The 72089-nt window shown below is 41.2% G+C and overlaps 1 protein-coding gene across 1 annotated transcript; it reads left to right on the top strand.

The window, feature by feature from the left end:
• Positions 1–14219: 14219 nt before the first annotated feature.
• Positions 14220–67403, top strand: LOC307219571 (uncharacterized protein; the record flags this gene model as incomplete). Its single annotated transcript, XM_079982815.1, has 3 exons — positions 14220–14358; positions 16177–16262; positions 67005–67403. The coding sequence occupies 3 exons, from the start codon at positions 14220–14222 to the stop codon at positions 67401–67403; spliced, it is 624 nt and encodes a 207-aa protein (XP_079838941.1).
• Positions 67404–72089: the final 4686 nt, after the last annotated feature.

Below are 72089 nucleotides of genomic sequence, written 5' to 3'. Positions count from 1 at the left end.
AACCTATTCATTATTAATGGTATCTTAATTGGTTTACCCTTTGCTAAATTTAATGGGACTGTCATAAAGATCCAAAGAGCTTGCATCGATCGGCACAAAAGATATAGCAGTGGGCAGTGCCTTTTGGATATTTTTTTCTACCTTTTCCTGAAGATTTACACTACAATAATGCAAGTGGAAGGGTATGAAAATTCTTAATAGAAGGAACCAACTCAGTGCCTATAGGGACCTTCGCTTGAACCTTAGAATGATGAGAAATGTGTACATTTATGTGTATGTAGTGCAAAATAAGTTACAGGAATGTCATCGCATGGGCAAATGGAGTCCCCAAGGCCTGAAGACATTTGTGTGGACTGGTGTAGCCGACAGGGTGAACTCCAGCTCCCATAATGTCTGAGCACTGGCCATGCTGACTGAGGTTAGCGAGCTAACTTATAGAGGGTGTTACACTGGTTGCTCCTGATGTAGGCAATTCCATAGACCTTACTGTAGAAATCATGGTTCACATCAGTCTTAATAGAAGTTGTCAGTGTGTATGCATGATTAGTTACTATAGAACACTGAAAGGGTTCACATACTACAGATATACATGGAAACTTAAAAATACAGTAGGCTGCCTTTTACTGAGTCAAACCATTGGCTTAAGAGTGCCTACGCTGACTAGCAGAAGCTCTCTATGGTTTTGGGCAGGAACTTTCCTGAACCCTACCTGGGGGTTAGAACTGGGACCTTCTGCACACAAAGCATATGCTCTACCACATATAGAACTATGGCTTATTTAGCCCACATGTAATAGAAAAAGGAATCACATAACAATAATAGCACATAAGCGCTTGTTGAATTTTTCAACTTTCAAATTCCAAAAAAGAAGGGTGCTAAAAGGTTGCAACTTGACTTGGGAATTCAAAAGATATTTTGGTTAAATTAAGATAATTTGGTTTTGCTTTGTAGGTAAAATGTGTGTAAAATTCCACAGAAATCATTAAAAATGATTACCAAGTTCTTACAGTTACATTATATTATTATTATTAATAATAATAATAATAATAATAATCATTACCTGACATTCCCAGAAGGTTAAATTAAAATTTCTGAAAGCAGTATATGTGGTTCTTCATCAGACTTATCAAGCTAAATGTCCAGTAATAAAAATAATAGCAGATTTGAATTCCACACACCCAAAAACATATTTTAAGACCCTCGCTGAAGAAATTATGTTTCATCTCCTAAAATGACACATCCTAATGAAACATGAAGATACGCTGCCCGTACTGGTCCACATAATGTCCCACACACAATATGATCATATCTGTTTGATCATCTCATGCTCTCCTATTGAAGAATGCATGAGACAAATACCATCCACGTAAGAAGTCTTTGTCAAAGTCATGGGCGGAGGGGGCTCTCTGTTCTGCTGATGGCTTATTAATGAGAATTGCAAAGACAGCTTTAAACATATTTGGTAACAGACCTTACTCCCTGTCATTCTCTGCCTTCTCTTCTCCATCCCTCAGCTTCCTCTGCGGCTGATGACAATTAAATCTATGGATGTAAAGAACTACCTCACACCACTCTGCTGTAATTATAACTTTGCTGCTGACTTCCAGATCTGACAGGCTCCATCTTGTCTGCCCCTTGATGCTGTGGCTTTTATTTACAACCTCAATAACATCTCAAAGAAAATGAATGGCACTGATGCCAGGGATCACTGGTGGATATATTACAAAATGGTAGTAGGAGCAAGTATTGAAAGACACAAGGGGTAGAAAGTTGACTAATAGGCATTTATGTAAATTTTACCCCCATGGACTTTAGAGAAGAATTGTCCTTTGTTGATGAAACTTTGAAATACAACAGGATAGCTTTCCAACTTTTCCAGTATATAAACTATCTATCTATCTATCTATCTATCTATCTATCTATCTATCTTGCTAAACTTCCCTAATGAAATTGATGGGGCTGGTATCTGTGTGAATATGTACGCACACCCACACATGTGCATTTCTCCTAATATAAACATATTTGAATGCAATAATCTATTATTTTTGTCAGAAAGCTCCCCACAATGAAATGCATTTTTTGTATATTGTTTTTGCAACTATACACATTTTTGTACACATTCTTTGGCTAGAGAAAGTCATTGCAAAATTCTGAAAAGTGAGAATTTGAAGCAGAGCTGTGTTTTGGCTTGGGCATTAGTTCACAAAGGAAATAATGTGAACCAAATGGTTTCACACACACACACACACACACACACACACACACACCCCTTGCCCCTGTCCCTGAGCTTTGGACATGCTTTGCTGAAGCTAATTGGAACAGGGAGTCCACAAACATCTGGAGGGCTACAGGTTCGCCTTTGGTGCAGGCCAACTTTGCTTTTCTTCTGGGTAAAGAGGCTAAATAGAAACGGAGTACATATAAATAATTAGATAACAGTGAAATCCTATGAATGCCTGCTCAGAAGTTCCAATGTATTTAATAGGACTAGGGCCAAATTTACACCACACATTTAAAGCAGCGCTATGTCATGGCTTCACTCAAAGAATCTTGGGAACTATAGTCTGTAAGGGTGCTGAGACTTGTAAAGAGACCCCTGTTCCCCTGACAGAACCACAATTTCCAGAGTGGCTTAAAAATCTAGCTCTCTTCCCAGGGAACTCTAGGAATTGTAGCTTTGTTGGGGATCTCTTAACAACTCTCAGCACCTTTACCCTTAACAGTCTACCGCTCCCAGGATTCTATGTGGAAAGTCATGACTATTTAAAGCAAAGTTTCCCAAACTTGGGTCTCCAGCTGGTTTTGGACTACAATTCCCATCATCCCTGACTACTGGACCTGCTAGCTAGGGATGATGGGAGTTGTAGTCCAAAAACAGCTGGATATATAATAGTATTTTTAATGTACAAGGCAGGTGTGGCCTTCTTCCTCGGCAGGGCTATTTTCAGGAGGTACAGTACAAGCACCTCTTTTTGTTGTTTTTAAGAAGTGTGGCACTCACTGTAACAAATTCATGGTGAATACCGGCCCCTATTTTTCTAGAAAAAAGCACTGCTCATCGGTAAGCTTGTATAGGATTGTAGCCTAAATTGGCAGGAGTAGATGGGTCAGTAGTGAAAGACGTGTTTGTCCAGCAATGTGTCAACTAGCTCAATAACTTTGCGGATGTCAGAAATTTTGCTTTTTGAAATTATGGCAGCCCTAAACTAGCAGCAGGGGAAAAAATGTGATCTGAGGTAGGGATGCCGTTTGACAACAACAAAAGAAGGCAGCAGACATTTGTAAATGTGCTAATGCATGTGTGCTGGGGGGCAGCAGCCTTCAAACAAGTCAGAACTGTGGTGCATTTCTGAGCAGGGTTGCCCACTGTAGTGGGGCCCAATGTCTTTCCCTCCCAGCTTTTGCCTTTTCTCATAAAAGTGCTGGCGGCTTTTGTTTTGTTTTTGAAGGCAAAGCTCATGAAAAGCAACTCTTGCTCAGATTTTGGAAATTGATTAATGATTAAACATATTTAGATTGGTCCCTTGCAAAGTAGTAAAGATTTGCTGATGACACAGATGCATTCTTGAGGGAAATGGATGTTAATTGCTGTCTAGACATTTTATTACTACAGTGGGGTACTGGCCATTGACCATCTCTCTCATTCTTCTCCTTTTCTCCCCCACCCCCACCCCCGTTTCTTTTTAACACATTAGGTCAGGCTAAATTGTTTGTTTGTTTTTGCAGAGATAACAATATGGTTTCAGGGTGGTATGTAACTGAGAACACTGAGATTCCAATCTCAATTGTTCCAAGAGAAATTCAACAGGCAGGTTTCCACATGATATGTACTGCATTTATTTTATGCAACCCAGATCCCTCAAGGCTTGTAAAATATAAGCTATATAATATATAAACAATAAATCTATTATCATTTTTGAATGGATTCTGTCTGCTACACAATATGTGCATTTGATGGGTGGCTGGCTTGCATTTTCTCTCACACACACCGAGTCAATATTTTATTGTATAGTAAGGAAATGTTGTCAGCTCATGGAATAAAACAGTTCACTGCAAAATTTTGGGGCTCTGCACAATCCTCTTTTTAAGACTTGTTGTTGCTTATCCAAATGGCATGAACCATTGAGAGGGGAAATCATCGTGGATAGGTAAAGGTAAAGGGACCCCTGACCATTAGGTCCAGTCGTGACCAACTCTGGGGTTGTGGCACTCATCTCACTTTACTCCCGAGGGAGCTGGCATACAGCTTCCGGGTCATGTGGCCAGCATGACTAAGCCGCTTCTGGCGAACCAGAGCAGCACACAGAAACGCCATTTACCTTCCCACTGGAGGGGTACCTATTTATCTACTTGCACTTTGAGGTGCTTTCGAACCGCTAGGTTGGCAGGAGCAGGGACCGAGCAACGGGAGCTCACCCCGTCGTGGGGATTTGAACCGCCGACCTTCTGATCGGCAAGCCCTAGGCACTGTGGTTTAACCCACAGCACCACCTGTGTCCCACGTCAATGAACCATTGAGAGGGGAAATCATCGTGGATAGTAAAGCACTTTTTTCTTGACTTGTCCTTGGTTTAATGTGAGCACTGGGAAGCACCAGCAGAGCAAGCAAAAGATCCTAGGTTCACTCCCTAGCATCTCCAGGTAGGGTTGGGGAAAACCCCTGTTTGAAACCCTGAACAGCTGTTGCCAGTTAGTGCAAACATTACTGAGCTTGATTGGCAGTGACCTGACTGAGGCTGCTGGCTGTTTTCCAAAACTGCAACAGGAGGTCATTAACTTTGGAGTATTTATACTGTTATGAAAATGAAAAACATGTATTATATTAAAATGTGCAAAAAAAAGCCTATGTGTAAATCCTGTTAAGTCCTGTTTGGCATGCATGTGGACAGATCCATCCTGCTACACATGTGCCTAGCAGTAATGACAAAAAGCCCCACACCTTGCTGTTTTCAGCTTCGTGATATTTCAAAACTCCATTCATTGCTTTCCAGTGATCTGCTGAAATATTCATTCACTCCTTCCTTCTTTCTCGATACGATCGGTGTGAGGGTCTTCTTTCTGGCCTGCCCATTTCTCACCTGTCTTCTGCCCTGAAATCCACTACTTGCTCTGTTTTGTGTGCAACGCTTTTATCAGAACTGCATAGTATAATGTTCTTTTAATTGGCTTCCTTTTACTCGTTGCATTCTTTTTCTCTCGTTCTTTCGCTGTATGTGATTTTCCTTCTCTTCTGCCTCTTTTGTATCCTGCATGTTCACTTCACAAACTTTAACTTAACTGGGTTTCATCTTTATTTTGGCAACTCTGTCTTTTCCCCACATGCAGTACTGGATCTTTAGGATGCCACTGGATATTTGGTGTGCAAAGGGACCACCAACCTTTGGGGGGCCATGGGCACATTTGCAAACTGGAGAAACTGTTGCAGGCACCATACATCCATGACAACCCAGCATACATCACATCCTATTGTATTGACTACAGTAGGCCACTTCCAGGGCGAGTCGATCTTGTACATGCCAGCAAAGGCCTCTATGGGTACATGTGTCCCTGCAGTTACCACACTGGCAACCCTTGAAGCAGCATATGGAGGCCTGCATGTTTGTGCTTTTGCTACCTGATTCCCCACTTCCATTCTCTTTAAGCCTTGTTTATTATTCCCTGATTTTCCCATCTCATTGGACAGCAAGCCTGTTCTCAGAACCTGTCATGGTGGGTTTTGTTTTGCTTTTTACTTTGGCAAACATCCTAGATCTTTGAGGTGTGTCAGCTTGTTTTTGTTGGTCTGTTGTTGTTTTAACAAGCCACTATATCATGTTTTCTTGATCATTTTTATGGGAACCAGGGAATCTGAAAGCAGAAAAAAGAAAAATGTTGCCATGAACTCCAAAGAATGACCACCAAAGCAAGCTGGGAAGTATGGCGAAATCAAAGTGATCGAAATAACTGAAGAAGAAAAAATAGTGGCAAGCTGCTTAGAAGACTCAGAAGCAATATAAAAATGACTATTAATGCAAGCAAAACAGGAGGAGGAGGGGGGAGAGAAACAACAACAACCAAGATGCAATCATAAAAGAAAATCAGAATTTGGGTTCAGGAGATGAGCTACATAAATATTACAATGTATCAAGAGAGTAAATGAAGAAATAGACAGGAAAGATGGCAAAAGGGAAAAGCAGATAACAAAAATGACAGGGAGAAGAGAAGGCCAGTGCAGTGACCACTGGGGTATGACAGGGGGCTTGCCCAGTGGGGTGGACCCACAATGATAGTTTCCTACAGCAGTGTTATGGGCACACACAAAGCAGCAGCAAGGTCAGGACTGTGGGGACACACTGGTGGAGTGCCGGATGGGCTCCAGCAGGGGCACAAGAACAGCCCTGACCTGGTCCCCATCTTTGCCCCTCTCCCTCCAGCTGAGTGGCAGTGATGTGGCTGCCAGGAATGCTATAGCTGCACCTCCATCCCATCAGGTAAGCCCCCGTGACAGGTTATGTGCAAAAATATCAAAAGGACCAAAGGAGAGGGCTTCGGGGCCAACTTTCTCCAAATCCCTACTGGCTAAGGAAGTCTCTGTCAGAATGTCTTGGACAGCAGGGAGCCTTTTTTCCCCAGGCACCAGCCTCTAGGAAAAGATTGTTCTGGCTGAAGGGAAATGAGCAGAAGGGCTCTTCCAGATGACCGGTCTATTGAATATTCATCCTGATTTGCATGCACAAAGCTTAGGCCATGGATAAATGATATCCACTCTTATTGAACAATCATTCTGATTAGTTTGTTGTGGGGCAGTTCATCTTGCATCCTTTCTGACTTGCTCATGGGATGTTTACACATCTTCCTACAAGTCATTCATTTATCCCACACCTGACAGTGCATTTCCCCATCACTTTCCAACCTACAAAAAGTCTGTGTGCTTTTTGTTCTGCTTGAGAGACAGAGCACATATTAATCCACCTAAAGTTCTGCTATGCTCTTGGATCCCTCCAGCAAATACCAGTAGTCTAGAGTCACCCCAAGCATCATCTCCTCCATCAAAGCAAACCCTTGCCAAGCAATTATAGGAAGGCCGTCATCACATCCTAAGTGGACTCTGGTCTAAACCCTGGTCTCTTCAGCATCTCCCACCTACCACGTTCTGTGGAAGTGTGAGGTGAAGAGACTCCACAGAAAGCTGGAGCCACAACCTAAGAACAACAATGGGGTAATTCATGAGTAGGGAAAGAGAGGGTAAAAAATAATAATAATCTGCCTCCTATCTCCCTGCTACTAATTCCTTGGAACTATTCGCTGTTCCTTTCTAAATGCAAGTCACTGGATCCTTAGTATTGTTCACTTTAATTTATGTAGTGCTAATTAATCCATGATTCTCACTTCAGTCTGTTTCAAATATGACCCCCATCCACACCCCAGAATCACATCTGAGTGGTTAGCATTCACTCGTCACCTCCTCAAACATAAAACAGGATGCCTGTTTCATTAAACAAGCCATGTCAAGATGGGTGAATAAACATGTTTTGACTGGAAAACACCTATATTTAGAGGAGTGGGGCAGGAAAGAATGATATTCCTTGGATTATCTATAAATTAAGGTTTCCTCCCTTGGCAGAGAAGGCTGCAGAGAGGAAGTCACTGTTTCAGGGCGTTTGCACAGATGGTGACCACCTTCAGTCAACATTCTCATAAAAATTACTATGTACCTTTTTGCTCAATGTATACAGAAAGATATTAAAAAGTCACTGTGGAAGCCATGCTGAAGATAGGTGTGTGTGTGTGTGTGTGTGTGTGTGTGTGTGTGTAGGGCAAGAGATAGCTACCACACCCAATGGGTTGCAGGGCCAAGCTTACCATGAAGAAACAGCTTCACAAAGCAGATTCTAGAGGTGGGACCATTTTCTTGCTTCCAACCACATTTCTCTGTTTGATTATATATTGTATAAAAAGCCTCCTGGCCAATATGAAACTGGGAGAACAAGGCACACATTTCCTTGGCATTTTGCTGCCTGAGGCAAATATTTCTTCTCTTTGTCCTGGCGGTAGGACCAGCTCAATATATTTCTCTGCCTGAGGCAACAGACAAGATTCCAGCCCATCGCATTCTGTGTGCAGAAGATAACTAGATAAGCAGCTAATTTTTACTTCATCGCTGGTAGTGGGACAGCATCTTCCACTGCACCTGAGTGGACCCTGCAGAGTCCCACTAGCTTAGGGGTGCAGCACACACAACTCTGATCTCCAGCAGAGGTCAGTGGCCAAGGGAATTCAAAGGAATGTGTTGGGCAGCCTGCTACTCCTACTTTTTCAATTCCTGCCACCTGAAGCAATTGCCTCATTCTACCAAATGCTAGGGCCAGCCCTGCCTGGTTGGTTGCTCCCCTGCTCTTTGGTAGGATGCAATTCACGTGGCAAGTAGGAGAGCTTTACATGGACCACACTGCAGAGGAAGGCAGGGGAAATGAAGCCAATAGATGCAAGAAGATTTATTGACATATTTGTTATTAGATTTCCTGACACATTTTAAACATCTGTGATCTACCTTGGGGGAAGTTATTCAACATCTAATCAGTGACAGAACAGTTGAAACTGGCAATCTCTAGCATAAACTATACAATCCAGTATAATTCAGGCTGTATCTGCTTCCCCCATCATTCACCTAGCCCCAGACTGCTGCCTTCTCTGTATAATGTGAGAAACCCTTTATGGCCACATGTGACAAAATAAATAAATTTCCATTTATGTGAAATTCAGACCACATCTGCACTATACATTTAAGCAGTATGATACCACTTTAAACAGTTATGTTTATTCCTGCTAATTTAAAAGCAACAAAAGTAAGGGAGAGGGGCACAGTGGATTTCTGCATAATATGAAGAGGTAGCTATGATACATGGCTTAACTAGAAAAACTTTATTTATTTATTTATTTATTTATTTATTTATTTATTTATTTATTTATTTAGAATGATACCATACCCCACCCATCAACCCCAGAGAATGGACTGAAGACAAGTGCTAACCATGCATTCTGCATTTGTGCAGCTGTTAGCTGTCAGCATGCAGATCAGATCTGCAATTTGATGGAGTTAAGAAGAAAAGAAGAGTTCTACAAAGGGGAAAAGTCCTGGGAACTATAGCTAGATAAGGGTACTGAAAGGAGCCCCATTCCCCTCAGAGAGCTACAATTTCCAGAGTCTCCTCCCCGCCCAAAAAAGAGGGATTGATTGTTAAATCACTCTAAAGGAATGCAAGACAAGCCACATGGAATACATACTACTGCTCTCTACCCCTTCACCAGTGCTGCCTCCTCCATCCCCCACCTGAAGCAGCTGCCTCACTTTGCCTGGGAAGGAAGGAGAAGGCACATGTCTGGGAACAGCATCCTCCACCCCACACAAAAAAAAAGATTATAGATGCTGTTAGAGCTGACAAAACCAATCAATTGTTCCACACTGCAGGCAGGACTACACATCCATACGACCAAATCCAGAAAGGCACTCCAGAAGCCACTTTTCACATCTGGAGCACCCTTCCTGGATTAGAATCATAGACTCAAAGAGCCGGAAGGGACTCAGAAGGAAAACTAGTCTAACTCCTTGCTCAGTGCAGGATCTGCAGCTACAGCATCCAGTGGCTTGCACTGCCCATCTTGGACTCAGCTATACAGCTGCAAATGAAACGTTTTAAGTGTGTTTTAAGTGCAATATACAATTGTAACACTAGATGGTGATGGTGAGCCTTATGGAAAATTCAGTGTTGTTGTTGTGTGTGTGTTTAAAAAAAAAGCTTTAAAGAAAAAGCATTTTCAGAATTTTTTTAATATGTGTGTAGATTCCACCCTGGACTGGTTGGGCAGAAGGCGGGGATTTCAACAGTAGGTGGCGCCAGAGCCAATAGCAGACAGAAGCAACTAGGGCAGACTGAGCTTTCATAGCCAGAGTCAATGTGGTGGGTAGTTATGAAGTCAAGAAAATGAGTCAGGAGAAGAACAGGAAAACCCCTGTCAGTGATCTTGTCACTTGTTGGCAGGAAGAACGAAGGAGACAGGCTAGGTACTGAGGATCAATATGAGCAGCACAGAAAGGGAACATGAGATGTTTTAATCTTCCAGCCTGGAAGAAATAGTTGAGGAATATCATTGCGGCAGCCAATAAGAAGAGAACAATGGGAAGATTTTCATCCATCCATCAGACATGAGGAAGAATTTATATATATTCTGTCAATCTAGGTCAGCGGTTCTCAACCTGTGGGTCCCCAGATGTTGTGGACTACAACTCCCATCATACCTGATCTCTGGCCTTGCTAGCTAGGGGTGATGGGAGTTGTAGTTCAACAACATCTGGGGACCCACAGGTTGAGAAAGGCCGCTCTAGGTGAACTCTTGTTTAAGTTCACAGAACTGTAGTCTTGAAAGGAGATGCTGATGTTAAAGAATAATGGAGATGCATAAGATTATTTATGGTGTAGTGAACGTGAATAGAGGGCAGGGGGAAGCTTTTCTCCCTCTCTCCTAACCCTAAAACTCCGTTCCATCCAATGAAGCTGAATGATGGAAGATTTGGGACAGACCAAAGTACTTCTTTACACAGCAGATGGTTAAACTGGGCAGCTGAGCCCCACAAACTGTAGTGATGGCCACCAGCTTGGATGGATGAAAATCAGTTAGAGGATAAGATTATCAGTGGATACGAGCCACTATGGCTATGTTCCACCTCTACTGTGGAAGGTCTCTGAATACCAGTTGGTGGGAATCTCAGGTGGAGAGAAGGCTGCTGCGCTCAGGTGCTGGCTTCCACAGACATCTGGCTGGCATCTGTGAGAAAACAGTTGGAAGAGATGGGCCTTCAGTCTAATCCAGCAGGGCTCTTCTTTAAACAACAACAACAACAATTTATTTATACCCTGCCCATCTGGCTGGGTTTCCCCAGTCACTCTGGGCAGCTCCCAACAAAATATTAAAAACACAACACAGCATTAAACATTAAAAACTTCCCTACTAAACAGGGCTGCCTTCAGATATTTTTTAAAAGTCAGAAAGTTGCTTATTTCCTTGAATCTGATGGGAGGGCGTTGCACAAGGCAGGCGCCACTACCGGAGAGGCCCTCTGCCTGGTTCCCTGTAACCTCACTTCTCGTAGTTGAGAGAACTGCCAGAAGGCCCTCGGCACTGGATCTCAGTGTCTGGGCAGAATGATGGGGGTGGAGATGCTCCTTCAGGTATACAAGATCGAGGCCGTTTAGGGCTTCCAAGGCCAGCACCAACACTTTGAATTGTGCTCGGAAATGTCCTGGGAGCCAATACAGTAGACAGCAGAACAAGATGCAATAACAGCAACTCCCTCCCTGAAAGTTGCCATTGAAAACTGCCTTGGACTCAAAATGTAAAGACAAATGGGAACTGTAGAGTTTTAACCCACCCACCTCAGCATCACAGTCCCAAGAGGGGGGAAATCCCCTCAGAAGTTGCTGTTCCCTGCAGCAAGGCAACATGGAGAGAGATTTAATTCCTTTCCTGAGCACCATGGTCCTGATACTGATTTCACACTCATACACACATGCGCACCGTGAGTGAGATTTAACTATGTTTTACTCAGAGTAAACCCACTGAAATTCATTAACATGACTTAGTTGTGTCCATTAATTTCAACAGGTCTACTCTGAAGTAAAACTTAGCTGAATACCACCCTATCCCTGCTGAAATGTTTGCACTGACAGAACAATCAGAAGAACTCAGCACTGAATTCCTTCCCTTGTTTTCCACAGTGGCCAAGCAGACGCCTGTGGAAAGCCCACATGCAGGACGTGCCTATGTATAATGCGCAAGGCATTTATAATTTTTACAAGGCAAGTTGGGGAGGGGGGGAGGTATAGCTGAGCAATCCAACAACAAAATGGGTTATGAAATGCCAGCCGAGGATGCTGATAATAACTCTATGTTTGTACCTGAGAGAAGAGGCTTGATCCCAGGCTCCCCACTGTGAGTGGGGCAGCTCCATCTCACCCCTACATCAATGGCAGCTTTCGGGGAGGGAGTTGCTGTTATTGCATGTTGTTCTGCTGTCTACTGTATTATCATCTGAAGGACTCCTGGGGATCTTTTCTTTAGAGGGGGAAAAAAGTGCAATTATTGAAAATAATTTGTCTCCAGAACCCGTAAATAGATTGTTGATGTGGCAGCCATCCATATGCACAGTTAGCTGTCACAAACAGATGGGGATTGGCTTGGAGGATTTCTCTTGGCATGGCTCAGAGCAAGCACACACCAAAAAGGCCTTTTGATTCTTTAAGGTACACTTTCCCACCCCCTGCTCATGCCTGCTCAAATGTTTGCTTCTCCCATAAACAAAGCATTTTTATGTGTCGAACGCACGGCATGCAGGCTGGCATTGATCCTCCCTTCAAATTTTTCAACTGATTCCTGCTTCGTAAGTTGGACAGCCAACTTTTTTTTATTTTTTTACAGAGAAAAGCGATGCAAAGCGATTCAGTAGCCTGAGGGAAGCGTTGCCTTCTGTAGGAGGAAAAATGGTAGGAACTCCACATTCTAGTGAATCATTTCTCTCCGCTCAAGCCAGATCTTTTCTATTTTCTTTTGAAACAAGCTTCTTTCATGGACTTGCTTTCCATTCATATTTCATGTGGGGAAATTCAGAGGATGGATTTTGCTGATGCTAAGAACCTGAATGGTTGGTTGGTTGTTGTTTGTTTGTTTGTTTTCTAAGAAGTTTTCCCTGCTCAGATTAAGAATGTGGAAACTGCCTTGGCGGAAGTTCTGATCTAGCATTCTGTTGCAGACAGTGGCTGACCAGGTACCTTGGGAGCAATTCACAGGACCTTGAGGAAGGGCTGGAGCTCAGTGGTTGAGCATCAACTCCACATGCAGAAGCCCCTAGGTCCAATCCATGGTATCTCCAGGTTGGACTGGGACAGATACTGAGGTCTGAAATCCTGGAGAACTACAGCCAGTCGCTGTTGACAATACTGAGATAGATAAACCAAGGCAGCTTCTTACACTAGATATGAAGGTGATGACAAGCCATTTTTCATCCCTCAGCATTTGATAAATTTTGACAGTGATTCTGGGGGAAAGGGGACCAGCAACATCTAGTTGGACCTACTGGCTTGCTACTGGCACCAGGTGTTTGGAATGTACATTTTTGTTGGGTGCCTAGTTGTAGTTCACAGAGGTCTAAGTTTATACTCTTGGATCTGAAGATAGACTGCTAGTGCAGATTGGCCCAGGAGCACACATGGGCAAACTGTATTTTGAGAAACCCAGGCAAGCAAAGGTTTTGGAGAAGGCGGTATCCACAATTTTAAACCTCCCAAGCAATAATTGCTCCTGTGTTCACAAATGGGGACACACACTTGCCACACAGACACAAAACCATGTCATTTTTAGTTAGAGTCTCAAACCCCCGACATCTTTCCAATGTGACATTATAAATCTTCTGCCAGACTGTTCGAGGGATTATGCTATTATTCTGCCTTTATGTTTCCTACAATGCCTCCTAGTATCACTTGTTCTTAATTGTTCTTTCATCTCATCCATTTGACTTGAAATCAACACTGCTCTCCAGGAGTTGCATTAGCTTGAGAACAGGCAAAGAAAGGAAAAGAGGCTTAACATACCTCCGCACTGCAGATTAAGTGCCTCTTTAAAGATGTCGCCCCAGATGTGGCAAGCTACATTCTTACTTTCCCCTGGCAACAGCTGTGGAGTCACATCAGTTGCACCGCCTTATGTTGCCGAACATTATGAAGGGAATAAAAGCTGCCTATTTTAATAGTTTGGCTTTGCGCTAAGAGACGTGATTTTCTGTTTACATTACAAAAGGGCAAGCCTTGTGGTGTGCATTCACGGCTGACAGATAAAGATAAATATGAGTTGATGCCCCATAAGAAATGCTCAGGATATTGGCTACATTCATCTTTCCACTATGGGATCAATACTATCTCTATGATCGCAAGGCATTTGCTGGTGAGTCTAGATTCTCTGGTTCTGAGTGTAGGCTTCTGAACTATTTAAAGCCCGCCATCTCCATCAAAAGTTTGGCTGAAGTTAGAGCTCGTGAAAGGAACTGGATTGATGGTCCTGAGGACCAAGGGGGGATATCATGAACAGTCACATGCCAGGATTCCATTTACCAAAGAGCTCCCGGTAGTTTTATATTTAAGACCACTGTCTACATCAGTTTGGTCCACTGTTTCTCAGGCATCACCATCAACATGACGTGTCAAATGTCTGTGCTTACACTTCTAAAGGAGTACACCAGGGTAAAGAATCTCAAATACAGGGGCCAAATGCAGCCTGCCAAGGTTCTGTGGATGATAAGGAGAGTTGGAGAACCTGTCCTACTGCACAAAGGTAAATTTAACATTTTGTTTCTCCACCCACTTAAGCCTCTGGCTGCAGCTACCATTAGCATGTGGCCCCTGAAAGGTTACCCAGAATGGAATGTGATCCTCGGGGGGAAACAGCCCCCGACCCTGGAACATACAGAAACCTGCACCAACTATTTTAATTAAGGCTCTTGCCTGCCAAACTTAACTTCAGATTGAAAGCTGTAACTTCCTAAGAAGCATGCATAGCATTTCTCTATTCTGAAAGACTGATACCAGAGACAAGAAAGCAAAAAATAGCTTATATTTAGGACCATGTATTTGCACAACTTGATGTTGGAGGCAATTCAAAAGGAATAGCAAGGCAACACCAAAGCCACCATGAGCATTAATCTCTTTTTTCCTGCCTTTTGATGGGTAAAACTCCATAAAAATAAGATCCCTAAAACTAAAAAAGCTATATTCCTAGGAACCATGAATCATAAGAGTTTAACCAGATTCACCAAAGGTGCTGTTTTATGCATGTCTACTTGAAAGTGAGACCCTTTTTATTCATCATCCTTACATTTGCCATGCCAATCCAGGGGCCCATCCATTAAAATCCATTCCTGCAGTGGCTTTACAAATTCAGGACTGCCTAAACTGATGCACTGGTATACATCTACCCATGTTACCCGAAAACAAAACAAAAAATGTTCTTCTTTTTAGCTTTCTCCGTGCATTGATTGTGTGAAGAGGTCTTTGTGTTTTATAAAGCAGCAGCAGGGTCACTGGTCCAACCGTGAGGTCACAAAGCTTCTTGGGACTCCAGTGCCCATGTGTTCAGTGTGAACATCTGCCTTGGCAAACCTAAACACATAGACTTCTATGCACGCAGGTTTATGAGTGAGCTGTATGGGATCAGCCTTACAAGTTTAGGAAAGGCTGTGCAAAAGTCCACATAGGGAAGCCTTGCCTGTGCAGACATCCATGCTCAAGGTGTGAATACTGGGCTGGGGCATGGGGAGGGGGCAGAGCAAATGGCAATCCTTTTAATAGGATAAGGATTGCACTATTAAAGCTTTTGGAACTCCCTGTCAATTGACATCAGGCATGCTCCTTCCCTGTACATTTTTCCACATGTGCGAAAAACATTTTTGCTTAGGAAAGCCTGTCTCGACATACGAAAGGTGCCATGTGTTTTGATGTGGTTTTAGCTCATTGTTGATTTTAATTATATTTTCTGAGTGTTTTTAAATATGGGCCGCTACTGTATCCCCACACCCTATCCTGCTACAGAAAAGTATCAGTGACATACTGGTCACCTGCAGGGATTCGTAAGACCGACCGTCAGTTGCTGTGACACTTTCCTTCTCATAGGGGACAGCTAAAATTTTCTGAAACGATTCAGCCGTGTGCTCTTCTCATATTAATAATTGATTGATACCTGTGCATAGCACACACCTTCTTAGCGTTTCACCTTGGAGGCAGAGATAAAATCTCCTTATTTATGATATCTCTGTTTCCTGTTTCCTGGCATTGATTTGTACTGTACCTAATGAACAAAATGCAATTTTGTTTACAGAATATGTCCTTACATGTATATATATACAGGTCATTTCTATTAATAACCTGCCTGCTAAAGGGCAGTGACGTATACCAAGTGCCTAAAACACAAGGTAAGCTAAGAACCAGAGATAAATTTAATGGTTGTGAATAACAATATCCAAGCCGTACATGAGCCTTTGGGCATACAGTTTACAAGCATCTCCATTACCTTTTTTTATTAGGAAAAGCACAGATTCTGATCTCTGGGCCCTTCCAGTAGACAAGTCTGTACATGTCATTTCTTTCTTTTTTGAAGAAGAAGGAGAAGGAGAAGGAGAAGGAGAAGGAGAAGAAGAAGAAGAAGAAGAAGAAGAAGAAGAAGAAGAAGAAGAAGAAGAAGAAGTTTCTAGCCATCATGAGGACATAATAAAGTTTGAACGTATAAATGTCAGCTAAAAGAAGACAAACCAAAGGGTGTTTTGAGTTCTGTTAAAACTTGGCCTATGTACACATTACAGGGGTTTGTCCTGGAAAGCAACGCATACGTATTTTTATATATGAATGGAATGCCGGTAGTTCTTACAGATATACACAATGTAAAATGACAAGTTATGCCAACTCATCAACCCTAATCCACAACTTTTTTTTTCCTGAGAGCTAATGGCAAACAAATGGCAAAGAAAGGGAAAGACTCTTTCTTTGTTCTTCCTTCTTTGTACAGTGGTACCTCGGGTTAAGTACCGTACTTAATTCATTCCGGAGGTCCATTCTTAACCTGAAACTGTTCTTAACCTGAAGCACCACTTTAGCTAGTGGGGCCTGCTGCACTGCCGCCGCACAATTTCTGTTCTCATGCTGAAGCAAAGCTTTTAACCCAAGGTACTATTTCTGGGTTAGCGGAGTCTGTAACCTGAAGTGTATGTAACCCAAGGTACCACTGTATTCATATAGACTGGAGGAAGAGGCACGTAACCCAAGGAACAGGCATCGCCCAAATAGAAGTGTAAGTGACAGGCATCTCTCTCTCTTAGCCAGCTTATTTCCAAGAAAATATGGTGCAAGCCATCATTACTAAGATGATGATGATGATGATGATGATGATGATGATGATGATTTATGCATACCCCGCCAATAATAATAATAATAATAATAATAATAATAATAATAATAATAATAATTTATTTATACCCTGCCCATCTGGCTGGGTTTCCCCAGCCACTCTGGGTGGCTCCCAACAGAATAAAACATCAAATATTAAAAACTTCCCGAAACAGGGCTGCCTTCAGATGCCTTCTACAAGTCAAATAGTTGTTTATTTCCTTGACATCTGGTGGGAGGGCGTTCCACAGGGTGGGCGTCACCACCAAGAAGGCCCTCTGCCAACTGCCAGAAGGCCCTTGGAGCTGGACCTCTGTGTCCAGGCAGAACGATGGGGGTGGGGATAAGCAGGACTAAACTGGTTCATTCAACACAGCAGAGGTCTACTTAAATATGAGGTTCTTTGGCAATGAAGGACAGACAGCCAAGCCCTCTCCTAGACCTAGCACATCCTCTGCACAGGTGACATGTACAAAGCAGATACAGAAAAACTCACTTCAGAGGCACCAGCTTACGAGGGTGATTGGGGGAGCCAATCTCACATGCACAACGTCCCAAACATGACATCAGGATGTTGGGAGGAGCCGAGAGCGGAACTGAGCATGGCAGCCACATGGCTTCAATGGCCAGTGGCTCCTCCTCTGCCTCCTCCTGGTGACGCCACTGGTGGGAGGCTGCTTCAACCCTCCTTCCCCTCCACACTTTTCAGTCATTGTGGGGGCCCGACCCCAACCCCAAAAACATGGGAGTGGAGGCAAAAGGGCTTGGCTCCCTGCAGCTGGCACCCCTGGCTGTCTTTAAGAATGCAGATATGCATGTAGGACACTTGTGGGGCATATGACTCTTCTGTTAAAAGTATGTGATTTTCCTGCAGGTAGGGCATTATTTTAATGGATAGGTTCTCCATAAATCTGAAGCCCTCTTAGCTCTGATTAAAATTATGTAGAGCAGCACATTCCTCATTTTCAAACCCGCCTCAATGCAAAGTGTTGCATGCTTGTACAAAAAAACACAGAATTTACTCCTTTCCCTAAATATGGAACAGCATTCCTAAATGAGTTTGGATGCTAATCAAAGAAAAGGAAATGTGTCACATCATCTCCACGAGCTAGCCTTGTTCTCACCCTGTAGTGTGCAGAACTGATGCTATGATCTCCAATCTTTCATGTCATGCGAGCTGTGATGTGTAGGTGCCAAAGCAGACCCATAAGGATTGTGTCAGGATAATGTAGCAGCTTGGATCCAAAACGCTCTTTCATTGATAGTTAATGCCTGACCACTAATATCCATTTTTATAGAGATCTGATGTATAAATCAGATGGGTATTTATTATCCCAAATATTGCTGCCTTTCATATAACAGAAGGTATTCCGAATTCTCACTTTACAGCAAGCCTTTTCCTCCCATCAAATCATAATTAGGAATAGGAAGCTGCCCTATCAAACATGGGTGCATTTAGTTTAATATTATCTACACTAGCCTTCCCCAACTTGGGGCCCTGTCTAGATGGTTTGGACTACAGCTGACATCTTCCTTGACCATTATCCATGCTGCCTGGGGCTGACAGGAGAGCACCATACTGAGGAAGCCTGGCCTACTCTGGCAGGCAACAGCTCTCCAGGTTTCAGACAGGAGTCTTCCCCACCTCTGCTGGAAGATGTCAGGGACTGAAGCCTAGGAATTTTTCCCAATGCACAGCCTGTGCTGCACCATTGAGCTATGCCCCTCTATTCTGTTACATATTTCAGTTGCATCATTAATAACTATTTGGATGTTTCTGCATTTTCTATAACTATGGCTACAATATGTTAATGGCACATATACATTTAATTTAATACTATGACTGGGATTGAATGTTGTGCACTTGACCTCTTTAAATGGCAATGCTGTACACACCCCTTTGCATGTGAGAAACTGAGCCCAGTCCAGAGATCTGTGCATGCTCAGATGTGCACACAGATCTCTAGCAAGCATGCAGATCTGTATTCATTTCAGCAGAGTGAGCCCATCTGTGTGCAGATTGGCTGTCCACTGAAATTAATGGCTATGCTCCCATTTCAGGAGCAGATCACTAGGGACAGATGATTTGGCAACAACCATCCAATCTCACTTCATGTGACTGGAATCCCAATTTTAAGCCATGCCTCCCAGTCTTCTTCCACTTGCAGCTCTCATTTATTCCTGTTATATCTCTCTGAGTGTCATTTACCTCCATGGACTCAAATGCAATTACTTACTGTATTTTTCAATGGAACAACATCAAGGTAAATACATATATCAGTATTTTGTTTATTTGTTTATTCAACTCATGGACCACTCATGGATATATGAATATCCCAGAGCAATTTACATAATGAAGCTTAAAAATACAAAAAGGGAATCCTTTCAATAGATACAATTAAAACTCTATGGCGTATCCAATAAACTGTACAACTAAAGAACAATTTGATCCAATCCACCAGCAGCTTCAGTATAATATTTACCACAACTATCAGCCAATCACCCATTCCCACCACCCTTCTGAGTAATACCCCTCCCCACCATCTCACTATATATGAGGATCTGGTGACTTCTGTTTCAGTGTCTCTGAAGAAGTGTGCATGCACATGAAAGCTCATACCAATAACAAACTTAGTTGGTCTCTAAGGTGCTACTGGAAGGATTTTTTTTTATTTTGTTTCGACTATGGCAGACCAACGCGGCTACCTACCTGTAACTAGTATAATATTAATTAATCAAGCCTCCAGCAAATGCCTGTGTGAAGACATGTGTTTTCAGCTGACATCTAAACATAATTATTGATGAAGGCAGTTTTATCTCCATTGGGGGATAAAACAAAACAAGGGACCACCACTGAGAAGGCTCTGTCTCACAGTCAATGTCATGAGCCCTCCCCATCAAAATGAGCCTTTGCTACACACCACATGGCCTGACATGACCAATAAAGGGAGGGATGGTCCATCAGGTATCTGGATCCTAACAGGTTTGGAAAAGTCCTGGGCATGATTCCCTCCAGCAACCCACCCACATTATGCCTCAATGGTGGATACCCTCAAAGCTTACCAGGAGTGGCAGGAACAAGTGGTAGTGCAGGCTTAACAGTCAATGAGCTTACAGTGCTAAAAGCAACATCACTCCTAGCTGCCTAGGACTCCCTTAGCTTGCAGAAGCAGCTATAGCCACTTCATTATCCACAATGCTACTGAGATTTCCACCCCCACCCTGAAGATAGCTCACTTCTCTTTCCAGCAGTAGGTCACTTAAAAATGACTTTTAAAATTGCCCAAAGGGAACCTGACATCAGCCAATCCCCAAGCTCTTCTTCTCCGCCAGATCCACAGGCAGCCTTTATGTTCACTGCCAGAGCCATGCCACCCTCTTACACCCTACTGACCCCAAGAGACACCTCCAGGCTTTGACTCCCCTGGATCCTGGTGACCTCCTTTCTCTGCCAGCTACCAAATGAAGGGTGCTATTTCCCACATGGCTTGGGTCACGTGACTAACTCCTTGCATCACTTTCTCACAGTCAGCTTCCATCAATGTGTTGTATGGCACTTTGTGTACAATGCAAACTAAATTAGGAACGGCATGACAGTTTGTACCACCTTTTCTGGAAACCTATCTGGAAACCTTTCTTTCTGACACCCCCCCCCCCTTTTTAACGGTGTGTAGGCAACAGACTAATGACCATTTGCTGATGTCTGCTGCTTTTGAGCAGAGTTTTATGAGCCAGTGGTATTGGCAGTCATAATTGCACTGGTCTGTTGAGTTTTTTAATCAATGAACTTTATCTCAAAAGTGTTTAATTTTACCTTCATTATGTATGTGTGAATTTTGTGAGGTGTGAGTGTGCATATATTTGTTCTTGTCAGCATGTAAAGAACTGTACTACACTCACTCTGCTTAGCATACAGTACAGTACTACAACTTCTCATGAACATTGCTTGTCAACAAAGGAATGTTCATGTGCAGAGTCTACATATATTGCCTTCTAAGTGTATGCTGCATCAAATTTTTCTGCATTTAAATAGGAATGTCAGTGTGATATGGACTGTGTTTTGCAAACAAATTATCTGTGAGATGACAAGACCCTCAGCCTTGTCGTACATCATGAACACATGGAGCCCAATCCTATGTCTTCCTGTTCAATGAGACTTACTCCCTAGTAAATGTCCATAGGATTGCAGACTTAATCTTTGGCCATCTGCAACTCTGTCCACAGGCACATTCAATTGCAAGCTATGAAGGAGAACTAATAGGAATGTCATTTAGCCAATATAACTTAGACAGAGAATGTGTGTTTAGAAATAGGCATGTTCAGAAATACAGCAACTAGTTTATGCTCATATGAGAAACAAAAAGGAATAAGGATATGGTCCCAGAGACCACCCACCAAAGCATCACTACTCTCCCTCAAAATATGCTAATGAGCCTCCGCGCCAGTGATAACTGCGGGTGTACAGTGTGTTGTTTTCCTTTATCAGATTTTCTTTGTTAAGGGAAAATCCATATTAATTTTTTAAAAAAGAACAAGGTTTAATGACACTGTGTGTATGCTATGAAAAACTTTTGTACATGAACAGCTTTGTTTACAAAATAAACTCCTGTCTGGAAGCCCATCAGATTAGTTTTGCCATTGTTGTCACTTGAGACAGTCTTTGGATTGTAATGTATTCCAGCTAAGAACTTAATGGGTATCCCCATACTGTATTGTAATGTGTTCCATAGAACTTAATGGATATCCCTGATACCAAATCCCATAGCTACAGATTATTCTCAATTCTTGAAGTTTTGATTTGACAACTTTTGTGACATTACATTTCCTCACTTGGGCATAGAACTGCCATGTTCAGCTTGAGCAACTACCAACAAAATTGGAAGCATCCAAGGTATGTGTTATATGCCCACTGATCCCAAATGAAAACAGAACAAATTGCTAAACTTCTTCACAGATACATTAAATCTCCATTCCCAAATACCAAGTTGTTTGGGTCTATTGGACCCAGGTATGCTTAGGATCACAGTCCAAACAATCTGACAGTCTATTCAGCAATAAATACAGATTTTTGTATAGGACACAATAGGGCTATACCATTCATTTAATTAAGGTAAAAACATGGCAGCTCATCAAAAATATACAGCAACTTGTAGCCTCATTTATGCTCCCTAACGTGGGTTACATGTACTTTTCTTTGCTTATTTATTGGGCCCCAAACCCTTGTGCTGCAGTAAATTATTCCTCTTGCAAAGGAAAAACAAGACCTATAACTTTCTTTCTTTCTTTCTTCAGTTTTCACTCTGTAACCTTTAGTCCTTTCATTCCTACTTTGGGCTACAAGGGTATAAAACCTGTAATTAACAACTTCTTTATTGCCTCCGCAATAGTAATTGCCATGTATAGCCTTGAGGTACTAAGAATAAAAGATTGTTTTCCTCCCCCTGGCCCCCATATTTAACTAGCACTCAGTAGTTATTATTAGGATCTTGCCAACACTTCACCTTGTGTGATAAAAGTGTAATCCCCACACAGTGACCTCTGCATGCAGAAATCAATACTTATGCTGTAATATTTTCCCCTGCTTGCTATTCCAGAGCAGTCGCCAACAACTCCCCCCTTCCCCCCCCCCAAAAAAACAGAGCTTGGAAGAGATTAGATTATCAATTATCATGAAACTGTCTGAAACTTCAAAGGGCTGCGGAAAGGGGGAAACCATAGTTTATCGAGAGTGTAAGTGTCCTGCAATTATCTTACATGTCACCCAGATGTAGAGCAATGGTTAGGAATGGAAGTGAGGGGGTTGAGAAGGAGGCAGACAAGTTGGGTCTATGCATAGAGCCTGGACCAATGAAAAATGTGTGAACACAGCATTTTTGGAAGCTCATACGTGGAAGAAGCATCAGTGCTTGGGGGTCAGAATTAAACAATACATTAGACTCCAAAATGTGGGTGTAGGAGCATATATATATACAGTGGTACCTTGGGTTACATACACTTCGGGTTACATACTCTTCAGGTTACAGACTCCGCTAACCCAGAAATATTACCTCAGGTTAAGAACTTTGCTTCAGGATGAGAACAGAAATCGTGCTCCGGCGGCGCGGTAGCAGCGGGAGGCCCCATTAGCTAGTGATGCTTCAGGTTAAGAACAGTTTCAGGTTAAGAACGGCCACTGGAACAAATTAGGTACTTAACTCGAGATACACATATATTTCTTGGGGCCAACACAATGATTTGCTCTTATTTTACTTCCACAGTAGAGATAAATTTGGCACACTCTTAATCTAAGACATCCTGATTTTTAGAAAAAAATCTTAAAATAGGACACAATGCAATTTTCATGTTGAAACCACAGGACACAAAGTCTACATAAGTAGACAATTGCTCATGTACTATTAATACTGATTAATTATGTTGTGGGTTAAATTTTTCTTTTATGATAGCTCTCTGCTGGCCACAAGTCTTGGGTGTGAAAGCAGCTCCACGAGGTTGACTTTTGGCAGACTCTGAGATGAGCTAATAGCTCCTACCAACTTTGGAAGGTGTATTATACTGAGTCAGAGGCTGTGTACACAATATATGTTTAAAGCATATTTGAAGCACATTCTTTCCCTCAAAGGATTCTGGGCACTGCAGTTTGTTGAGGATTGCTGAGAATTGTTACTCTGTGAAGGGTAAACTACAGTTCTTCTGAAGGAAAGAATGAGTTGCAAATGTGCTTTAAAGGTATAGAGTGTAATTAGCCAGCTGTCTAGTCTATCTAACCCAATATTGTCTTCTCTGATTGGCAGCAGATATCTATGGTCTCTCCCATCACCTGATCCTACTTATGGAAAACTGATTTTATGATTATTCATTAAAACCATTAATATATAGCTTTTCTTTATTAAAAAAAAATCTTAAAATAAATTCAAAATGGCTTAACAATAAAAAATACATGCAACACAAAAGCACAGAAATAGTTCAAATTACTAAAGACAATTTCAAACAAGAAAACAATTCAGCATCAAAACAAGAAGATGGAGCTGTGCATTTTATATTTGGCTTCACTTAGCAATGGTTTTGGGGTTTTTTTAAATGCTTAAGGTGTTTTTTTTTTTGTTAACTTTGTTTGTGTTAAATATGTATTCTGTAGCTGACCTCCTTTGTAATGTTTTGTTTTGAAATCTTTAAGATAATATTCTAGTTTTCTGTTAATTATGTTGCTTTGACTGTATACTTTATATTTGACTTTCTTCAGAAATGGTTGATTCTGGATTGTTTTATTGACGTTTTAATATGCTGTAAACCGCTTTGAGATTTTTCTTAAAAATATAAAGCAGTATAGAGATGAAATAAATAAATAATAACCTACACTAAAATCCAAGCTAAATAAAAAGCTCTCAGCAGCCCACCAGAAGCTTAAGAGAATGGGAACTAATGGAACCTCCAAAGGGAGGAGGTTTCACAAGCTGGACAGCTCCTTTCTTGCATCCCCATCAATCATACTTTTGATTCTTGGTTAGATGTATTGCAGGACCTGACCTCTAATGTGGGAAAACAGGGGGCTGACAGGTTTGTATGGGAGGGGACAGTCCTTCATACAGCATAGTCCATAACTGTTAGGGCTTTAAATATATAAATTTGAAGAAGAAGAACTTTGAATTGCACCTGGAAATGTACTGGGAGCAAGTGGAGATGAAACAAAAACCAAGTGATCACTGGTCAGCAAAGTGAGCTCCAGAAATCAGTGCGACTGTGGCATTCATATGGAGCCCCTGGTCGTCTCATGGACTATTGACCTGTACACCACTAATCTGCTGCCACCAACCAGGTCCTCCCCGGTCAATCACTTGGTCTCAGTCAGGTTCTTAAGTTAACAAAGAAGAGTGTAGTTTATTGCAAACACAAATAAACTTTAACTGCATTCAAAACGTTGTTACTCTTTACCTTCTTAGTCTTATTTTATCCTGTCTCTAACTCTTCTACCTCCCTTCACACAAGAACCAACTGCACTAACTGTCTCTCTATTTCCAACTGTCTGCCAATTGCTTTCCCAACTGCCTTTTCCCAGCCAACCAACTAACTAACTAACTAACTTCGGGCTAAGCTCTTTTATAAACAGGTAGGCTCCGCCTCTAGCTTTTCTATTGGTCTACCAATTAACTCTTTCTCCCCCCCTGTACAGGCATTTTCAAATGAACAGGCAAACGCCACAGTGACCTTCACATTTTGCACCAGCTGAAGCTTCACAACACAGGCCATTTCACTCTGGAGTGAAGCCCTGAGAACGGGGGGAGGGGGAATATTCACCCAATATGGTTGTTCACTACAGATTGGCTGAGCTGCTGTGATGTCACGGAACATTCTATGTTGGTAAAGGAAAACAGTGAGCTGCTGCCAGAAAAAGTAGAGTCAATTTGGTAGGAGGAACAGCTCAGACAAGAAACAGGGTCAAGAAGGGCTATGTGCTGCATGTGTGTCGGGGGTTGAAAACTGGGGAGCCAGTTGGTCAGAAAAACCAATGGAAGGGCAGAAAAATACCTGGAAAGGGTACAAAGAATTGACAGATGATTGAAAATGCTATATATTGATTTAAAATAGCCTGTGCTGCAGATCTTTATACTCACATAACTGCCATGCTGGTATTTTATTGATAAATAGATATGGGATGGTTTCCTTTCCCCCTAAAACTTCCATTTTTATGAAGGTCAATGGATTGTTAATGAGACTGTCAAATAATGATGCATCATTAGTCAGTAAAACTGCTAGATGTTTGTCCTCTATCATTCCCACAATAGCCTGTGGACTTGCACAAGAAACGCAGCACTGCTAGACAATTTTTTAAGAAACACACAAATGAAAACCTCAGGGGCTGATGTCACTTCCTGGTGCGACATGTGGAGGCTTTTTTCACTGTCAGGCATGGGAAGTTTTGGTTAGCTTTGTTTTCCAGCGGGACTCAGAAATCTGTGGTTTGACCTGCAATATCTTGAAACTCGGAACATTGGAAAATGCACGTCATGCTTATTAAAAACACAAAAGAGACCTCTGGCTATACAGCAAGACAACTAAAAAAAAAACCCATTTGAATACCATGTAGTCACAAGTCTGGTTAATGAGTGACTTTATGTTACAAGATATCATATGCTATGCTAAGTAGCATTATTTTTCTAGTTCCATAGAGCGCTTGTTCTGTATTACGATCCACTCTGCTGCTGTGTTTTGCCTCAATAGATGCACCAAATATTTACCCTTGAATGTGACACATAAACTCTGGTACTTAATATCAGGGCCTTCAGTGTAAAAGCCATGGTTATTCCTCTCAATATTGTTTTAATGAAAATCAGCTGCATCACAGGCAGATTTTTCTACAGGCACCCTGTAACTTTCCCCACATGGACGTGAAACCAGTGGGGGTGGGGGGCAATTCTGACCTCAAAAAGTGCAAGAAGGGGGGAAGTTAAGCACCCCCTCCCCACACACGTCATCTACTTCCACTTTCAGCCTCTTTGGGTTGCTTTTTTATTTTTATAAACGTAAGAATTATAGAACCACCCACCACATGTCATGTGAAATCAGGGTGTTGCAAAACTGCTTATTAGCTGGGTGGTAGTCTGGCTGAATTATGTTTTCTTCAGTTCTGTAAACACAGATATAGATATGGAGTGTTGCTGAGTTGCAAGTTTAAATTTTAGTCCTACTGTTCTTTTAATCTTTCTTGTTTTTAAATATTGCATTATTGTTGTTCTTTTTTAATTGTAAGATAAATAAAAAAAAACACAAAAAAACTGGACAAGGTTTCTTAAAGCACCAGGTTTCACCCAGGCAAGACTTCATTCTTTTTTCACTGAGCCTCCAAACAGAATATCTTCTTTCCCCTGGCCTGTTACAATGCTTAACAATAAACTGGGGATTCTTTCTATGCCACTCAATAGCAAAGTTTATTTACCCAGAGGCATCTATGTTTTCCATTAATTATTGTTTAGCTTATCATTAGCAAACTTGCTTACTGAAGGAAAGGATGAGTTAACTCTCCCTATAGAACAAGCAATGTATTTTACCCATTCCACTTGGGTTGCAATAATATTTCATGGAATCATAGAATTGTGGAGTTGGAAGGTACCCCAAGGGTCCTCTAGTTCAACCCCCTGCAATACAGGCATTTCAACAATATAGATGCCAGTAGCAAGTCTTCCCAGTAGGGAACCAAAAGAGCCCACCAAAAGAGTCACATTTCTTCCTGTGCAGGCTACAATAAGGTGTATAGTTTGGCCTGATTCTGCATCTTGATGCAAGCTTTGTAAAGGCAGCAAATGAATAGAAATTTAGACCTGCTTCAAAAGTTAATTAACTCCAAAACAGTGAAATAAAACTTATAATTGATCCCTTCTCCCTAACCTGTATCCTGGGATACTTCCCCTATTTTGATTGTGATATAAAGTAAAATTGAACCTTTGTCACTGATTCCAGAGAAAAACATGAAACAAAAAAAATAAAAGTTTTCTCCAATTTAGACCCAAATAAATTCAGCTTTGGCCCTGTCCTTGTTTTAATTCATTTTGTTTTATTTATTCATTTTAGTGAATGATTCATGCAGTAAAGATGTGTTGAGAGCAGCTGTATATGATTCACAGAAAATAATAATATGATAATAGTGTTAATCTGCAGTGATGTCATGGTGCAGAATGATACAATTTCCTGGAAAAAGTGTGGTTAATCAGCTATTTAGGAATTAACCAGATCATATAAACCGGATCTAATTCAATTCTTGAAAAATACTAATTGTGGTTTTGGTGGTATGTATCAGGATGTGATATTGATTCATACCAAGTGTATTTAAGATAAAAAGAAATGAATATTTGATGTGCTATAAATTATTCCATATAATTCCTGTTCTGGAAATTCTTGCTGCCTGGTCCTGATATTTTCCTACTCAACTCTTTTTCCCTACTCAACTCTTTCAGTTGTACAAGTGGTAATTTTCATACATATGCTGTACCCACCAACCTCAAAGTGTGGGTAACAAAGACTCTTGAACTGGCATTGTCCTTTTTATCTGCTGCTTGTTGCAACTGTATGGTTTGCATAAAATGTAAAACTCGGCAAAGTTTTGTTGTCATACACATGCAATATCCACAATATGCAGGCAGAGATTTCAAACAGTCTAAGCAAAAGGTAAGACTTGTTACTCATCAAAGTATGGTAGTAGTAAACAACATGAGATTTCCATATATTACATTTGGTATACCACCAATTTTCCACTGCACAATCCTTTATTTCCATAGGACAGCATGGATACCTCAGCTTTGGTTGGCGAAGTCTGGATGACTGTGGTTGCCATCTTTTCTTCTTTTTTTACTGGTCCCTAAACAAAGTCTGACACTCGTAGATTAAGCAGTTGCTGATGCTTTTCCTGACAGGGCCACAAGCATCACTCGCTTATTTTCCAGATGTCAAGCCGCTGTCAAAGACACAGGAATGAAGCCAAAACATCATGAGGCAACCTTAGGTATAGCACCCCACATCTCTTGCCTTGACTAGGCTGGGGAGCAGAATGGAACCTGTGACCCTCTAGATCAGGCCTGAAATGGCTGGCAGCACCATTTGGAGAGCCACAGGTTCCCCATCCGTGGCCTAGACTGTTTCTCATATTCATTTTCATTCCCCACCTTCAGTTGTGAACCATGCAAGAGGCTGCTCCTCCCTGAGCTACCTAGTGTCAGTTAGCGCCCCCAGACTTTCTACTCTTCACCATTGCTCTCTGGTGCTATAGTTGGCAGAGAGATTGTCCTAAACTTAGCGAGACCAGGCCACCACTACAGAGAAACCACCTGTCTTCCAGATTCTCCACCTCGCCTCTTGAAAACGTCTCAGTGCCGAATACTCTTAAATTGATCCAGAGAGCAAGCAATTAGAAGATAGTGGTGCCACTTTACCTGAGTCCATATCTGAGCCACAGGGCTGTCATGCTTCTCCATAAGTCAGCAGAAACTACAAACCAATAACATGGCACATGGTCAGTCAGAGCCAAGATAGCACTTGATGACCCTCATGGCTCTAAGAACTGTGCTTTCGCCACACTTAATGAAGGGTACTCTGCTTCCCCATGCAGACACGCTGAACTCTCGATATATAAGCTTGGTCACACTGTCTTTGCATTCATGTAAGGTTCTGCACACCAGCAAACTCAGGCACAGACATCATAATTATAGCAGGGGGCTGAATTGAAAACAATATGGCAATGATGTTTATGATCAGAAAAATGCTTCCTCGGAAAAGACTGATATATTTACACCTGCTCATTAAAATGTCACATTTACATATCATAATTATTTAAATATTTCCACATACAGTAGCCATTCCATTCCTTTTGTGCATCATAGATCAAGAGCAATGGGTGAGATGATTTAATGAATGGAGGATATGGGCAAATCAATTAAGCTTGGTTCTCCGAATGCTGGTGGGAGGAAGGAGAAAAGCGATATTACACATTCACATACACCAAAAGTCAAGCTCCAAATGTGCATATAACATGTTTACTTGGAAGTACATTCCACTAAATTCAGTGGGACGTACTCCACATAAGATTTCAGCATTAACATGCTAGATGCCTCAGTAATGCAGTATGTTATTCAGCTGTTCCTGGAGTTTACCATGCCTATAAAAGAACTTGCTCCTACCAGCAGATTTTGTCATAGGACTGCCCCCTTAGTGGCTTAAGCATCAAGCCCTCAGTTCATGAGATGACTTTCCCTAAGAAGTGCTCAGCTCCCTTATTGATTTCTTTTAGCTAAGCCTTAATATATATATATATATATATATATATATATATATATATTTAAAAATTCCAACCAGCTTTTGGTTCTGTCAAGTTGGGGGCAGCTGGTATCCCATGCCAGTAATGTGGGGTCTGGCTGTGGTGTCATCCACTTTTATCATCTGCTGCTTCCTTGTTTTTATTTAATACTTTAAGGATTATATTGCTTTTAATTGTGTCATTACAAATGTTGTTTTATTGTTTTGCTGTGATGTTGTTGTTGTTTAAAAAAAATCTGCTTTGAGAGAATATACGATGTGGAAAAGTGACATTGATATTGCCAAAATGAAAAAAAGAATACATTGGAGATACCAGTATCATTTGTATCTGAAGCTTATTTTCTTTTTTAAAATCAACTCATGCTACATGCTGAATTAAAAAAAACAAAAACAAAAAAACCCCTCCAAAACCTACTATATCATTTTTATCAAGAAAGGGAAGGCAGTATCAGAGCAATTTTCATTCTGGGCCATGTTGGTGTGAACATTATCAATTGATCTAGGATTTAAGTGACCTGTCAGGAATCCTTGACAAACAAATTTTTCTCATGAATTATACATATTAGTGAAAACCATACTTAATGGGAGACTGGAAAGAGGGCAGGTATTTCCATCACCTAGGGGTGAAAACCCTGCAAATTAACAACAAGACGCTTCATTGAAGCAAGTAATGGATTGGTCTGTGAGAACAAGAAATCTTTGTGGGAATGAGTGTGATTATTCATATAGTCCATTTGCTAATTATCGCTAGTATGAACATTATTTTACCTGCTTTTAAGAACACTGAAAATTATGAGCGCAGTCAACAAGGTGCTGAAATGCTGCAATATAAGTAATAAACTTGAGCAGTGCATGTTCATGAGTTTTTGAACAAGGTTCATTTAGGGGGAAAGAATCATCTCCGCGCCTCTCATCATGCAGTGTTTGTGAGTAAAAGTAGTAATAGAGAGAATCCCTCAAGCTCTAATTCCAAATCAATGTGGCATTCAAACACCTGGAGAAGTCTGCTGCTTTCTGGGAGCAAATGTCCTTCCCTTCTGGATTAATTAATTGAGAGTAACTACCATCTCCTGGTACTATACTTACCATCACAAATCACCCAATCACAATAGAGCTGAGGTTGTTTGTTGGTTAAGACTCTGAGCTGCCCGGAAAGACCATGCACCAAGGACTCCACATTGGTATGGTGTGACAGCTAGCTAGAGACAAAGTGGGAATTACGAGGCAGATCCATGTAACTGTCTCCCAATGAAAAGCAGTCATGAGAGGCTGCAGTGTTGAATGGCAGAGGGAGGGTCTGCTTATCCATCTTTTCTCCATGGAATAAATATTTTCTGCAGTAAGATAAGATTGCATGCACACAGAATAGTAAAGGTGGCGCCTCTCCAATTTCATGGGACTCCAGCTCCCATCAGTCCAAGCCAGAAAGGCCAATGACAAAGGGATGATGGGAGCTGGAGTCCAACAACATCTGGAGGGCACCACGTTGATAACGCCTGCTACAACCTTATGCAGATGACAAAAAGGTGGGGAGAGGAAAGGTGGGGAGAGGAAAAGAAGACCATGCCTGCCAGCTCTGCTCCCAACCTAGCCCTCTGGCAGAATCTATTTGACTATTATACACATGCAGTTGCTGGAGGACATAGGTGGTGCCAGAAGAGAGGGGCAAGTGTCCACTCCAAACAAGGAGCTTGCACCCCGCTTCTGAACATCTATCATTAACAAATGCTGTCTTGTTTGTTTTTCCTTTCGCACCTAGAAATATACTTTGCCCCCACAAATTTTCTGGCCCCTCCACTAGTGGACAAAATATCTGATCTTTGAGTAGAGGTTGGGAAGGGGGCAGTGGATGCAATCCTGCTTCACTCAAAACATATTCCCCCTATTCTGTAAAACACCATTCCTGCTAAGATATGATGGGAGCCCACAGTCTGCACTTTCCAGGAACAATTCAAGACATTATTGTTCCAAGAAGCCTTCCCAGCTGGTAAAATAGGTCTCTGCATGGGTGTCTACTTAGTATTGTATACAATTTTTTTCTGCTGCTATTTTTGTATGGTTTTCAACTGTTTTTTAAGCTGTTTTATTACATTCTGTGCATTGCCTTGAAGCACATGTGGAGGGTGATTAATTAATAAATAAATAATATTGAGGATTACTGCTTGTATTTTGACCAGGACTTCACAGGACTCACTATTTTGCATCTACTAATATTAAAGTTGATATAATGAAGGTAAAAATGCAATGCACCGCATCTGTCTAATCAATTTTTCAGCAGATTTCCCACTCCTTAACCACAGAAAATGGGGGCGGTTTTCTCAGGATCATTCACAAAAAAATGATCCCCACTTGTAAATGGTATATTTTATCCCTGCAATAAATAAGTTGAACTGAGGGCAGAGCAATCAACTGCCGCGTACAGGTTCATGTGAATGAAAACAAAAGCTTTTCCCATTAGATATTTTGAGCTGTTGAGTCCTGGAAAGATTTCTATCCAGATAAGCTCCAGAATATGGGCTTTAAGATAATTACCCAAAACTAAATGGACTTTGTGCATGGCTGACTAGAAAATTTAGAGGTAAGAGGGAGTCCTGAGAGATGCAGTCGTTAATGAACTTAAACCCGTTGGTAAGTTTGTGAGCTGAGAGGAAGCTACATGACATTTTGGAAGGTAAAAAAGACTTATTCCCTACCTGCCTCATCTTTCCAGCTTAGCTCTTATTTTATGTGGAATGAGGCACAAGAAAAGAGTTCATTTACGTAGGAAGCCCCTGATCAGACAAAGATGAACCTGCACTGGCTGAGCTCCATGCAGTACAGTATTCTGTTTCCACTGGAAATAAAAGGAAGGGCAAGAAGAGGAAACTCTGGGCATGCAGTAGGTGGAAAGGACAGTATGGGACAGTATTAGAACCCAAGGCAGTTTTAGGATAACATGACTGGTGCAGTTGCAGAATGGAGTGTGAGGGGTAGGGGCGCCAAATTCTGGGGCACCACTTAAATCTGAGAGCCCAAAGCTCGCTACTCTTGGACCTCGGCATAGTTTCCCCTGCTCAGTTGTGTTTAGGGCAATCATAGGCAAAGGAGCAAAAGAGTCCTGCTTCTTTGATTTTGACAGATAAAGCCTGCCATGCAAGGCAATGTTGTACCTGCTGAAATTCCTTCTTATAACATGTAATTAACTTGCATAGTTCACAGCTACAAGTTGTTGTGATGATGGATGGAATCTCACACGGTTCTAAAATGAGAATTAGATAAATTCCTGGAGGATGTGGGAGGTGAAAGGCTTTTGCAGCTGCTAGCCACAACAGCAAGATGAAACCTCCAGATTCAGAGGCAGGTGAAACCCAGAGCTGCTGTTTGTAGTGGCAGCTCCATTTCATTTCTTCTTAACATATAGAGTTATAGGGGTCGGCAACCTGCAGCTTGTGGGCCAAAAGCGGCCCACAGGGTCATTTAAATGGCCCCAAGCCACCCCCACGCTGCCCGCTCAGCGAGTCCCCACACGCTGCACTAAAACAGCACAGCGCAGAGCAGGAACTCACTTCCATGGCACCAGAAATCGCGTCTACGCAGGCGCGATCCAGCCCATGGAGCAATTTCCACAGGAGTGAACCGGCCCAGACGAGGTAAACCTTGCCGACCCCTGGAGTTGAAGTTCACCAATCACATTCAGAACTGATTCACTGAAATCAATGGATATGTGGTTAAGTTACCTTGAGTCTATTCAGGGCAGCATGTCCTATTTCACCACTTGAGGCAAAATGGGAACGTGTCGCTCCTCCCCACTCACTGGTATCCTGCCATCCTTTCCATCAGAAAGAGAAACAACAGGTGCAGGGAGCTCATGTCCCACCTTTTTGCTAATGTGAGCCACTTTGGGAGAAAATTATTTTTCTGGAAAGCTGGATAAAAAGAGAATGATTAAAAGCTTTTTTTTTTGGGGGGGGGGGAGTAAGCCTATCATAATCCTCATCCATAACACCAGAAAGATGGAGCAAATAACAATGGAGGCAGAGACCGAATCAAAAAGTCTGAGCGTGTTACGATGGCTAGGGATGGGCAAATCTGTCAATTTTATTTTCTCTCAGTTTATCATTTTTCCAATCTTAGGTTCCATCTTCCACATGTCAATACTACTTCGCAATTTATTAATTTTTTTGTTAAAAGTTTCCGTGAAAATTCACTGGTGCTTTAGCACAAATTCCTCTTAAAAATTCAAAGAAGTGTGAATTTTTGATGGGTGTTTGCATTTCAGTTTGAATACTATTTCAGAAAGTGGAAAATTAGCTTTTAAATTTGCTTTTAAGTGTGAACTGATTAAAATTTCTGCCCCATCCCTGACAGTGGCTGCTATGAGGCCTTACAGTCAAAAATGATACGTACCAAGAATGATAGAACAAAACCAAAACGAACAAAAAAATACATCCATGAGCACAGAGCACACCACTGGAACCCCTGCAATGTCACTCTGATATACTATCTCAAATTGTGGGAGGAGCTGGCCAATTTGGAAGCTGCAAAATCCTGCAGACCCAAATGGAACTTCTGCATGGCCAGCTCTTCATGTGAACTGGGTGTCCCCAGAACTTTTCTGCAGTGACAATGAAGTACTTTATTGGTTCATCCTGCAAGCCATACAAAAAGCCAGGCTGAAGTGCTGCTGTAGGCATGCGAGGTTCCCCTGGCGTTTTTCTGTCCCCCGCAGCTCCCTCCTTTGCTTTTGAGGTCGAGCTAGCCTTGAATGTAGGCACAACCAACATTTGCACTTGGGTGGCGCTGTGGGTTAAACCACAGAGCCTAGGACTTGCCGATCAGAAGGTCGGCGGTTCGAATCCCCACGACAGAGTGAGTTCCCATTGCTCGGTCCCTGCTCCTGCCAACCTAGCAGTTCGAAAGCACGTCAAAGTGCAAGTACATAATAGGTACCGCTCCGGCGGAAAGGTAAACGGCGTTTCTGTGTGCTGCTCTGGTTCCCCAGAAGCGGCTTAGTCATGCTGGTCACATGACCCAGAAGCTGTACGCCGGCTCCCTCGGCCAATAAAGCGAGATGAGCACCGCAACCCCAGAGTCAGTCATGACTGGACCTAATGGTCAGGGGTCCCTTTACCTTTACCTTACCATATAAGTAGCGACTCTCATCTGTGAAAACTCTGAGACATTTATGCAGTCTCAGTTGTTTCTAATCTCACACAGCCACAAGGCTGGTAACACCACAAAAGGTAAAACTGTGGAGTTTCCATGGGGGGGGGGGGAGAATACCTTTTTGTTTCAGAGGACATTTTCCTACCATTTCCCCTAAAGTGAGCAAGTTTAATTGTAACAACTAACCAAAGCTGCCTTATTCTGTCAAAATGGAACACTTTCCCCCAGGGCCACATTACTGACTCTTTTTTTGTCTTGGAATACAGCTGTTCGAGGGCATGTTCCGAGTAATGTCTCTAATCGGCAGATATACAGATATTCCAAGTGTTCCGGCTAATTATGTAATAAGGGAATCACTCCTAAATTTTTATAAATGTTAATGTAGACATTTAACTTCCGTTCCTTTGGAAGTGTGAACAGAAAATGAGAATTCAAGTAGTATGAGTACCAAATGCTTGTTTTATACCGGAGTTTAAAATTGTAGGGCACTGCAGATCTAATGCTGTATTCAAGCTGCAAATTACTCTCTTTGGCATTGAAATATTGCTGCAATTAAACCTGCAGTAAAGTATTAAAAGCAGGAGGGGAAAAAGAGGAAAGCCTCTAACTGTTTTTGGTTGGGGATTTTTGCACAGAGCTGTGTGGGTAGCAGAAATTTTAACGAAGGACTTCATGGATTTCCTTGATTTTAGATTTCATACACTGTGTCCAATAGTACTTTGGAGAGCTTTTTGCTGCTCACATAGATGTACAATAGCCCATACGGTCATCCATGCCAGGAGGACTTATTCAGGAATGTTTCTCTCACCCTGTTTGTAATGTAAACCATGTTCTCGGTACTTTTCCATTTGCTTTAGGTGTCTGTCTTTGTTACTACATTTAGAATATAAGCCAATAAACAATTCATTACCATGGGAATCATGTTTTAGGTATTTGGTGAACAAGCCAAATTTGCTCGCAGTTAAGACTATCCATTAAGGCCGGTCAGTCGGCAAATGGCGGCGCTCTGTTCTCTCGCATCAACCCTCTCTCCCACACTGCACACAAATGCACAAAGCCTTGCTTGACATTTCTGGAAAGCAAAGCCAATGTTCAGTACCATGTGCCAGTTGAAGCTGGATGAGACTCCATGTATATATTCAGATCCTCATGCTTGGAGCATGGAGCAAGTTAGAAATGTAGAAGTCTAAGATGGGATGAGGGGAGTGAGAAGCAGAACTGTTAGGGAGAATATCAGAAAGGGATTCTAACAGCTTTTTATTTGATGTGCCAAGTTTCTATCTCAGTTTTCTTCTTTTTTATGTGGGGAACATTCAGAAATATGGTTCCCCCACTGGAAATATACAGTGGTTCACTCTTAGGAGGGCAGGGCTACCAAATGGGTGATATTCAAGTTTCACTCAGAATAGACACACTGAAATTAATTAACTTCACTAAGTTAAGTCCATTAATTTCAATGAACCTACTCTGAGTAAAACCTATTTGAATACCAGTCAATAGCGCTCAGCATGTAGTTCAGTGGTATCAGAGGCAGAAACTTGAGCTGCGTACACATCCTGGGCAGGATTCACATAATGAACCCCACAACAAGACTTCTTCCCTCTCTTCCCCCAGCAGACATGTCCATATCCCCTGAAACTGGATCTGCAGAGGTTTGGAGAACCTCCAGACCAGCATGAGAGGGGCAAAGGAGGGGGGATCTTTCCATCTGATGGGCTGATATGCTGGTACAGATGGCGTGATTGTAATACAGTGGTACCATGGGTTACAAACGCTTCAGGCTACAAAAACTTTGGGTTACAAACTCTGCTAACCCGGAAGTAGTACCTCGGGTTGTGAACTTTGCCCCAGGCAAAGGGTTGTGAACTTTGCCCCTGTCATTTTTATTACAGTGGTACCTCAGGTTACATACACTTCAGGTTACAGATGTTTTAGTTTACAGACTCCACTAACCCAGAAATATTACCTCGGGTTAAGAACTTTGCTTCAGGATGAGAACAGAAATTGTGCTCTGGCGGTGCAGCAGCAGCAGGAGGCCCCATTAGCGAAAGCGCGCCTCAGGTTAAGAACGGTTTTGGGTTAAGAATGGACCTCCAGAATGAATTAAGTTCATAATCCGAGGTACCACTGTAGTGCAATGTTAAATTCCACCCCATACATTTAAAGCAGAGGGGACGCAGGTGGCGCTGTGGGTTAAAGCCTCAGCGCCTAGGGCTTGCCGATCGAAAGGTCGGCGGTTCGAATCCCTGCGGCGGGGTGCGCTCCCGCTGCTCGGTCCCAGCGCCTGCCAACCTAGCAGTTCGAAAGCACCTCCGGGTGCAAGTAGATAAATAGGGACCGCTTACCAGCGGGAAGGTAAACGGTGTTTCCGTGTGCGGCTCTGGCTCGCCAGAGCAGCGATGTCACGCTGGCCACGTGACCCGGAAGTGTCTCCGGACAGCGCTGGCCCTGGCCTCTTAAGTGAGATGGGCGCACAACCCCAGAGTCTGTCAAGACTGGCCCGTACGGGCAGGGGTACCTTTACCTTTACCTTTTTACATTTAAAGCACATCATCTTACCCAAAGAACTGAGTTTACCCCTCACAGATCTACCATTTCCTGAACCCTTAACAAAATACAGTTCCAATGATTCTTTGGGGGATGTCATGTGCGGTGTCATGCAGCTCTACCATCCTGCCTTTTAAGGAATCGTGTTTGCCTTTACCAATAGGCCAAAGTGGTTTTTGGCCTATATTCTCCTATAAGCTAATGGAGAGAAAGAAAGATCCAAGCCAAGATTTAGGTAGATGGTAGGGATGTTTTATCTGTATGTGATGTTTTTAGATACTGTCTTTTTATTATTTTATCAATACAACTAACAGAACAGTCTTCTTAAATTATTGTTGAAACGTAGCAGCGACACAAAACAACAGCGCTGGAGTTGCACTTACTGAAATTGCAGCTCATCAGAAACTAATCAAAATCATATTACATTCCCTGTATAAGAGGCAGATGGAGCACAAAATATGTTAAAGGTAAGAGACCTTGGGCAAGCTCTCTCCCATAAATCCAGGCCCCGGCTCCATTTCTACAATACTAAACAAGCAGGAAAGCCGTGGACTTCAAACGATAATGTCAATTGTCCTTAGCCATTTCTTTTATCAGAAAATAAGACTCTTTATGGATTTCATATGTTGGCTAAGCCAAAGGCCTGGTCAGTGTGAACATGTTTACAGACTGAAGAATTCATGTCTGTTAGAATAGAATCAAAAGGAGGCTGACAATACACAAATCCTGGCAGTAAGCAAGAAAGCCACAATGCCATTTACAGTAGAAAACGGAGGATCTTCATGTTTGTTTCGGTATGGTCACCATTTTCCTCACTCTTTAAGCATTCAGCTTAAGGGTCTCTTTATGGCAGGGCTTACTAGATAATGATCCAGCAGCACTCCCAGCTTTAAACTTGACACTTGGTTATAAAACAGTGCTCTGTGTGCAAACCTAGTTAAAAGACAAAGATCAGTCTGACGTTTTTGTAGAGTGGCCACACACACACACCTCTTTGCAGATATTTCAAGAACTACTAGTGAAATCAGTGGCGTAGCGTGGGTTGCCAGCTCCCGGGGCCACATGGAAGGGGGGAAGGGGAGAAATGGATGGAGTACAGATGCACATTCAGCTGCCTAATGGCATCAACGTCACCCAAGAGACCACAGCCACAGAGATAAGAAAAGAAGAGACGTTCCATTATCTGGAGGGCTCACTTCCCAGTTCGCATGGAGAAGCCCTCTTCAATGAAGTCCCGTGACGGAAGTGCAAAGCTGTATGGAGTCAGCGTCGGGTGCTGAAATTTTGTGCCTCTAAGAATTTTGCATCCAGGGCAACTGCTATGCCACTGAGTGAAATTAAGTATGGCTCTTTTCCAGTGTGGGCCAGTTGACCAGATATCCCTCTGGCATATGAGAGTTTCATGTGGGATAGAGTATGGCAGGGAGGCTAACCAGTGAGCATTGCTGCACATTCTTACAGAGAAGAAAGTCTCTCTCTGTATTCAGAGGAATTTGCTCCCGGGTAAGTGTGCATAATGGGACGCAGGTGGCGCTGTGGGTTAAAGCCTCAGCGCCTAGGGCTTGCCGATCGAAAGGTCGGCGGTTCGAATCCCTGCGGCGGGGTGCGCTCCCGCTGCTCGGTCCCAGCGCCTGCCAACCTAGCAGTTCGAAAGCACCTCCGGGTGCAAGTAGATAAATAGGGACCGCTTACCAGCGGGAAGGTAAACGGCGTTTCCGTGTGCGACTCTGGCTCGCCAGATGCAGCTTTGTCACGCTGGCCACGTGACCCGGAAGTGTCTCCGGACAGCGCTGGCCCCTGGCCTCTTAAGTGAGATGGGCGCACAACCCCAGAGTCTGTCAAGACTGGCCCGTACGGGCAGGGGTACCTTTACCTTTACCTTAAGTGTGCATAGGATCACAGCCTCACATTTGTGGGCAAACAGGTCCACAACATGCAGAATGTATGCCAGTGGACATCCAGTCCTATGCAAGTACATCTTGCTGGCACAATCCATTTACAGGGTGTGGAGAGGGAAGGAGGTTGTTTTTATGGGTGAGGCATACAGCATGCGCAGGTGCAGAAGCTGTGATGTGATGTGAATGTGAAAGAAGAATTTCCCCAGTCTGAACATGCAGGAAGCTCTGAGGACAAACTACTTCTATGTTTGTTTTTTGACAACAAAGTTATACTAAGTCCTCAATGCTATACTAAATACTGTAGTTTTCAAAATCCCAAATTATGTAATATAGCAGCAGCGGTAGTCTTTTGGTTACTGGACTACAACTCTCATCATCCCTGGCCATTGGCCATGGTTACTGGGGCTGATGAGAGTTGAAGTCCACCAACATCTGGAGGGTCACAGGGAAACCAAACCTGTAATAGATCATTGCTTCTTTTTGCTGGAAAAGGCCACTTTGCCTTTAAAACCGTATGAGGACAGTTCTTTAATGAGCAAAGCTTTCCCCTGCTGCAGATAGTACAATCATTGCTATAAAAATTTCAAAGGCACACAGGAGCCTTTCCACAAAATGGTGGTAGCTCTTATTCAGCACAACCATCTGTCTGTCCCTTATCCATCATGCATTAATCAAAGAACGAATAGATCAAAGGGCATGATATAGATTTCTGCTTTGTACATGCTTTAAAAGATGTAAATTTAGATAAACAGCACATAACTGTTTGTGTGAGTGGTACAGTCACAGAAATGGAGGGGGCGGACTTTGTTGAGATCCCAAGCCCTACTAAGAAATTTGCAAAGGAAATTTGCAAGTTGTGGTTTTTTGAGCTCAGAGGAAGCACCACAATGAGCAGTTATTTGCAAGAGTGAGTCGGCTCAAATATCATCTGAACTGGCTTTCAAATAAGGTTACTACCTCATCTTGGGAAATGCTACACCTCTCCAATTTCTGTCTATTTTGTAGCTTTCAAAGGCACAAAAGCCCTGCTGCAAGAAAAATATATTTCTAACAAGTGTCAGGATAGTGGTGTCTATATTTTGCTTAGTATTTCAAAGATAAAATTGCTTCTATCTACTTCAGCTTGGATACAACAGTTACTGGAGAGGAGTCAAGGGATGTGTCTAGAGCCCCATCTAGTCATGTGTTATGGTAGGAGTAGCCAACATGGTAACCTCCAGATATTGGTGGACTACAACTCCCATCATTCTTGAGCACTGGTCGTGCTGGGTGAGGCTCATTGGAGTTCCAGTGCAGCAATATCTGGAAGGCACAGTGTTGGCTGTTCTTTGTGTTATGGAGTGACTTTATGTCATCACAGTATGAGGATGTGGAAAAGAAGCTTGGAGGACTGTGGCCTACCAGGTGTCTGCTCAACCTCTGCCCATCTGGGCTTGTAACAACGTTGACCTGGGGAGTAGAGAGGGGTTGTCTGGCTTGGCCCAGGATGTATTAAATGAGAAGAGGCAGTTTTGAAACTTAATCTTAAAGAGCCTTCCTTAAGACTTCAAAGGCTGCAGAAAGTATTGGCTTGTTTTGTCACCCTCTTAGGCAAAGTGTTTAAGCAGGTGAGTACTGCCCTTCTCTTCTACAGGACCCCTCAGCCTGACTTCTGAGGTGATATGAATGGCAGCCAGAGGAGAGAAGGAGAGAAACCTTCTCTGTTGTGGCATCCAGTTTATGGAACTCTCTCACTAAGGAAGATTGCCTGGCATCTAATTTAATATCATTTCACAACTGGTGAATATCTTTGTACTTTTCTGGTCTTTTACCACCTGGAAAGTTTTTATCACAAATGTTTGCTGCTGCCTTTATTGGTTTAATCTGTTTTTGTTTGTTTTTTAACCATCTTTATTATACTTTGACTTGAGCTTTAACTTTTAAAATAATTGTAATACAGTAAAAAGCTGAAAAACACTTATTTCACTGGTTTACAGGTGCTAGGAATTTAAGAATTTGCATTGCCACTATTCATTCTAACTTTCTAATGTAATGCATACCACCTCTGGTACATTGCATCCTTGATAATGCCACCAGAAAAAACTAAAAACATCCTGTATATGTGTGTGTGTGTGTGTGTGTGTGTGTGTGTGTGTATGTTAGTGGTTTGTAAATATGGACGATTCACAATTGTCTACAGGGAACTGGCCACAGACCTCTAATTGAGACCACCCCTGCAGGGCAGAAATGTAGGGGTTTTGCTTTATAACCATGGGACTTGATCTAAAGCTGTTAAATCAATTAGAATATTTTCACTGACTTCAGTAGACCTCTATTAAGATCATGTATAGGAAACTGAACTCAGAGAGAAATGTGTGGGCTGCTATGTAGTGTAATATATGTAATAAGCAGGATTGATTTAATGTGCCACCCAACATAACTGCAGCCCATAATTGCAAGCAGGATATAATTTTACACACACACACACACACACACACACACACACACACAATAAGTGTCTGTTTGTTTCCGAATACATCCCGATCCAGGATCTAGGCTCAAAAACCATAGTGAAATCCTATACATGCATATTGGAGGAAACCAAATCCAACAGAGCTTACTCTGTAGTAAATGTGCTTAGGGATTGCAGCCTATCAGTGAGGTGCATAGCTACTCATACAGTTGCCCTACTGAGTTCAGTGGGATTTAATAACAAGTGAGGGTGAATAGGATAACAATTTAAAATGTCCATTTTGGAACGTCAAAACCTCATCGATCTGATCAGATTTGGTCATCCTGATCAGATTTCGACATCCATGCTCAGTCATTCACCAGTGGCAGGATTTAGATTCTGACCATCTAAAATGAAACTGAAGGAAACTCTGCAAATCAGCACAATTTCTTATTAATACCGCAGCATAAAACAAGAGATAAAAACCATTCGAAAGGTAATACATGCATAAATAAATGCACTGCAACAGAAGAAAAGTCTTGTATAGTTGGTTTCCAACCATCACATGTGTTGGAGCTTTCTCTCGTTCTAAGAAAAGATATGATTCTGCTAAGCATTTTTAAGACATCCTGATTTAGTTAAAACTTCGCTTTGCATAAAAAGAAAACTCAATGTACCATCATGTGAAAAATGCTTTCTAAATATTGAGAGGTGATGTCATATGCTATTGTATGAGTCCAAGTATGTCTTGTGTTATCACCTAGTCCTAAGGAAAAGGTCATTGTTAATTTAACTTCTTAAGCTTCCTGAGATTAATGAAATCAACATACGGTAGAGCTGAATTTCCTTTCACACCAGTTTAAACTAAGATTAAGGGCTCATTCACACAACCAAACTCACTTGTCAAGATGTGGTTAACTGGATTAGCATTGCAGCTGGCTTCATTTTGTGCCCAGCTCAAAATTCAACATTTAGAGTGCCATCACAAAACATCTAAAGCAGGGGTTGAAACTCAGGTCAGTTGTTTAAAATGGGAGCCTATTGTCAAGTTTACTCCCTCTCCTTTAGACATTAAGACTTGCCCATAGGTCAACAATAGGATAAATGCTGTGTATGCAAAAGATTTCAGGAAGCAAGACAAATAAGTTATGGTAACAGAGGAGAAACCTCAACATAACACCACTGTTTTCAGTGGTAGCACCATCTCATGAATGCCATCAGCTAGACACCAGCTAAACTGGTGACTGGGAGCAGCCACCAGGATCATATAAAACTGGTCCCAGTATGTTTCTGAGCACAATTCAAAGTGTTGGTGCTGACCTTTAAAGCCCTAAACAGCCTTGACCCAGTATACCTGTCAGGGTCTGGGCAGAGGAGGAATGATGACCACCTCCCCACCCTGACCCCTCCAGGGAGGAGGAAGAGGAAGGCAGTATAGACTTACAAAAGTGGTTTGCGGGAGGTCAGAGTTCAGAGCCAGATGAGGGGGAAAGTTAGGAAATAATGGGAGAGGAGGAGGAAGAAGCGAGGCGACAGTGCCATTATCCAAGATGGCTGGGTTCTATAGCCTCTCTCTAATTATTGGATAAAAAAATGGATGGTAAGAAACCTTCCCTTGTCTTTATAATTTCCTGGGCAACCAGCCGGGAGCTGCTGACAGCATCCTGACAATACCTGAAGGAGCGTCTCCATCTCTAGTGTTCAGCCAAGACACTGAAATCCAGCACCAAGGGCCTTCTGGTAGTTCCCTCATTGTGAGAAGTGAAGTTACAGGGGACCATGCAGAGGGCCTTCTATTCACCCTATGGAACATCAGATGTCAAGGGAATAAACAACTACTGTATTTGACTTTTAGAAGATGTCTGAAGGCAGCCTTTATAAGGAAGTTTTAAATGTTTGATGTTTTATTGTGTTTTTAATATTTTGTTGGGAACTGCCCAGAGTGGCTGGGGAAACCCAGTCAGATGAGCAGCATGTTGTTGTTGTTGTTGTTGTTGTTGTTGTTGTTGTTGTTGTTGAGCTCCACCCTGAGTTGGAGCACCAGAACAAAGGCGGGCTCACTTTTTGAACTGGGCAGTCCTATTGCTTCGTCACATGGCTAGCTGCAGTGCAACACTTTGACCAGAACACCAAAATACCTAACCTGGAGAGAAGATCCAGATCAACCATGTGAAAATTCAGACAATACTGTCGGATATTAATATGTTTTTGTGGTAACTATGGCCAAGATAGTTGCTTGAATATGGCAAAGGTTTCCCTAGCAGAAAAGACAGGCCTTCTTCCCTTAATTCTCACTGATTATAATGAAGCAAAACAATCAGAGATTTTGAAAAGCTAAACTACAGCTGTGCCATACAGGTTAATAGGCTAAGACACTCTGATTCACTGCCCACATGGCCTATGTTCAGTGAATCTCATTAGCTGTTTTATTTTTACCACATTCTAGCTGTCAGTTGTGCTTCTGGACAAATGGCTCTTTTCTAAGATGATGATGGGCTAGAATATGAGTCCACAAAATTTCCTTCCTTTCCTTTGACCTAATCAAACTGCACCTTCACAAGTATGTATTTATCTCCTACAACAAATCGTTGAAGTACAGTCTAAATGTTTGCTACTAATGGAAACCTCCCTGAGACTAGAGCTACATGCTTCCCCAAGTAAAATTGATGGTGATTATTGTATTTTGCTTGTTTGTTTGCTTTATTCTACTTAAGTTTTTTCAGGCCCAGAAACTGAAAATTACAAGTGGGATGCAGGAACTCTTATAAGGAAGGGAAAGACTAGCAGTCCTCTGACAATGCTCTCATTGTTCCAACTGATTTTATTTTATTTCTGAGTGTCTCACAATACACTGGGAAAGAATTCTAGAACTATTTTGTACTTCCACAAATCTTATAGATCTATATCTATAGCTATACTGTATACACATGAATGCTTTGAATTTTATTTCTGTCCTGGGTGTAGACTATACTAGAGGTTAATCCTAGATCATCTATGACAGTGATTGCCACCATTTCGTCTGGTTATCCTTTTTTATAACTAAAAAGCATCCTGTTGTGAATGCAGTATGTGGCAGAGAAAGCAGTCATTGTTTACTCAAATGATCATCCTTAGAAATGTGTCTGATTAAGTCAAATGACCTGGTGGAAAAACATTACCCTGTTCTTATGAATGGCCACAGACTTAATACTGGTCACCATCTAGCATGTTATTCCATAGGGCATGTATGCGGCAGCATGCTTTGTCCCATTGCTTTTTTATTTCATTTCATTTGATCCATTAGTACCCTGCGTATTTTCTTTATTTAGGCATTTATATGCCACTTTCCTGCCAAACAAATGGCCCTCAAAGTATGTAAGACACTCAATATTATGACATCACATATGATAAGCATCACATGAGCCACTCAGTCTAAAGCTGTCTGCTGCTAGCTGATCTTACATTTTTAAGGATGTTTTAATTACCGTCTGTGAGATCTTCACTGGAAGATACCAAGTGTTGCTGCAGCAAAATCTCCATTAACCCAGCTGAAATGAAAAAAGGTTGCACGGTGGCACAGTTTGGTGGAACTATACTGTTGATGTAATAGAAAATAATTCTTGGCCACAGATATGGTTGCAGAGCACATGTAACTGACACACACTAGCATTTATGAAGGCTTCAGTACCTTTTACACTGTCCATCCTTTTCTGTATCTATAAAATATTTTTCAAAAGTATAAGGTGGGATGGTTAAAGAGAAAGCATTGAACCCACACCCACACACATTCACAAATTTATGCAAGTCTCCACTTGCGGATATTCTAATATTCATGCCTATAAATACTTAAACTGAGGCTATCAGGAAGAACTACTGTTTCTGTCCTGTTAATGAATTATTTTCTGGTTAAATTGTATCTCACTGCAATGGAATCTGATCACCTGCTTCAATGCAAAAGTCACATGGGGAGAGAAAAACCCTGCTGAGTTGAACTAATAAAGGAGAACATGTACTCAAAAGCATGAACATGAATTAATAAAGGTGAACAAAAGCCCAAATGGAAATTTCAAAAGGGCCTAAGTTAAACAGAAATGGGTGGCTTATATGCCTTTAGATATTAAAATGCAGTTCAGCCTCTGTTTTGTTTTCTATTCAAACAAAAACACTTAAAATGTATATTGAGATATGTCAAAACCTTTTCACATTTGTTGAATGGAGCCTATTCTCACAGGTGCCTCAATCATTCTCTGTGCAAAGAGTTGTATCCACACAGTGCTCACTAGATGTGTGGGCCTACGAAAAGAGAAGTATGAGCTGAAGTGGTGTGGATAAAGGGAAAGGCAAAGACAGAAGATAAGGGACGGTGAATGTGCAGAATGTTCCTAGAATAGATATAATCAAGACTAGGAGTGGGCAGATTGGGATCTATAGCTCTGGGCAATTTGTAGTAGAGCAGCAAAGAGCAACTCCCCCTTCTAAACCAAGTTATTAGAATCCCTGATCTGTGGTAACTTAGATGTAATCCCAATACAAGGCTCATAGGGTGCATTAGGAGTATATGCTAGACATCTTGAGCCAATATACTGGTTCTAGTGCCAGCACCACTACTAGTCCACATGCACATACATAGCAATTTTCTACATGACTCCCATTGGTTAAAAAAATGGGGGAGGAAACCTAAGTGGATCCCACAAGCCTTAAATCCGCCCATGCTTGATTTAAACATTCAGGAGGACTGATGGATGAACAAAAGTAGAAGAGACTGATAGCTGGATGTTTGGGCTTCCAAGCAATATCAACATTGCAAAGACAGCCATTGATAGCCTATGTCTAACTCTCTTACAGAGCCATCCAAATTGTTGGCCATCACTACCTCTTATAGGAGTGAATTCCATACTTTAACCATGTGCTGCATGAAGAAGTACTTCCTTCTGGTTGTCCAGAATCCTACAATTTATATACTGCTTAATGCCAATATAAGCTTCTAAGAGGTTTACAAGTATAAATATCAGTTACACAAACAATTAGAGTCTTAGACAAACCTTTCTTTCACAGGGACACCCATCTTTGTTCGTCAAGTTCATTTCCTTTGTTTTGATTCTGTTCAATCTACTACTACTACTACAATTATTATTAATTATTATTATTATTATTATACCCCACCCATCTAGCTGCTACAAGACATTGGATCAATAGACCCAAGAAACTATTACACTGATTCCTCCAAAACCGCCACCCTGAAAGATCAGGTGTTGTAAGCAGAAGCCCCAAATCTGTTCATATCCCCAAGTCTGGCACCTTACACATGGTTTTATGCTTTTACAACAACAAAAATATTTTTAAAGGCTGCCCAGTTTACAGCCTTAAAATAAAGGTTTTCTTGAGAATGTCATCCTTTGTTGTTTTCAGAATAAAAGATTAGAGAAAAGTTAATAAATTAGATTGAAAGTAAAACACTAAAGAATATACAGAAACAGAATATCATACCTGCTGCATTTGTGAATTATTAGACACTTAAACGACTATATCCCAGCACCATCAGTGATATCCTTTATTTACCCTTAAGGCGCTTGGCAGCTGCTAAATGGCTGTCTATGGCAGTTTGGTGGAAACAATAATAATACATTATAAATCAATGAAAATGAAGTTTTTGCTGTGATAATCTGATATAGATTTGCTAACATTTGTATGAAATTCAATTCTGTTTGATTGCATCAGCATATGTTTCATTTCTTCCAGCACTATTGATTTTGAAGGTTCTTATCCATATGTCTAAATTATTTCAGTTATATCTTTGCATGACTGTTTGGAAATAACCTGGATCATGTGGAATCATTTGTTCTATTTACAGGCTTCTTATAATCTGGTTAGCCAACTAATGAAATCTGGGTTGTGCCTCAGAGAGAGAAGGAGGGGAAAGTATCTTCAAAACACCTCTTGAAGTTTATAGATACCTGCCAGTGTTCCTGGACAATTAAAACTGCCTCTGTTTTTTCAACCCTAACAAAGCCAAACTTTGAAACATAGGGACTATAATCACACTTACTTAAGATAACATGGCATTTCTAAAATCCAGTCCTCTAATAGCTGGTGAAATGGGTAGCTACCATTTTTAATGAACACATTTAATAGTCAGATCAGATAGATAGACATAACTAGATTAGCAATTAACCACTTGCATTAACCACTGAGAAGTAAACAGCAACACATTCAGTCAGGCTGATGCCCAAGTATCCATGTTTAGGATTTCAGCCTAAAGCAAACAGCCTAAATGGGGACTGACATTTAAAGAGGAAACCTACAGAACAGATGCTATGTTGTTGTTTTTACTTTCCTCCTAAATGAGCAGATGTAGCAGGTATTTTTAGGAATGGCACAACACAGGGACACCACTGAAAAAGCCCTGCTCCTAGTACAGGACAATTGATAGTGGCATGTAAACTGCGTGACAAGAGTAAGGCAAGAGAATACCAGGGCATACAAAACAATGCCAAAGTCTCTTTCTCTGAAAAAGAGGCTTAGTTACCAACTGAAGTAGGTGTTCATGAGGGTGTGCGTCAGTGATGTGTACTTCCTGAATTACAAGACGGATGAGGTGAGCTGAATGCCTGAGTTGGACTGTGTCATTAACGAGGCGTCTCAAGTCAGATCAGGCATTCCCTGAACTCCCAAGGTGCTCTGTGGGCTTGGATCTTTAAAGTTATAGTTGCATTATTTCTTTAAAAATAAAAAAGCAAAACCTAGATTACTAGGGAAATGTCCTGAGTTCAGGTGGGGAACAGCTGGTGAGGTGGGTTTGGCTGTTTTGATGGAAAGGTCTAGGCTTTAATCACAGTGAATTATTTTACCAGGATACTCCAAGCACAGTGATTTGAGGGAGGGATACAGACACTGTTTTTGCTTTTCACATGGGTCTAGGACTTCTTCTGTTCAAGTCAACCGAGAGATCTTGGGGAAACTGAGTCCCTGCTGAAAAGAGTTACGTTTCCTCTACCTCTGTATTATTTCTCCTCTACACACCCACCCCTCATCCCTGATGCAACTGTGATGTGATTTCTGAAGTGAGTACGAAGTCCTTTGATGTTTTTTCCCCAAGGTACTCTGTTAAAAAACAAACAAAAACATGGGTGTTTGCATTGTATAACATCTAAAACACTAGTGAATTTGCAGGTGATATATTGCTTGGTGTAGTAGGGTGGCGGGCTTTGTGTTTTTTTTACTGCTTTTAAATGTGACAGTTACCCTAACATAATCACAGGTGGAACAATAACTAGAGTAATAATGTTGAGATCCAGGCTTAATGATTGGTATTTTTAATTTGGTTCTAACATATATTTTTTTGTAGATTAGAAGGCTGGCAGAAAGCACTGTTTTTGATGGCTTTTTTGAGGCACTGAGCGCTGGCTTTCAATGACAGTTCTCCCTAATAGCGAGGTGGTCGGTTGGAAAAGACGGCTGAAAGTCAACCATAAAAGGGATGCAGTTGTTCTGTTTTATATTGTATCTGGAACTGTTCAGAAGGATTCTCTGGGCAGAGCAGATGCTCACTGGAAGCTATGACAAATGACAGAAAGACAATTATGGTAGATAATTTTGTGAGTCCCAGATATTGGAGGGAAAACAATCTGCAGCAGGCTCATGCCAACACATGGCAGGAAGGGGCACAGTGGCATGACAGGATGGAGCTAGCATGCCTGCCCCCTCTGTCCCCTTCTTTGTGTGAGGGACATAACACCTGGAGAGGGCTTGTTTCATTAGCCATTTCCTGCTCTCAGACATTACTGTGAACGACCTTCATTTTCCTTGGCAGCAAAGCTTCACTGAGTGTTGTGATGCTCAGTTGTTTTAAACATAATTTATAAAAGTTTCTAGCCCTCATGGTCCTAAAGAGAATTTCAAAAATGCCTGCGGCTCTGAAAGCAAGCAAGGAGCACTTGGATTAGTGAAGTTTTGTTCTGCCTGACTCCTACTTTCTGGTTCCCCTGCCCCGTAGTAATCTTTGTGTTCTTTTTTAGCTCTGCTTTTTCTGTAAAGTTTCTGTAAAATTGAACCATATTAATATGGAAAAGGGAAGATTAATCACAGAGCACATATCCCTTCAAGAATGAGGCTAGGAAGCAACACCCTTTGGCATCTACTTACACATTATATTAAGTATGTGGTGTGCAGCGGCAACAGTGTGGTTTTTGTTGTTGTTGTTTTAAGTTCTAATGGTAATTGTCATGAGAAGTTGTCATTCCCATCAGCATTGCAGTTGGGCACAGAAGGATTAAAGCTCCTGTTCCAACATAGTTATGCTCCCAATGAAAATTGGAGGCCTCCCGAACTTAATTTAATAATAGAAATTAAAAAATGGATGTGCTGTGTATTTAATGTAATGTGTTGTTAGGCGTCATGTTTTCTGTGTTGATCACTTTAACATGGGGGGTGCATATGGATGAGAATGTGATCAGGAATGCAGTGTATATCAGGATTTCAGGATGCTTTGGGTTAATCACAAGCTAGTCCACCCCAAGACTTACACTACACATTTTAATGTTGCCACCCTGGGCTCCCTTGCGAGGAAGGAACTATAAAAATAAAATTCTGTATCTGTGAAGCTTAATCTGAATGCAGATTCTTATTTCTAAAAGTCCTATGCCTCTGAACATGAGGAGGAACTCTTGAATTGCTGAAAGCTAAAGTTTCCAAAAGACCTGTACAAATTCCTTGGTATGTAACTCAGAAGTAAAGTGCACTGAGTTCAGTGGGACTTACTTCCTGGCAAGATCTAGGCATGCTGGAGTGGTGAACAACCTCTATTCCAAGCTATTCCAGGCTTTGGGGTTCCTGCATACCAGGTACCCAGGTTTCCCATTGCTTTCCCAGTGAAGCAACTCCCTGATGGCAATCACTGGCCATTTTAAGAGAGTGCAGCCCATGAGTCAAAATCTCGGTCTACTGGTCATAAGGAAGCATATGCAACATGTTGATAACATGACCATAGTAAGTTCTTTCTGCTTCTATATATGCAGCATTCCAGTTGCCTGGTTCCAGCATTTAAAGTTCAGCCTGCCTCCCTTCTCAAATGTCTTTGCCACTGTGATAAACTGAACTACAGCTGACTCTCTCTATAAAAACTCTTTAGTTAGAAAAATCTTTTAAATTAAAAAGTTAGTGGAAGCTTAAATCTTCTCAGGTTTAAAACGAACAGTCCGCTATGTAGAATGATCTTATCTTAGAAAACTTTAGAAATAAAAAAAAGCCATTTTTTTTAAAATCTGATGAAACATCACATCAGGAATACTGTTGATAAATGTAAGAGTGCCTTAGTACTTTGAGCTTAAATGGCAAAATACATTGAGGTGACCTACTCTGAAAGCTTTTGTCGTATATTTGGAAGTGGTGAAATTCAGCCTAGGATTCCCTTCTACATTTAAAAACATTTTTTAAAGGCACACAACACAAAATTTGAAAGAGCATCAAATTATTCACAGTGTTAGTTCAGTAATAAACTCCACAACTCAACTCCTGCAAAATGCAAGAGCCTAATAACTGAAGTTATTACCAGTACCTAGTCATGCATTTATTACCTACTCATTCAGCCCCTGTGCCCCTCCAGTTGACTAGAATTCCAATTAACCCTGATCATGGGCCCTGCTGGCTAGGCATGATGGGATTTGGAGTCCAGCAACATCTGAAGGGCCACAGGTTCTCCAACCCTGATTTAAGGTTTGTACAAAAGTGGCTAGATCTGCTTTTTCCAGGAAGGGGCACAGTCCTAGATGTCAAAGAGATAAACAATTATACGACCTTTTGTGGACACCTGAAGGCAGCCCTACATTTGGAAGATTTTAATGTTTGATGTTTAGTTATTCTTTCTTATATTCTGTTGGAAGCCGCCCAGAGTGGCTGGGGCAACCCAGTCAGATGGGTGGGGTACAAAAAATTAATTATTATGATTAATAATATTATTATTACTAGGCATTCAGATGTAACGCAGGATCCAGGCACACTGACAGACTGCAAAATCCTGCATTCATTGTGATTCTTGTGATTGATTGATTGATTGATTGATTGATGGGTGTGTTAATGTAATCAGTACCTTAGTTTTAAAATAAAAAGATATGCAATGGAAATAAAATTGTACTAGTGAAATGTTTCTGGTAAAACCTTGATCTGAGTGATGAGCCAAGACTGGAACGATGGTTATATACAACCATTGGCTCTTCAGGTCACGGAATAAAATTGAACTAAGGATCAGCAATGCATTCCCTGTCCATTATATGAGTAGCACTACAACATGTGAAAGATCTGGCCAGTAGCCACTTCAACCAGTAAGGAGATTTAACAGCGCAGGAAGTATGGAGCCTGAGTCCTTGGTCACTTCCAGGACACCTTTTTAATGAGCATCCAGACTGATTTGTTTGCAGGGAGACTAGATGACATTGTGTCAAAGCAAGTGTTACCCCACACTTCACTGTGCATGGCTCCGTCACTGTCATCTTGGGGATCTTTGAGGAAAGCATGTTTCTTTCACAAAAGCTTTAATTGCAGAGCCTGAATTTGCCAGGATTTGATTGAATCCCACCCGAAAACGGCAACTGTCTGAAGGTGCCTTTTGATTTAAATTCCTTGACAGCTACGTTGTTTTATTCTATCAATAAAATAACAACTGACTTCCAGCAATGTCAATAAATATTCCAATCCAAGCAAGTAATGGCCATTAATGTAAATGTTTATTTCTTTGATCAGTCACTCGTTGCACTTTTAATCTGCACATTTAACATCAGTAAATAGTGGAAGGGAGGGGAGATATCGAAAGTATAAATTATGTCTTAAAAAGATAAGCAGCATCAGATTTGAGTGAGCTGACAGTTGAATCTATCTTGGTACTGTGGCAGTAAGCAACAACAACAATAGTACTTGCAATCCAAGTGGCTAGGAACCACTATTTAAATTTCCCACAATGCCCCAGATCTATGTCAGAGTATTTGTGAGAAAATAAAATGGTGCCAGCTTTTAAAAGCCAGACCAACCCTGGTAGGCCCCTTCCTGGGTCCCCAGCAGTGCCCAGGAATGCTGTAAGTAAACATACCACTAAAAAATAAAGTTATAATAATAATGAGTGGCCCCGAAACTTTTGTTCATGGCAGTGTTTGTGATTGACCATGACATGAAATAGGGAAGAAGACCATCTCTGCGGTATGTACAAGCCATTTTAGTCTTTATAGATGAAAACCAGCACTGCTAATTGTATCCAGAAAGCTAAAGGAACTGAATGATGCTGAATGACTGGTGTAATGTGCTGGTGGCAATCCATTTTTGCCTGCATAGTAGAGAAAAGCAAAATCTATATTTATATATAGCAGGGTAGGCATCAGCCAGAATACAGTTCACCATCCTTTATGAACAGGTGAAGCACATTCTCTACTGTAAATCGATTTTTATCCCATGGAGTTGATGGTCAGCAAAAATGCCCCCAAAGCTCAAGATCCTGAAGGACTATGATTGAAACACTGCATCACTTGCATATTTAGAATCTCTAACGGTTTCTACAGAGGTTTTTGAGGCCAGGGTACCAAAAAAAAAGAAAAAGAGAAATAAATCCATCTTTTCACAACAGCCGAACTGCTAATTCAAGGGAATAAAAAATAATAATATAGCTGTTAAACACTTTTTTCTTTGCTTTGCTGCTTCCTGTAGCAAAATAATAAAACATAAAGGGCACTGTTTCCATTATTTCGCTACCTGATCGGTTTTACATTTTAGCTGTTTGGTGAAAAACTGTCATGACTGGTTATATAGCTACTTTAAAGGAATGCGCTCATCAAGCTCTCTACACTGCAGACACTTTTTCTCAACCTCTGCTTCCCCCCTTCTCAGCCCACCCACCTCCCCTTATTTCTCACATTCACTTTCTTACTTTCTTGGCTGCCTCTTTTTTCCTTTTTTCAATCTTTCTCATCTCGCCTTTCCATTGTTATTCACCCTGTTTATTGCTTCAAGCAACCCTGACATACTGGACATCATCTGAAACTACAAACGACAGGATGCAATAAGCTAGAGAATAGCAGTAATCTGAGGAAAGTTCTTCATTCACTCTTGCTCCTAACTCTCTGTCTTCTTATCCTACATAGAAAATAAAAAAATCAATACCACCTCACAGGGCTTGATAAAAGTGCTGGATGAGTACAGCAGGCATGCTGGATATAGTAAATTAAAGTGATCAAAATTTTCCAGTCGACTCTGCCTATAGCCTACATAAACTAACAACCCTGTCTGCAGAATGTCTGTCATTCGAGAAGCTTTATTTTATCTGTGTCTCTGATTATCTAGAGACTGAATACATATGCTTATACCTGTGTGCGTGGGCACTTTTATGTGTGTGCAAAACAGACGCTGTGGCAGATGTCTGCTTATGTGTACACTCGCACACATCTGCACTATCTCAATATCTCTTTCCAAAGATGCGTAAACAATATTAAAATGCGCAGAATTAAACATGGATCATCAACTGTTTGGGGGAGGTTGGGCTGGTTCGGTGGCTTTTTGATACTATAGAGCTGACAGCAAACAACCATTTCTGGTGTTGCAGCAGCCAAACATTCATTTACAATAATCAATTCATTCTTTCCATGTAAAACAACTTGGGAAAGTCTATGAGGCCAACAAGCTGTGCTTATGAGAACTTTAATGCACAAGTAGCAGGGATGTGTGTGTGTGTGTGTGTGTGTGTAAGCAGGTAGAGAAATTACCCCTCAATGGGTAACCCAGTTGAATTTACACTGAAATTTTATGTTTGAAGCTCTGCAGGGCTGGCGCATTAGTGTTTCCTCTTTCCAACCTTATACTTGACTTTCAATTCATATCTGAGGGGCATGGGAATGGTAGAATTATAGTAAAACCACATATCTCTATTGCCAGCATGATGCACATGTGTTGGCCTCTCTACATATACTCATGAGCAAAACTTACTTCTCTTCCAGAAACTAGTTGTGTATAGGAGCGAGGATGTGGGGAAGTGCAGCTTTGGAATTTTATTCATAGCAGGAGTGATGGCCATCAGTTGCTAGAGTGGAATTTGCCAGTGATTGGAGGACAGGTCTCACCTGGCATATGAACCCTTTTGGGGGTGGGTTAAGCTCAGTGACTGCCCAAGGTCAAATAGTGAACTTCATTTAGTTGTTTGTTTATCATTGCATTTATGTCCTACCTGTGAGAGAGATTAGACTGTGAGAATGGGTGACTGGCCAAAGGACACCCAGTGAGATTCACAGTCCAACACTCTAGCCACTAACCCACACTGGTTGATCAGGGATGTGAACTGAGGTCTCCTCAGCCATAGTCTAACATGCCAACTCATTATTTTATGCAGCCAACTGATCTGACTAAATTGAGGATAATGCAATGTACTGCCGATAGACAGATAGATGATAGATAGATAGATAGAGCTCTGCTGGCAGTTTTTAACTCTCTTTGGGGTCTTTTTAGGGGCATGGTCACAAAAATTGACATGATGAGCTCCTGCACGTCAACATTTCCCACTATATAACTATGTTACCAAGAAGCTCTGGCAAGCTCATATGTGTATGTGATTTGGTTTTGCTCTCAGCAATGAGAGCATCATTTTGGTTATCAGGGAAAGCACCTCCAGCATGTGTCAGCACTGGCATAAGCTATAGGCCCATGCCAATCAGGAACAGAGGTTGCGCCCTAGTTAACTCCACAATGCAGTATTCTATTTAATGCAAGCAATCTGGGCAGCAATCTCCCATTGTGAGTAAATGGTTCCCAACCAGGAAGCACACCCTGCATTAATTAAATTAAGCATCACTTTTGATGCAGTACAGACAGAACAGAGATGATCTTGGTGGGTGGTTCCTTCGTCTGGCTGTGTGGTGTGCAGCCTGCTCTAGATGGGGTCACACTCCCTCAGAAGGAGTAAGTTTATAGTTCTTGTGGGGGTTCTTGTGTATACATTGTGGTCAACTGAGGCACTGGTGGCCTCAGTGGCTCAGTGTGCCTTCCACTTCCTTAGGCTGGTGGCCCAACTACAACCCTATCTGGACAGGGGTAACTTGGCGACAGTAATCTAGGCTCTGGTAACCTCAAGACTGGACTACTGCAAAGCTGTTTATGTGGGACTTCCTTTGAGGACAATGCTGAAGCTTCAACTAGCACAGAACATGGCCGCCAGACTGCTAACAGGTTTGAAGCAGACAGGTCATATATAATACCAATTCCTTTTCCATGCAATGTTACTCATGTCCAAGCCCAGACCCTCGTTGAGAAAGCCCATTCAAATCCAGAATCTTCAATTATCTGAAGTTCTTCAAGAACTAAATAAACTAAGTGTTTTGTCTCTATAAGTTAATAGATCTTTTTAAAAGGAAAAAAACCTTTGCAAAGATCCATTTACAATGGTCTGATAATCAAAATGCAAGCACAGGCTTCACAGCAGCAGTGCAAATTGTGCTGTTATAGCATGTGGATTTGTATTACATTGGGTTTGTGGCTATGGTCATATGATACTTGACTCCTTCTTATGGCATTTTCTTTCTCAATGTTGAGATGCAATGGGCATGACTATTTCACAGGGAATTAAGGTTTCCACTCAGGAAGTTTGCAGAGCACACCCATTCCGTGAAGAGAGTATTTTGGCAGAAAGAAGAAAGGGAAGGTCAGCCCGACTTATGAACAAAACATTAATATTTACAGAAATGAAAATTTCAAACCAAAACTGCTCAGCTAATTGATTTTTTATTTTTATTTTAGAATTAAAGAATTTGTGGAATAAATTCTGTTATGTGGAGGAAATGGCCACTTGTTTGCCACATTCCATACAAGGGGATAGTCTCACCTCCAAGTTGTGCTGCTAGATGCTTTCCCAAAAGATGGGAATGTGGCCAGTAGGACTCCAATCAAGGACAAAGAGGGAGCCCATCCCTGTAAAAGAGGGAGGGAGGGAGGGAGGTGCCCAGAGGTCTCAAACCAGGGCCTGGGACCCATGCACCTTACTCTCTTCACCACCATGACAGATGACAGAAGAGGAGGCTGCCGGCATTCTCTCTGCTTACACTGGGGAAAAGAGGATTTGCACTGCAGTGGTTGGAGCTGCTAATATACGGGGGGGGGATGTTTTCTGGTCTAAGGTCAATTTTGTAGATTAACCTTGTATATTTTCTTCAATTTGATACGATATCCAAATAGCCAGAAAATATCAGCATTGTTGTTTTAGAAAGAACAACAGATTAGAAAAAGGAATAAACATCCATCTCTTCCCCCATTTCAGAGCTAGTTATCTTTGGGGAAGACATTTAGATTTGCCTCATGGCCCCAGTTCCCATGGAACTGCAAAATGTATACATTGCTCATATTATGTATGTTTGGTTGTTTATAATTCTCAGACTTTGTATCTTGACCATGCCTGTGGCATATTCCTGTTTTTATATATGTATCAATGATATTTTGTTCTGGAATTCTCCTAATTAGGAGAATTACTAAAACTCTCTCATCTCAAGCCATGGTTTAGTGGCTTTAGCCAAAGATTAATTTGTTCGCAATGCCATTAGACCTGAATAAATTGCCTGTCTTCCTCACCTCACAAATCATCCAAATTTTGGAACAAAATTGGTTTTTTATTAATTATACTGCATTTGATTCATTCCCATAAAATATTCTAGTATTATTCCTTGACGAATCCCACACTGCTGACCAAATCCATTTTCTGCAATTCGGTTTTGTGGTTATCATAGGGAAGAATCTTAGATTCATCTTCCAAATTCCTCATCCAATCAGAACACAGATGGTTTCAAGAAATGTTGACATTTTGCAAAAGTTATAATTCCTGATAAATTATAATGTGGACTCAGCTTGCATGAAGTAGGTATTTTCTTAAACAAAATAGAGAGAATGTGGGAATGTTACTTCTCTGAATTTCATGCTCCCAACCTTGGTCTATTATACCAACATTGCCAACAAATATTCAAACTCGTTCTGTAATGCATAGTCCGTGAGAAACCCCTTTTAGATATAGATCAAAATTAATGTTCAGATTTAGTTACAATATTTTGTTTTATATTCTGCAGTGGAGAATGTGTTAAATGCAATTAGTAAGCAACTTTCTGCTATACCTCAAACACTGGCTGTTTTATTTCTCCTGTACTGCATTTGTTAAAAAATACTAAGGATATTTTTCACAATGAGATGGCCTGTGTTCAGCCAACAGTATTTTCCTCCTTGTAAACCAGTTTTACCCAGCATCCTTTTCTAGTGGCTTTGCAATGCTGAGGTGCCTACAACGTGCTCTGCTTGGCTCAATCTGTTTTATGCTCTTGTCTGATATTTTCAAGGGTTTTTAATCACAACAGCAGCAGATTGATCAATGACAGATATGAGCAACAACTTTTGCATGCTAACAGTGCAGGATTTTTTATCTGTGATAATATTTCTCTCTTAAAAGGCCTCTGCACTGCTATGTATTAATTAAAATCTAAATACTAAATATTGATTGATGCGTTATCAGGCCATAGCAGTTGGGCCCTGCCACATTGATTTTTTACTGTGATTTATTATCATATTTAAGAAAAATCATTTTGTGTGATTATACGAGGAAATAGACTTTAGTGAGGGTGTAATTCTTTTGTATCACTTTTGTTGTGTGGAAGACGGGGCAATTCCTCAATTGCAGCTAAGATTGCTGATATCCTTCATTGCTTCTCCTCTTCAGCCTGCGACGGCTAATGCTTTAAGCCTGCTTGGTCCTGTCATTAGGAATAATGGCCATTAGGATTTACCTCTTTAATCACAACTAAGATTAACAGATGGTATGAACCTAACTTCTTAAAATTATCTAGTTATTAGCAAGTATTTCTCCTTAACACGTTAATAACATTTGTTTTTCTTAACAGCATGGGCTGTGGCCCAGGCACCCTGCATCAATACTGGAATTTGTCACATGCTTAGTCTTCCTTGTTAGCTATAGCTATTGCAATTTCAGTGTATATAAACTCATGTCTATACAGCTACATGCATATGTGTGTGATGTGTGCACATGTACAGTATATATAACACACATGCAGAGGGAGAGAGAGGGAGATTAAAACAGGACCATAAATCCCAGTGCTTAACACTCACAGTAATCTGGAAACATGTGCACAGTTATGCCCATTTGCATGATGTTCAGATCAAAATAAAGTTAAATCCTAAGCATGTTTACTTGCAAGTAAATGAGCTCACTAAAGGCTATTCCCATGTTCTCAGATGTGTTCAGGGTTAAATTTCAAAACACACACAAACACACAACAATGCTGCATTTTAAGAGCATTTGCTGTTGTTATATTTTCATACCTCAGAACCTGAAATATAGATTTTGTAGACAGATTAACATGTGTGTTCTGAAACATAGCAAAGGATGCGTGATGGCCATCCTTTAAATGACACCTCCCCTGTAGGAGAACAAGATCAAATGTTAATATACTGCATGTCTGGAATCATTTATTGTATTTTGGCTTTTCAAATGGAATGCAAACAAAGTTATATTCTGGCCACTACTTTTGTTATTATCCCATTGTGATACCTCCCGGAATTATTATTATTATCAATTGGTTTTATATACTTTTTAAATGAACAACGGGCTTTGAAAAGTTTGCCTCATTTATCATTGCAACAGCGTTGTGAGACAGTGGTTTACCCAAGGATCCTTGAGTGGATTCGCGGCTGAGCTGTGGAGCAGCCCCATGTTTATTTGTTTTATATATTTATTTATTTATTTAGCAAGTTTTATACGGTATACCACTTAATTTAAAAAAAAAAAATCTAGGTTGCTTACATAAAATTTTATAAAGTATTCATTTAAAAATAGCAATAAAAACAGCCTTAAATAATAGTAGATATAATAACATTATCAAAACATAGATAAAAATCAATGTTTTACTCAGAGCACATCCACTGAAATTAATGGGCAAGGATAGCTTAGATCCATTAACTTTACAGCTGGTATGCTCTGAGTAGACCTTGGTAGGATACAGCCCAACAGATTTAAAAAACAAATCTATGTAATAAAATTAACATGTCCAGCTAGGATTGCCTAAACTACATGAATGGGCCTGCCTAATATCAAGTGCTGTCACACTAAAAGTTTGGTTTTTTTGCAAGGGCAGAATGAACATTATGGGGCACTTCAAACCAAACAACCTCTGTGCTAATGTAAAAACCCTGATCCTTACACATTGGGAATTAAATTCTGTAGATGCCAAAGGATTCTTTTGAACAACTGGTTAAGCCCAATATCAGTAAAACAACAAGTTCATTAGGACCAACCAAAGTTCACAATTAGCACCCACAATTCATCTAGAAATTCATACAGTAACACCATGTGGGGCAACTTTGGTAAAAAAAATAATAATAGTGAGTGTTTGCAATTAAGCCATCTATGCAACCACCTACTCTACTGGGGGGTGCTTCATTTGGTTTGCTTTTATGACATTTTTCTTAGAATTAAAATGAAGCTTGCTAAACATCAGGAAGAACTTTCTGACAGCAAGAGCTGACAAGACAGTGGAATGGTCTCCCTCGAGAGGTGGTGGACTCTCCTTCATTGGAGGTTTTTAAGTTGAATTTGGGTGGCCATCTGTCATGGATGCTTTAGCTGAGATTCCTTCAGTGCAGAGGGTTGGACTACATGAGCTTTGGGATCCCTTCCAATTCTACAGTTCTATTATTCATTTAGCCATTCTAAATGAAGAACCTCTTCATATGCCTTCTTTATGTGTACCCTTAATACGTCATCTTGTGTATGTGTGTGTCTTCTGCTGCAATCCTATGCACACTTACTTCAGAGTAAGTCCCAGTATGTTTCATCTAGGTAGTGTAGAATTGTGCTATAGATCTAGATTGGGTCTATTTTCATTAAATTTACTTGTATTTGTCTTTTCTAAGAATCCATACATTCAAAATTCCATGGCTGGTCATTAAAACTAAATATGCTGTGGTCACCAAAAATAAATAGTTCTTTCTGAATAATTGTTTTTATTCCGTGCTGTTAAATGCATATTGCATTGGTAGAAAGGCAAGCCTAAGAGAAGATGATATATCTGCCTAAGGACTTTCGCCAAAATAGGTTTCTCATTCATGCTGAAGCTGCACTGCTAATATTGTTATTGAAACTTCAGGGGAAATGCCGAAGGATATAAAAAAAGATATAATAAGACTAGTGATATAGCAACAGCATGTTCCCTGGTGTGAGTAGAAACATGTGCTAAGTAAACATAGCGATGCTTTGCATGTTTACTTAGAAGTAAGTCCCATTGAGTTCAGTGGGATTTACTCACAAATAATTGTGAATTGGATTACAGCTTTAGCTGCAATCTTATAGCCCCATACTTGAGGGCAAGTCCCATTGAACTCTGTACTATTTACTTCTAAATAATCCTAGACAAATATAGGATTGCACTGTTAATCATGTTTTTATATATTATAGAGAATTCATAAGAGAGAGAGATTTGCAGAGCAAGAAATACTTTCCTAATGGATATCAGTCACTAAACTTGAGGGACTGATAGGATGTAGTAACGATTGCAAACACACTTCAGTAGTGCAAATGTGCTTACTAAGTAAGCTTTAAACATTTAAACCCAAGATTTAATGCATTACAGGGAAACTGCTTAACCATTGTGTTCAATTTTATATGCAGGTTGTTTCCTGTCAATTCTGGTGATAAACTTTGCCAAGAAAAACTAAATAACAGTGGTCAATGAGAAGCCCAGGCATACACAGAATATCCATACCAAGCACCATCCCAATGTCATTTACTTATTTGGAAGAGAAAATTTTCAGCCTGCTGCTACCAGGAAGTTTGACATTGAAGAGGCAACTGGGAATAAGACTAGTGATCTAATCCTGCCCTCAGTACTACCATTTCAGCATAGCTTCTAAGTTTAAATGTCTGCAAATGTTTACTCAAAATTGTTGCCACTATGTTCAGTGGCATATATTACAAAATAACTGAGCACAGTATTGCAGACCTAAGCCATCTCAACTAGACCATAGGATACAGGTGGTTACTAGAACTGGACAGAAAACAGTGTTGCCAACCATCCATTATTTTACTGGAAACACCAACAAACTGAATTTTTCAGAAGTTACGTGTACTACAGATCTGAGAAGCCAGATCCGTAATTTTGTTTAGTTTTGCTATGTACAGTATTCCATGCTGTGAATCAGTAGTGGGCAAACTGTGACTTTCCCATGTATGTGGTTTTTTTTTACTTAATTTCCCATCATCACTGACCATCATCAGATGGAGCTGATGAAAAGTGGAGTCCTCCAACATCCGGAGAACCATAAGTTGTCTACCTCTGGTTTATCCCAACCAGGCTCTGCATGACCCACCAAGCTTTATCCAGGATAACAGTGATAATGGTGATTTATTAGATTTCTTTTTCAATCTTCACTATAAAATTCCATAAAAGGTTGCAACCATGTAATAAAAATGTAACATTAAAATCAGTTTAAACTATTTACAGTGCACCAGTCTCACCCAGGGTTCTACCTCTGGATTTCTCTTTTTCTCTGAGCTGCCAGGTTACAGACTGCTTCCACCTCCTGACCCTGCCCAGTGGGCAAGCATTTATGAGATCAAAGCTTGGCAGCCCGCATCAACTTGGACAGAGAAGGAAAAACGAACGGTTTGGGGATTTAAACCTTCCTTCACATTAATAACTAAATTGCAGATTAACTGAAAGGCAGGTAATCTGCCCACGTAATCTGCTGGCCCCAGAAACTGTAACTGAGCCCTAACTTATGTTGACATGGCACTTTGAAAAGAAAAGCACACCATTTGCATTTAACTACAGTGCTGTACGGGATGTCAGATTCATGTTCAGTGTCCTGAACATTTGCAAGGGGGAAAAAAACATTCAGAGAATAAGCCATGTGTATCCCCAGTATATACTTAGACAGATTAGTATTTGTCTGAGTCTGTATATATAACAGACTCTTGAGAAAACTAATAAGAACACCTAATACATTTGTTTGCTTTTAAATGTTTCAGGCTCTCTCTTCCCCCAGGCCAATACTATTTTCCCACAAACCACTGTCTGGCTGCTCACTTTGCTCCCCTGACGCCCTAATTCCAACCCTGTGTCACTCATGGCAGTCAATCAGTAGTGTTGCAAGGTCAGCTGAGACATGGATTTCTAATAAGATTAAAGCTCATGAGTATGGTTTTAGCCCTTTTCTTTTCTGAGGCAGAGGAGCCGTATTACTGGTGTGATCAAGATATTCGCTTCTTACATGTACTAACCTGCTTGCATTCCACAATGACCCCACTGCTCTTAAGGAATCCATTCTCTCCTCTCCAGTAGCAAATTGAACCAGTTCAATTAATACAAAAGACCAACAATACTGTGGGTGTGTGGAGATGATTTCCACATGGTATAATTGTAAGCACTGTCAAATTGCGTGCTAGGTTTGCATGTTCTGTGGTTTCCAAAATCAGACTGCCAGAATTTTGCTTTCAAATATTTCTTTTTAGCTTTGGGTGCTGTAATATGTCGAGAAACCAACTAGCACCAGTTCAACTCAGTATTTATCAATACCATTCATGTATTTGTGGCTTAATAAGACATAACAGTGTTGTGAGTTTCCATGGTATTAGTGATCTTATCCTTAGTTCCACCATATTGTTTTATCTGGTCACATGAAGCTCCCTGTCATGGATCTGTCCTGGGCTGTCTATTCTCTATTCACCACCTGCTGTTCTAGAATAAACAGCATATATGCAAATAAGTAGCTACCCAGTGTGTTTATACACATATTTGCAAAAATCATTGCCTGCTTGTAGACATGTCTAGTTCATTTCCAGTGGTGATGTAGCTAGGTAATCTTAGTCCCTGGACTTAATTGTCTTATTGTGGGAGGTAGGCTTTAGATGGACATGTGCATGACTTCAGTTGCATAGCACATAATTAAAAATTAACTTCAACCATGAAGGCCCCTTTCCTGGTCACCATCTGCCTGACTTCTGTATGTGAGAGAAGACTGTTCTTCAAGTGCTAGATCACTCCAGCATATATATACCATTGTTCCTCAGCATTTGAAGAGCCAGAAGATACCATACAACTTTTTTGGGGGGGACATGCAGCCCCCTAGTCTCTTTGGACCCATATAGCTCCTTCACACAAGGAATATGTGAAGAGGAATTGGCTCTTTCCTGGTTCCCAAATTGTATCCATAATCAGAGTGATGACTAGATTGCATATATTTTTTGTGTAGGCAGCAAGGCCTCTTGTTGAATTCATAGGGACACCACCCAGATTGTAATTTCCAAAAAAAATTCCCACAAATCAATTGTGGCAAGCAATGATATTTGGCAACTGGCATTTTATTTCACTTTGTGTTTTTGACAGAACTGAAATATGTATTTCAATCAGTAGCACTGCATCAAAGCCACATCACCGCAGATGGCCTAAGGTTCTTCCCTTCATTTGTCTTAAGCACGAAAACAGCTTGATCCTAGTGGAGAAAACTGTATCACAGAGAACATGGGAAATGTGGGAAGAAAATGTTCAAAGGAAGATTCCAAAAATATAAAGGAAACAACAGTACCATGGCCACCAGCAACATTTTCACAACCTTACAACCAATACAGAAATCCCTGCTTTTCCCATTGTAAGGAAAGGGGTACTGTAAACAAGGCGATCACTGGTATATGTATTGAGCAGTAAAAACCACAAAATGCAATATATACACAGACATACACACACACACATGATATATAACTATCTATTTTTAAAGCCCCGAAGAAGTATATATAGCTGCCTATGTGAGGGATAGCAAAAAAAAATAAAAAAATCTGCAGACCAGCAACTCATACATTACTGTTCCTGCCTATTCATTCATAATTGTAGCCCACATCTCAAGAAATAGATCTGTTTCTCTTTTTCATATCTATCTGCCTGGCCTGTCAAAGCTGTACTAGATTACTTTCCCCCCCTCACTGTACTAAACTGTGGTTTTCCAAATAAATTATTACACCACTCTTGGCTTGCAGCAATACCATGGCAGAATGGATAAACAATTCACATGGCTCAGCCATCACTCTAAATCTTCATCAGACACTGTTTCTGTGGCTGAGCCCCTTTATCTTGAATGTGTCATTCCTAATTTTCCGTTTCAGGTTCTTTCCACATTATTTCATATTGGCTTGAATTGCAGTACATATGTCCATGAAAAACTGGCAACGCACAAAACTAACTGCGCTAGCTCTCTCACAGAGATGTGGGTCTGGAAGACAGGGAGTGGGGAATCCCAGTCGTTTGACCACACAGTTAGGGTAAATGATAACTCCCATACAGAAATTGCTGATAATGTTTTTGTGGGTGGATGGGGTCATAGGGTTCCAGATGTTGGTCTGTTTATTGAGCATTCACCTTGATTTGTTTACACAAAGCTTATGTGGAGGTTTGGCTATGCCTATTACTGAGCATTCATCCTAATTCATTCATGGGGCAGTTATACAACCATGAGCATTCATCCTGATTTCCTGAGTTGCTCCAGCCCCCTGAACATTGCCTCCCCCCCCCCTTTCCTGACAAAGGCTTGCCCTTATTTGTTCTTTATCACAGAACCTTTGCCACTGCCTTTCCCCATATCAACCAGCCTTTTACAAATTTGCTGCCCCTTATCTTGGCGAAGTCTCTCTTTGCTTCTTTGGTCTGTCTTCCACTGCCCAGCTGACTTGGAATGAACCGAGTCTGTCAGAGATAAAAACCTTCCTCCTATTCTGGGATTTCCTCCCAATGCAAATGGCAGCTTCAGAGAATAGATTTTCCTCAGCACCTCAACAGGAGAGGAATGGGTTAATCCCTGCCTCCCCACCTGCTGCGATCCAAAAATTATCATAAAAAGTAAAGATGCATTTCTGCTTTGGGCCTCAGAGAGTTGTGCATAAGTTAATTACAACAGTCTGGTTTAAACATGATGCTACAGAGTTCCAGTGGAAAAGCTTCACATGGCCAGTGTGAGATTTAAAAGGCACAGACACATATGGCATGCCCACCTGGTCACCAGAAGATGGACTTGCTATTCCTCCACATATATATGGGCTGGTGAATGGGGCAGGGAGCTTCTAAACACAACACCGACTCTGTATTCAGATGTTTGGGGCTAATGTGCATGGGCTGAAAATGGTGAGGGGAATTCCTGTTCTCAACATCCTTGTATGAATAAGCTCCGTTTAAGACCTTCCACATCCCTGGGGAGCTGCCAAGCAAGGCCACTGAGTGGCCAGCTGCCTACCCTTCTCCCACCCCCAAAGCTGGTGGGGAGGTCACCATTTTCTTTTCCTCACAATTCACGGCTGTTGCACCTGTCCAGTACATTTTGAGAAAGACAAAATGGTAGCTAGAAGGAAGCTTTTCCTCTCCTCGTACTTGGTTTATTTTTTTAAAATAAAAAAAAATAAATCTTAAGAGACCCACCCACAGAGGAAGTAAAACAGCCAGGGCATTTTGCTCAGACCTAAAGCCAGCCCCAATCAAAGCCCCACAGTCACAGAGATCAGTGGGTACATATTTTATTCTGTTCCTCTACAATACATTATGCAATTGGTTTGGTAAATAGTTGTGCCATAAGTATGTACTCCATAAATTACAGAGGGTTGATTTTTTTTTTTAAACCGAACATCAGGACAAAGTACGCTAAAAGGTTTTCCGTATTTTACTATGAATTATGATATTATCCATCATACTAACCACACTTTAAGAAAGCTTTCCTTTCTTCTCTACATAATATTATCCATAACCCTCCTCTTTCTAACTGCATGCAGGTGCATGTTTTCAACCACTCTCCACAGTATCTTAACAATCATTGCAAATCCCACTTATCCAAACTAGTGATTAAAAACCTTTAAGGAGATGCTGCTTAATTAAAAGCAAAGTAGACATTTATTATGCATTTAGTATGCCAGTTTGGCTATGACCTAAGCACCATTCTCTAATTACTTTTTTTTTATTCTTTCACATATTACAGCAAACAATATGATAATGTGAAAGCAACATAATAGCTTATTCAAAACACTTGTGCTCGGTTTTGAAGTATTATTAGTACAGTTGTACTGGGGAAAAGAGAACCTAATCCAACAGCCAGGATTAGAAATACCAGTAAGTGTAAATGGAGACAGAGACATTGCTTTTTTGGTAAAAATGAAGACCTGGTACTCATACCTTGATAAAAGTGCCATTGGTACCAGTGCATAAAAGAGAGGAGGAGGAGGAGGAGGAGGAAGAGGAGGAGGAGGAGGAGGAAGAGGAGGAGGAGGAGGAGGAGGAGGAAGAGGAAGAGGAAGAGGAAGAGGAAGAGGAGGAGGAGGAGGAGGAGGAGGAGGAGGAGAAGAAGAAGAAGAAGAAGAAGAAGAAGAAGAAGAAGAAGAAGAAGAAGAGAAGAAGAAGAAGAAGAAGAAGAAGAAGAGAAGAAGAAGAAGAAGAAGAAGAAGAAGAGAAGAAGAAGAAGAAGAAGAAGAAGAAGAAGAAGAAGAAGAAGAAGAAGAAGAAGAAGAAGAAGAAGAGTAGTAGTTTGGATTTGATATCCCGCTTTATCACTACCCGAAGGAGTCTCGGCTCACATTCTCCTTTCCCTTCCTCCCCCACAACAAACACTCTGTGAGGTGAGTGGGGCTGAGAGACTTCAAAGAAGTGTGAGTAGCCCAAGGTCACCCAGCAGCTGCATGTGGAGGAGCGGAGATGCGAACCCGGTTCCCCAGATTACGAGACTACCGCTCTTAACCACTACACTTCAGAAAGAACCAACCTTGAGAGAAAACGGGCTGCCTTTGGCTTAAGCTGTGATGTAAACCCCACTAGCGCAAATCAGAAGTAATATTGTAGGGTGAGTTCTAGAATAACATAAAGTTCTCACCTCTGTGGTGCAAGTTGATTCAGTACACTGGAAAGGACATGCTGTTTGCTCATCCCCCATGGCTCATTCTGGGACAACCTATTAAGATGGAGAGTAGAAGACACCTGGTGTAATTAGTTCTAAACTATTTACATAATGTTTGCTTAATGTTTGACTACATTATTTACCCTGCATATGCATTGAATGTTTCTTGAGGTGTGGAGGTAGAATCATAGAATCGTAGAATTATAGAGATGGAAGTGACCCTGAGGGTCATCTAGTCCAGCCCCCTGCAATGCAGGAATATCAACTAAACCATCCATGGCAGATGGCGATCCAACCTCTGCTTACAAACCTCCATGGAAGGAGAGTCCACCACCTTCTGAGGGAGTCCATTCTACTGTTGAACAGCTCTCACCAACAGAAAGTTCTTCCTCATATTTAGTTGGAATCTCCTTTCCTGTAATTTGGATCCACTGGTTCGGGTTCTAACCTCTGGAGCAAGAGAAAACAAACTTGCTCCAACTTCCACGTGACAGCCCTTTAGATACCATATCTCCTCTCTATGGGGATTGTTTGTTATATGTACGTATTTTAGACCCTGAAAAATAAAGTTAAGGATAATCAGTGCTTTTTTTCTAGGGGAACGCAGCAGTAAGCATACCCCTAAACATTTTGTGAATCTAAGTTTGGCCTCATTGAGGGGCAGTATTTCACTATGAATAGGAAAATGAGAGTACCCCTAAACATTTTTTTTAGAAAAAAAAGCCACTTAGGATAACATCAACAACAAGAACAACAACAAGAACAACAACATTAGGTTCTCGGGAAAGCACTCTATGACGTGATCTCAAAAGTGGGTTGAGTCAACTTTTCATTGAGCTGTATCCAGGGACAAATTTCTCAGAATAAATGAATGTCCCTTATGAAGAGAATGTTTGAGTTAATCTTCTGTTTCTGAACTGTCCCACTTCAGACTAGTTTGACTCTTCCTCTAGAACATGGACTACAGTTGTGCTGCCTATGTTTGATGGGAATTGTAGTCCAAAATGCATTGTCACCACCAAGCTGGAGATGTGAGAAAGAAGAGTGCTAACCTGACTTAGTCCCTTAACATGCTAGTTTACTATGGGTTGTTGTTGTTTAGTTGTTTAGTCATGTCCGACTCTTCGTGACCCCATGGACCAGAGCACGCCAGGCACGCCTGTCTTCCACTGCCTCCCGCAGTTTGGTCAAACTCATGCTGGTAGCTTCGAGAACACTGTCCAGCCATCTCATCCTCTGTCGTCCCCTTCTCTTAGTGCCCTCAATCTTTCCCAACATCAGGGTCTTTTCCAGGCAGTCTTCTCTTCTCATGAGGTGGCCAAAGTATTGGAGCCTCAACTTCACGATCTGTCCTTCCAGTGAGCACTCAGGGCTGATTTCCGTAAGAATTGATAGGTTTGATCTCATTGCAGTCCATGGGACTCTCAAGAGTCTCCTCCAGCACTGTATGGAGTAGGGCTATTTATTTGTTTGTTTTGCATAGTGTCATATGATTCCCCTATCTGCAGTGGGACAATTTAGAAGCAAGGTTATCACTGATTTGTTGCTTACTAGAATTACACCAAAGAATTACACCAAAGTCTGCAGGGAAAATTAGTTGCAACTAACTGCAGTCCCTTTGTTTTCGATGGACATATGCATGACGGGCAGCTTATCTGGATGTTGGCTTATCTGGACAACCACACAGCATAGCTGTCCAGTGTGTAAGTGCTCTTTGAATTAGTTCTAAAAGTGATCTCATACCCAGCAAACTTCATGCTAGAACCAGCTGTTTGTACTGAGATGGGATTTTCCTTACCAGTAATTTACCCTATCAAAATTCAACAAGCAGTCCAGTTATCAAGCATGTGACGTTGTGACATTCCTCCAAATAATTCAATACTGGTTCAAGATTCAGCTCTACAGCTACAAATAAAATGTTCTAAATGTGTTGTAAAGTGCAATATACAAATGTGACACTAGATGGCGAATGTGAGCTATGGCAAATTCAATGTATTTTTCAAAATGTTTTTTTAAAAAAGAATTTCCACAGCGTTTTTTTTAAATATGTGTGTAGATTCCATCCCAGTGGGCTTCATGGCTGAGTGGGGATTTGAACCCAGGTCTCTCCTGTCCTTGTCCAGCACTCTAACCACTACAGCACAGTCAATACAAATTGGGATACAGAAGATCCCAGTTCAGATCCCTGCTTATCTAGGAAGTTCAGGGTACAAAGTTAGATGATGCAGACTATCTGTGATTAGAATCTTCCTATGGGAAAATAGGGCAGACCCGTTTGTGAAATGCTGTCCCTGATGAGGTGTACTTGACTCCTTGCTATTAACATTCAGGAAGAATTTTTAAAACATTCCTGTTCATTTCTGTTTCATGGCTTTAAAATACTGCTCCTATCTGTGAGAATATGTGGCTGTTTTAAAAATGTTTAAAGATGTTCTCAGCATTTTTATTTATTTTATTTTTAATCATATTCTTTTGCTGCTTGGTTGTTTGCTGTCCTGGGCTTCTTTTGGGAGGTGTAGAAATTTAAGTAACAAATAAATTGTCTCTGTAAAAATAAAAATACAGCTGCTGGGAGACCAGTCCAAATAAGGATCGTAATCCACATTTAAATGCATGCTTTTCCCAATTAAAATTCCTCCCCCAGTTACTATTGGGACATAGGAAACTGCCTTATACCAAGTCAGACCATTGGTCCCTCTACCTCAGCAATGTTTACAGTGACTAGCAGTAGCTGAGGAACTTCTGAGCCCTGGCAGGAGATGCTGAGGTTTGACCCTGGGACCTTATGAATGCAGCACAGGTGCTCTTCCATTGACCTACCCACAGAGATGGGGTTGGGGACCACAGATGCACTTACAATATGATTAAGGGTCCCCCTGTGGAGCATATAGCATGAGAATTGTAACTGGGGGAACACTTAATTTTTATTATTTTTATTATTGAATTTATATACTGCTCTATATCCGGAGGTCTCAGGGCAGTTCAAAGAACAAAATCAAAATATAAAACCACAAAATATATAATCAAAATAAAACAACCCAATAACACCCTCCCCCCCCCCAAGGGCACATTTTAAAAGGCCATAGGATGTCAATCAAATCAACCGAAGGCCTGGTTAAAATGGAACGTTTTTGCCTGGCGCCTAAAGGTGTATAATGAAGGCGTCAGGTGAAGTTCCCTGTGGAGAGCATCCCGCAGATGGGGAGCCACTGCAGAGAAAGCCTGTTCTCGTGCTGCCACCCTCCAGACCTCTCGAGGAGGAGGCACACGAAGGAGAAAAGTCTCTGAGGGAACATGAGGAAGAAAAGTCTCTGGGGAAACATGAGGGAGAGATGATAGATGATAGATAGATGACGATAGATGATAGATAGATAGATAGATGATAGATAGATAGATAGATAGATAGATGATAGATAGATAGATGATAGATAGATAGATAGATAGATAGATAGATAGATAGATAGATAGATGATAGATAGATGATAGATTGATGATAGATAGATAGATTAGATAGATAGATAGATAGATAGATAGATGATAGATAGATAGATAGATAGATAGATAGATAGATAGATGATAGATAGATAGATAGATAGATAGATAGATAGATAGATAGATAGAGATGATGGATGGCCCCAGCATCACAGTCCCAATGTGAACCACCACTTTGGCTCTTGTACAGCTATAGACCAGTCATTACTATTAAGTAGTGGGTTGACAAAGTAGACTACACAGAGATTTCTCCAAGTAGTTCTTTATAAGTAAGCTGGAACTGAACTGAACAGCAAACAGCTCAGCTGGCCTGCTTTTATAGGCAGCCAGCTGTCAACATTGTAACAACAACAACCCAGGGTTTCCTGCCTAAATTAACTGACGTGGACCTGAGTGAAAACTATATATATACAATACACCTGGTGGCCAGGGTGAGAACTTCAATACATAACAATGACCTCTTGGAGTAAACTTCCTTATAAGACTGTCAAATGATGTGAAGAAATCTTGAAAACTGCCCTGAATCCTTGAGGGACTCCAAAAGTAAGTGGGTGCCTTGTGTTCACCCCCAAACATCCTGCACTCTTCCTGTAATAAATTAATAGGGCTGGTGTTGGGGGCTCACCACTATAAAAATGGGAGCATGACAGTGCTGAGGAAGCAGCGAGCCCAGCTGTTCACGTGAGAATGCACCTTTGCTGTTCTGTTTGTTAATCGTTATTGCTTTTAACAGCGACATTTGACCTCTTTAGCTGCCTGTGTGTAGCGAAGTGTTCCTAGCTCACACCTGGTGTTGGTAATAAAGCACAGCATGCATAAATAATGAAGATATGTTTGTGAAACTTCACTAACTGGCAACTGCCTGTGACAGAGATCTTCCGAGATGGTGTTAATGGAGACAGCTTATGACACAATGTC

This window comes from Podarcis cretensis (assembly GCF_951804945.1).
Source record: "Podarcis cretensis genome assembly, chromosome: 7".
Lineage (NCBI taxonomy): Eukaryota > Metazoa > Chordata > Lepidosauria > Squamata > Lacertidae > Podarcis > Podarcis cretensis.
This window is presented reverse-complemented; position numbering and strand designations above follow the sequence as displayed.